Source organism: Peromyscus leucopus, chromosome 8b, assembly GCF_004664715.2.
Source record: "Peromyscus leucopus breed LL Stock chromosome 8b, UCI_PerLeu_2.1, whole genome shotgun sequence".
Classification (NCBI taxonomy): Eukaryota; Metazoa; Chordata; class Mammalia; order Rodentia; family Cricetidae; genus Peromyscus; species Peromyscus leucopus.
The window spans coordinates 45,901,557-45,973,645 of record NC_051086.1 but is presented as its reverse complement, the minus strand read 5'-3'; the positions used below and the strand labels follow the sequence as shown (position 1 = coordinate 45,973,645).

Sequence of the window (72,089 nt, the reverse complement as noted above, 5' to 3'; positions counted from 1 at the left end):
ACGGCCTTTACAAAAGCCTGGTCCAAACATCCCACAGACCTGTTGTAAGGGTTGTTTCCCATATTCCTGTATCTATATGCTGGGGCCACATAACAGTGTCCCACGGACTGGGTAGGGTGGTTCAAATAACATGACTCTTCTCATAATTCTGGAATCTACATTCCAAATCCAAGGTGTCACCAGCTTGCCATTTTCTTAGTCATGTCGCCTGGGCTATTTCTCGGACTTTTCTCTGTGTTTGAGTCAGTCATTTCAGTAAGACAAAAGCCCCCCTTGGCCTTCTTCCAGACTCGTCATCTAATCTGTCAAGGCTCTATCTCCAGACTCAATCACATTGGGTGGGACTGGCAGCCAGGCCTTCATCGTATGAATTCCGAGGGGACACAGCTTAGTCTGTATGTGTCACAGCTCTGAGGGGAAAGGCTTCCGTAGTGGAAGTGTGGGCGCTAAGGAATACCACAAAGTCATAGCACACAACATGGCTCCCATAAGATCTACTGGGAAAGACACAAGACAGTGGCTGCCTCTACTTGGGTGAGAAGCAGCTAAGAACTGAGCAGGAGGCAGGTTTTATTTATTTATTTATTTATTTATTTATTTACTTATTTTTGGTTTTTTGAGACAGGGTTTCTCTGTGTAGCTTTGCGCCTTTCCTGGAACTCACTTGGTAGCCCAGGCTGGCCTCGAACTCACAGAGATCCACTTGCCTCTGCCTCTCAAGTGCTGGGATTAAAGGCGTGCGCCACCACCGCCTGGCCAGGAGGCAGGTTTATATAGGGTTTCTTGGGGGTGGAGTTATCCAGGGTGGGGATTGGTAAGATTTCAAATCTTAAGCTTGGGACAAGGCCAGAGATTGGTGGGATTTCAAGCTCAGGGATTGGTGGGTTTTCAAAACCCGGAAATGAGCTGACTTTTTACCCTACATATCCTATATACCCCCTTCACAGAAAAGGGTAGTACAGCCTTGGCAATTAATGAGGGACCCCGAATGGAAGGAAAATGGAAGTTTCAAGTGTGCCCCACCTCCCCTTCTCCAGAAGTGACTCACCCTCCTTCCAAAGAAGCTGGAGCCTGTGGTTCCCAAAGGGAGCTTTATTTCACTGGCTTACAGGATTGGAGGCTGGGTGGTCAACAGACTGCCCACATGCTGGAGACACAGAATTGGTAGCTGCTCAGGCCAAGAGCTCTGCCTCCGCATGAGGGGACCAATGGTACAGTCACACTGTGAGGCTGGCCACCTGGAAGCTCCCTAGAAATTCACTGGTGGGAGTCTGATGAAGAAGCTGGAGTCTGATGTTCACATGTGGTGGCAGCAGCAATAGGCACACTTACCAGAAGAATGGAGCCCACATGGCCTGCCTGGTGTCTTCCGCTTCCAATCTTGTTCTACTTTCTGGTTTTCTCTTTGCTCATAAGGATTCTATTTCCTTGTAGCCTATGCTGTAGTCAAATGCACTTTCTGCCGACGCTCACCCACTTGCTCTAACTCTGCTGCCCCATCACTGCCCAGCCCTTCCTCCCATAGACCCATCACCAGCACAGCATCTTCCCAGAGCACAGTTAGCTCCACCAATGTCTCCTCATGGACTAATGCATACAGTTGAGACGACTCCACCATATGGTTCCCACATTCCTGCTACTCATGTCCTCCACCCCTCCCTTCTCCAAACTCTCATTCCAGGCATCTAGAAAAACCACCAGAAACTCCAAAGCTGTTTCACTAGAGGATGTCCTTCTCTGGAGAGGAGAAATCAGATTCTCCCAAATTTTCTTCCCTTGGTGGTCCTTCACGGATTGCCAAGGCTCTACCCTCCTCCTCTGAGTAGGGATGGGCTCTGGGATGAACTGTGTTGCCCAAAGATTTTAAGTTGGAGTCTCAACTCTTAGTCTCTCATACTATTCCCACAATCCTTTCTCACTGTACTAATTTCTCTGTATCCTTTGAATGCTAGTTCCCAACTAAAGTTTTGTCTGACTCAAAAAGCAAGAGTGCACACCCCTCAGCATGACTTGTACTTGGTTTTAGTGATCTGTTCTCCCTCCCAGCACCATGTGTTTCTCTTTTCTCGAAGGACACACTTCCTTTCTGCTCTTCTATGCGGTTGCTCCCATGACCCCATGAGCACAGTGAAGTTCTGTTTCCTCTTCATTCCTGCCAAGCGCCTAGGATAGTGTCTAGACGTCAAGGATAAATACAAGTTGCTAGAAGCTTGAGTAGATATAAGTTAAACTCAGTAGGAGTGTTGTCCCTTCCAATTTATGGTGGTGGCTGTTTTGTGGCTTATCTTTCTCTTTGTTTAATTCCTTTTTATTATTTAACAGTTTCTTGTATGCATACGATGAATTTTAATCATTTTCACCTCTCTCACCCTCTCTCATTCCCTCTTCCTTTTTCTCAACAAATCCTCTCCTACTTCCACGTTGCGGAGCACACACCCCACAGGGTTTCAACAGAGTGACTTGCATGGGCATAAGTGGGAAATTAACACTGTAGACGGGCAACTTAACAGTGTCTGCACCACTGGAGAAAGTGACGTCTCCTCCCCCCAAGGCCATTTACTGGCAACAGCAAGGGTTAGGACTTGAGGGTCTTCCCTGATCCATGATGAAATGCTGAGGAGCCCAATCTTGTGCAGATAATCACAGCTGCGGGGATATGTTTGGATCAGTCAGTTTGTGAGTGTCATAGCCAGATGATGTCTTTTGCGATGTATCATTACCCTCCAGCTCTTACAATTTTCCTCCCCTTTTTCTGTGATGCCCCTGGACCTTGGGGGAGTTGCTATAGATGTCCCACTGAAGGCTGATTACTCTACTATCATTTATTCTCAGCACTTTGCCCAGTTAGGAGTCCCTGCATTACCTTCCACCCATGGCAATAAGAAGCTTCTCTAGAGAAGATTGAGAGCAGCACTAATCTATGGGTATAAACATGAGTATTTGTAAGGCACTTTGACAATGTGTCCATTTAGCAAAATGATATTAGAAGGTTTTCCCTTAGGGACTTGTTGGAGGCCAGCTCCGACCTGTCGAAGAGTTCTTGGGCTGGGGGAGTGAGGAATGAAGAATTGTTAGATAGAAATATAGAAAGACACACAGGATAGCTTCAGGAGGGCCCTGGGTCAATACCCAGCTGGCCAGAGTTTAATCATGATGGACTTTTTATACATCAGCAAGGGGAGTAAAAGACCTCCCCCTCTTAAGGTCGAAGTATAAAGTACTAAGTGTAGACCCTTCAAAGCACCTGGTAACCATGCCCTTGGCCAAATCATCCTATTATGCAGCCTTGCTGGGTAAAGCAAGCTCAGACTTTCTGGCCTTGAGTAAGGCCTTACTAGGAAACCTCTGTGGGCCCCCACAGGAACTATGATCTCCCAGCCATGGTCTGTTGTCCAGGTTTATAGGACTAAGCATGAATACACTCCTGTAGACAGGCCTCAAATCCAACCAGAAAGTACTTGGTTACCCCATAGTAGTCGGGCCACTGTTGCTCCAGTGGACATAGGCTGTCTGGCAGGTTATAATGGGCATTCAAGGTCTTCCACTGGGGAAGATTGTTGATGAAGTTTTCCTTCTATAATGGTTGGTTTTAATTGTCAACTGAACATAACTTAGAATCATCTGGGAAAAGAGTCTCAACGAGGGACTGTGGAGAGATCCGGTTAGCCAGTGAGCATGCTTTAATTGGTGTAGGAAGAGCCAGCCTGGAAGTGGCTGGCACAATTCCCTGTTTGGGGGCCCTGGACTATATAAGAATAGAGAAAGCTGGCTGACTACTAAGCATGGGTGCATTCATTCTCTCAGCTCTTGACAGATGTGATGTGACTAGCAGCTTTAAGTCCCTGCTTCCTGGACTTCCCCTGCAATAATAGACTGCAGCCAGAAACTGTGATCTGAAACAAACCCTTCTTCCCCTACGCTGCTTTTTGAATATTTGATCACAACAGGTAAACTAAAACAAGGGCCCTCCCCCCCAAACCTGCCCTTCATCTTACTTCATTCATTACTACTTCATTCATGCTAGTTGTGCTCAAGTATACACAACAGAAAAGTGTCCACATTAGCCATCTTTAAAGATATAGTGCAGTGGTGATGTTAAGCACATCAACATTATGCTGCAACCATCACCATCATCCATCCTCAGACAACTCTCACCATAAAAAATTGTACCTATCTCCCTCCCCCAAGTCCCTGGAAATCACCATTCTACTGTCTATTAAACTGATTGCTCTAGGCCCATCATATAAATCAAATAGCACAGTAAATGTCCCTTTGTAAGTGATTTACATCACCAAGACTTTTCAACGCTGTAGCAGGTGTTATAAACTCCCTTTTAAAGACTAGTGTTACCTTGAAGGGGTATACTGTATTTTGCTTATTCATTCATTGATTGATACTTGAGTTGCCTTCTACATTTGGGCTATCATGAAAATATTAAGCATCATTGTATAAATATCACTTTAAGACACTCTTTTCAATTCTTTTAGGCATATACCAGAGGAGAAATGCCAAATAATATGATAAACCTATTTTTAATTTTTAAAGAAACTATGGCAGTGCTTTCTATAACATCACTTTACTTTCCTACCAACAAGGTATATGCAGCCAATTTTTCTCCATATCCTCACCAACATTTATTTTTGTTTTATCCTTGATAGTAGCCAAACTAATAGGTATGGTGCAGACTGCATTGTAATGTTGTTTTGCATTTCTCCAGTAATGAAGAGATGCTAAGCTTCTTTTCATTCATTTATTGGTTGTTCACATGTTTTTGAGGAAGTATCAGCTCAAGTCCCTTGACCATCTTTATTTCATTCCATTGTTGTGGAGTTTTGCTGTAGCCATTGAGTTGTAGGAGAACTGTAGATTATTGATATTGGACCCTTACCAGATACATGACCTGCAGATATTTTCCCACATCCTGTAGGATGAGCCTTTATACTCCATTGATTGCATCCTTTGATTTCCAAACATTTCTAACTGTGACATGGTCCGATTGGTCCGTGTGTGTGTGTGTGTGTGTGTGTGTGTGTGTGTGTGTGTGTGTGTAATTGCTGTCTCCCTTCCATGAGCCATACCATCACTCTCAATCATTCAGTGCTAGCACTGTCCTTTAGGCCAGCTGACACTAGTATTTACTAGAATGAAGGTCTTTCTCTGCTTTTTCATAATGTGACCCATCAGAGGGTATATTTTAGTTCCTACTTGAGCAGAGTGTTGAGGACACACCTGGCCTTCCTTGCTCTACCTGATCCCAATCTCCTTCCTCGGGGAGAAGCAGGGACCATCTGACTCCCTGAATGTTGAAGCATGCGGTCCAGCAGTAGGCAGGGTTGCTGTGCTGAAGGCAGGAGACATGTGTTCCTTACTCTTTCCCACCTTCTCAGTGGATTCTAAAGCAGCTAGGTCATCACTGTTCTGAGGGGCAGCCTGTTTTCCGACTCTGAAGTCTTCTCCATGCCCACGCTGTCACCTTCTTGCTATTGATACTTCACAATGTGGGCTCAAATACGATGTCAGGACCAGGAAGGAAGGTATCAACTCTTGTTCTAACTCTAAGAACTCTTCTCAAATCCAGGTAGCACCTGAGCTTTGTATGGATGTGTCAGGGATTTTAATTGTTGTACCAACCATCTGCTGAACAAGAAGGACTCTCTCTTCTTAGAGAAGCAGCATGTGTACTGCAGCAGGAGTCAGAGATAAGCCCCCCCCCACGTGTGCTTTAGAAGGAGGGTAGACTAGAAGAACTGGTCAATTAAATAAATGAGGCTCTCCTCACTGGGGAGAAAATCCTGGGTGCGAACACTGAGAGAGAAACTCTTAGAGCATGCAGGGGTAAAGTCACGTTCTCTTGAGATTACCAATTTTCACCTTTTCCCACACTTGAAGAGACGGAGATGTGTACGCTCTCTGCCCCCAGGGACACCAAGTTCTACTCTCACTGTTTTCACAAGCCCCTAACACAGATGTCCAGGACATGTAGCTGGAGGGCTTCTCTCCAGGTTCCCCAAGCCCCGCAGTCCCACAATCCACTTATAAAATAATCACTCAGATGCTTATATCACTTATAAACTGTATGGCCGTGGCAGGCTTCTTGCTAACTGTTCTTTTATCTTATATTAACCCATTTTTATAAATCTATACCTTGCCACGTGGCTGGTGGCTTACCGGCGTCTCTACATGCTCTTCTCCTCGCGGTGGCTGCAGTCTCTCTCCTCCTTCTTCCTGTTTCCCCAATTCTCCTCTCTCTTTGTCCCGCCTATACTTCCTGCCTGGTCATTGGCCATCAGTGTTTTATTTACATAGAGTGATATCCACAGCAAGGACACTTGAGCTACCTCTCATTAAATACTTTATTCAGAGGTATTCTATATTTAGATTGCTGGTAAATCACCTTTTAAAGCAATGCATTCCTTAATTTTGAGTCACTGTGACCAAAATACCTGAGAGAGCAACTTCAGGAAGGGAGGTTTGATTCGTGGTTTGCCTCCATTGACTGGGGCAGAGCATCATGGTAGCTGGGATGTGGAGTGTGTGTGGGGGGGTGGGATCTTGGTCTCACTGCACAAGGGAAGCAGGGAGTAGAAGGACCCATTGAAGGATACAGTGCCAAGTACACATCCTCAGTGTATGCTTCCTTAATGAGGCTCCACCTCCTTTTCATCACCTGCCATGGATAACACTGTATTATGAATTGAGCAAAGGTCAGATTGCTCAAGATCCGATCACTTCTCAAAAAGCTTGTCAGCTACACTAAAGTGTAGCTAGAGTTTTCCTGCCTTGCCCACAGTCAGGACAAATATTTGTCACCCGCCAGTCCCACAGCCGCTCAGACCCAACCAAGTAAACACAGAGATTTACATTGCTTACAAACTGTATGGCCATGGCAGGCTTCTTGCTAACTGTTCTTATAGCTTAAATTAATCCATTTCAATAAATCTATACCTTGCCACGTGGCTCGTGGCCTACCAGCATCTTCACATGCTGCTGGTCCTGGCAGTGGCTGGCAGTGACTCCCTCTGCCTTCCTGTTCTTTCTTTTCTCCTCTCTGTTAGTCCCACCTATACTTCCTGCCTAGCCACTGGCCAATCAGTGTTTTATTTATTGACCAATCAGAGCAACACATTTGCCATACAGAACATCCCACAGCACTAAAGCCCCCAGGACATACAGCTATGGGGGATATTTCATGGTCAAATCATAGCATCCACCTCCCCAGTGGGAAAAACTTTTCATGGAAGACTAGACACAATGGTCCAACTTTTATCACACACATCCATCTGCACAATGGAGTCTACCTTCATTCACTGACCATAAAATTTTATTTTCTTTATAAACTATTCGATGTGTTTCTGAATTCTCTCTCTCTCTCTCTCTCTCTCTCTCTCTCTCCTCTCTCTCTGATTGTTTTTACCATTCTCTTGTTAAATTTTTCAGTTCACAAAAAAAGACTCAATGACTGAAAATTGATTTTCTTTTTCTTTTCTTTCTTTCTTATTTTTTTGTTGTTGTTTTTGTTTTTTGAGACAAGGTTTCTCTGTGTAGCCTTGCGCCTTTCCTGGAACTCACTTGGTAGCCCAGGCTGGCCTCAAACTGACAGAGATCCGCCTGCCTCTGCCTCCCCAGTGCTGGGATTAAAGGAATGTGCCACCACTGCCTGGCAAAAATTGATTTTCAAAGAATGAACATAATGAGTAATGAGTAGTGAAAAAATATTAACATAAACATTGCAGCTGAAGATATCATAGAGATAAACAGAAAAGATCTCCAGAAAAGTCTGCTCTAATACAGCCTGTGGAGCTGTGTGTACGAGAATGAGTGACCGTCAAGTGTGTTTCCTACAGACAGTCCTCACTGGACAGTGAATGGGGATTCAACAGGGAGCTTTGTAAAGTGGATTTCCAGGCCAAGGCATTTGTTTCTTCTCTCCAATGATTTGTCTGTTTAGAAACTTGCTGAACAATCATGTGACGACTTTGCATCACTTCTCAACAGTGGCCTTTCAATAAATCATTGAGGTCTTTTAAAATTGAAGATAGATTTTTTAATACAATATATTCTGATTATGGTTTCCCTCCCCATATTCCTCCCAGCCAATCCCCCACCTTCGCCCCCATCCGGATCCACACCCTTTGTGTCTCTCATTAGACAACAGTTATCTAAGGAATAATATTAAAATAAAATAAAGCAAAAACAAACAGTCGGAATAGGACAAAGCAACCAAAAAAGAAAAAGATCCAAAGAAAAAAAACAAGAAATGCATACTGACATGAGACATGTTCACATATACAGGAATCCTATAACCATGTTGGTCTTTTAATTCTAGCAAAAGCACTATTGCTTTCACAGATGTGTTTTTTTGTTTTGTTTTGTTTTGGTTTTGGTTTTTTTTGTTTTGTTTTTAATGAATCTAATAAAACAAATACCCAACACCCATAGCTTCCTCCAACATACAAGCAGGTTTAGGTCAATCTAGTCTCCTGAAGCACCCAGATTTTCATCTCCATGCTTCTTGTGTAAGATTCCTGGGGAGACATGACACACACACACACACACACCTATTCATCCCAGACAGGGCATCAGTGGCAGAAAAGCAATGTCTACACCCAAGTCCAGCTTGACAAACTGATGAATTTATTGGGGTGACTTACAGGGGGATGGATGAGGGGTTACCTTATAAGAGCAGAGATGACTCAAAGGCAGCTGCTTCATCAGCAAAAAGCCCACCCTGTAATGGGTGATGACTCACAAAAGCTGGATCCCTAGAGCTCTCTGAAAGAACTTGCTGGCAGCCTAACAGGGTAGAGAATTTCTTCTGGGCAGCTTGGCAGGTCCAGTGAGTCTCCTCCAGGCAGTTCTGCCTCCTCTCTGTCTGTCTCTTTCTCCCTTCCTCTCTCTCTTCCTCTTCTCCCCTCCCTTTCACCTCCCTCCCCTCCACCCTCTCTTCCAAGGCAGTTGTTTACTGCTTCTACAACCTTTGGGAGAGCCCTGTGTATCTTGTCAGTTTCAGGGACTTCTTGAGTCTTGGGAGTTGTTTACTCCTTTGCTCTCAGGAGCCTCCCGTTAACTTAGAACTTTGGGGGCCAGTCAGTAGCTTCCTTCCAGGAGGGAATGTTGCAACTCTAGACAATTACTGTAAATCAATGTTCAAACAGAAGTAGAACAAGAGCCTGTGCAGGTCAATTGTGCTGTTCACTGCTTTGGCCTTTCATGTACATTGTAGGATTGGGTTGATTTGATGTCTATGATGTTACATTTGGCCATATGGTATGTTTTGTTCAAGACTGGACACACCACATATGATCACTGTGTTGCCCTCCTCTGCTTCTAGGACAGTGTGTCCTCCTCTGCTTCTACAGAGGGATGCCCCATCATCCTTGGTTCCAGATTGAAAGGATATACAGGTGATCTGCTTTGTGCATGAAATTTGCTGAATAAGATATGGAAAGCTGATTGTGATCACATACATCCAGAGTTCAAGCAGGTAGGAGTCAGGAAGATTGTAAGTTCAAGGCTAGCCTTGGATATAAATATTTGGGGATTGTTTTCACAGTATAATTTAGCATATGCTGAGTGATACTAATATATCCATTGGGCATAAGTTGGAAACTACAGAGTATTAATAACATATGATGTATGTGCCCCTGAATAGTACATAATGAGTTATGTCACATGAAGTAGAGCTGTTTGGTTTGGGTTCACGGTTGGCTAAATTACTACCTCACTCCATTTGTGTTGCTATAACAGAATATCATAGACCTGGCAATTTATAATGAACAAAAAATGTTGTGGCTTATGATTCTTCAGAATAAAGTCCAAAAGTGTGGTGCCTGGCATCAGGTGAAGACAGAGCACAAGAGAAAGGGTGGGACTTATAACAAACCCACTCCTACAATAGTGACATTAATTCATCCATGACTAATAATCTAATACTGCCTTTCAAAGCTGCTACCTCTCAACACTGACATATTGGGAACTCAGTTCCAAACACAAACCTTGATGGACATGTAAGTCACCTATTGGTAAAGAAATGTTTGAAATGACTCTGATAGAAGAGTGATACGTAGTCAAGGAAGCTGGTGACATTTTTTCTGCTAGGACCATGCTGTAGGAGATGTATTCATTCTAGTGAATGATCATTGTGTGTCACAGCCAGAATTGAACAACGTGTCTTGCATCAGGATGATGGAAAGTGGTCATGATCGCTAAGTGGACATGATGAAGGGTAGTGACAGGAAAAGAAAGGAACTTGCTCTCCCACACCTCTTCTCAATACTTGGTGTTCAACATTATGCTTACTAACTGTGATGCAGTAACAAAGGGTGCACACTCCAACTGAAAACTAGAACCAGTTCTACCCATCATTGTCTACTCACTTGTTTTCCTGTTTGTTTTGTTTTTGAAGCATCACTGGATGCCATTAATAAGGCCAATTATAATTGTAATAATAATGCTATAAATAATGAGTGGTTTGCCCATTTGCTGAATATTTAGCAGTTTTTAGATAAAAATGTATTTATTAATCTCTCTCTCTCTCTCTCGTGTGTGTGTGTGTGTGTGTGTGTGTGTGTGTGTGTGTGTGTGTGTGTGTAGACCAGAGGTGTAGTTCCTCAGGTGCTACACACATTGATTTTTGAACAGTGTGTTTTGTTGGCTTTGGGCTTATCCATTAGGCTAGGCTAGCTGGCCAGAGAACCCAGAGATCTGCCTGTCTCCACTTGCCCCAGCACTGAGATTACAAGCTTACAGGGATCCACCAAGCTCAGCTTCTTTTTTTTTTTTTTTTTTTTTTTTTTTTTTTTTATTGTTTTTTCTTACTGGGATTTCCACCAAGCTCAGCTTCTTTACATGAATTTTGGGATCAAATTCAGGTCTTCGTGCTTACAGAGTGAGCACTTTATGGACTGAGTGATCCCCCCATCCCATTTAGCAGATTCGCAAAACTTCTTAAAGAGAGGGACACTAAGGGCAAATGCTGAGAATTTTACTTCCTCTCTGTATTTGGTTATTTTCTCTAAATAGTAGAGAAAGAGGTAGCTGATTTGGCAGGCAGGGTGGGGCTATGTAGCATTGTATAGCAGCACCTGAATTATGTCACAGAACTTGAAAACATCCTGAAGTGTGTTTCAGGGACCATTCACTGCCTCTGAGCTCAACATGCTCTTACTCTCCCTCTGGGTGTTTAAATGGACACAGAACATGCAGAAGGCTCATTAGCAGGTGCTGGCCAACATGATCTGTAGGATTTGCTTCTGCTCTGTGTTCTGAGACCATAGGTTCAAATGTTAAGTTTTTGATATGCTCAGACTATTATCGCATTTTAACTTTTCTTTTGATTTTTTTCATGGTTTGAAAGAATCTGTTATCATCTGGAATTGATGTTCAAATACGACATTAAATGCAATCAGGTTTCTATGTTTTCCTAATAACCAATCCTGGACTAATCCATCTTTCCCTTGCTGTTTGGAAAGCATTTATTGGCTCTACACACATATGTGAGACTGTTTGCCGAGGTAGGGGGTGCGGTGTCCCATTTCACTGATCAACCCACCCATTCCAGTTTTAATTGCCATAGTTAAAGCATATTGCCTCTGGAATAAGCAAATAAGCATGGCCAGAAGATCTCTTGGAAAGAGAGCGAAAGATTTCTTATCTTAAAAACTTTAACATTATTTCCAAGTGTTTCATCTGTAACCAGCACAATGATGCCTGCAATATATTTAATTTCTAAGTCCGTGTTAATAAGGACAGGACTTCTCCTTATTGAAGAAACTTGCATTTCTTCTCTCTGTGGTTTCTAGCTGTTTCTTTTCTTTCACAGCCCATCAGTCCATAACCCATGTAACAGTCTCCTCCCTCCCTGGAGTTCTGTTATCTGGGTGCTCTGTACTACCCAAAGAAAAAAATATAGGCATTATCAGGGACCCTCTTCATGGCTTTCTGTCTGTTTCTGATTTTCAGCTTCCTGAGACCCCTGCAGAATGTGTACCTGCCCCAGCACTGCCTCGACCCCACCTGGCCCCTCCTTCCACTATTATCTTGGACCTTCGATGTTTTATCTGGTGGCAGATTCTGCTTTTGCTCTTTGCTTTTCATGAACATGTACCTACCGTACTCTTCTCCCTCGGGAGGTGACTGGGGACCCCTGCACGTGAGACCTAGCCTTCCTCTCTCCAAATCTTTGACGCATGAAAGAGAGGTCCTTTATCTCACAGCCCACGTCATCAATAATCTTCAGAACATTTTCACAGCTGTGCCAGCTGCAAATCAACATCCTCCCAGTCTGAAATCAATCACCTACCTTCCTGGTGACTGTGCATTGCAAGGTCAACATTGTTCGCAGGAACCCTGACTCATTGCCTGTGTGAGACCCTTCCTTGTTTCCACCATTAACTCCACTAGAAGATTCTTCCTTCCTACTTACTGTATTTATATCAAACACTTCTCCAGCTTTCTGCTGCATGTTAGGTAAGTCCAAACAGGAAGTAGTGTTCTTATTCGAACAGCTAAGAGCACTGGAGTCAGTACACAGCATACATCCTACCCTCTGTGACCCTAGCTAATACTCAAGTTAAAAGGGACTGGATTTTAATCCAGGAGGTCATGACTTCTTAGTAGCTGGATGGATTCAGACTCATCTCTCCCACTAAACCCCAAGACCTAGAGGCGTCGTGAGTGGGATTTCCCATGTGTCAAGCACGATGACCCCGCAGTGATCCGAGGCTTGCTTGCCAAGCACAGAGGCAGAGCAGGACCTACACTGCACATTGTACAGAGGCAGTGGTGGCACCTGTGTGTTGGTTAGGGTTTTGTCAACTTGACACAAGCTAGAGTTACCTGGGAAGAGGCGACCTCAGCTGAGAAAATACACACCGTCAGATGCAAGCTTGTGGGGCATTTTCTTGGTTGATGATTGATGTGGAAAGGCCCAGCCCATTGTGGGTGGTGTTAACCTTGGGCAGATGGTCTTGGGGGTATATAAAAAAAAGCAAGCTGAGCTAAGGAGGATCAAGCCAGTAAGCTGTGTTCTCCCATGGTCTCTGCTTCGGTTCCTGATCCCAGGTTCCTGCCTCAACTTCCCTCAGTGATGGACTGTAAGCTGTAAGATAAGATAAACCCTTTGCTCCCCAAGTGGCTTTGGTCACGGTATTTTGTCACAGCAACAGAAAGCAGATTATGCCACCTAGAATGTGAACAGAACTCTTCTCTTGAATGTCTGCTTTCTTGAAGGGCAACACAAGGGTTCTCTTTTCTTCTTGGCTCACAGATATCATCAAAGTATTTCTTTTCTAATAAGCATTCATTGGTGACCTAAGGGAATTATTTCATTTCTTGTGACCATCTAAATGTATACTATATTTACTTGATATTATATAAAACATCCGCAAATAAAGCATTGTATGAGTTTTATTCATTGTACAGGGAAAAGATCACTAGGAAGCAGTGGGTAGTAGGGTCATGTAGGAGGCTCTCCTATTTGGGCTTCAAGACCTTGAACAACTGCTCAACTTGGCTGAGCTTTGGTACCTTAAACTTCCACATGGAACTCTAGCATGTTCGATAGCTACTCATGGCTGGTGGCTACTGTTCTAGACAGAGAAGACACAGAACATCACCATCAATGCAGAAAACCTGATGGAGAGCGCCAAGAGAACAAAACACCACAAGAAGGGCCGTGCAGCTGCCAGTGACATCATTGAGCAGCGTTTATGGGAAATGCCCAGAACAGAAGCCTCACAGACAATAGAGATATGACTGAAGTAAGTGGAGGAGACAGCTGAGCTCCTCTGGGATATGCTCCAGTGTGCCTGTGAAATCAGATTAGCGGGATGAAGACAAATAATTGAAGCATCTCACTACAGTCAGCTGGGTCCAGGGATGGTAAGAAGGAAGAGAGGAAATTTACCATGAAAAAAAAAATAGCCCTTTTTGATGCAGGAGCCTTTAATGTTAAAAGATAGGAAACAATTCCAAAAGCTATCTTGAGGCTTAAGATTGAATGGGTGACTTTCAGCTCTCTATGCTGAAAAGGTAAACTGGAGGGAGTGGTATTTAGCTCAGAGGACAAGAGGAAGCATGTAGGGCAGCTTATCCCAATCATGATACTTTATTAGATGATTATTCATCCCTCCCCCAGTTTCCCAGTGTCCTCTTCTAAATATTTCCATTGTGTTATTTTTTATAAGACCTTTCACTGGATTAGACATTGATAGCCATACTCCAGGTTCTGTGAGGACAATAAAGATGTCTTCCAGTTTTCCTACCAAGACCACAGTGGTAAAGATGGGGAGATGGCTCAGCATTTAAGGGCACTGGCTGCTTGTGGTGGTTTGAATAGGTATGGCCCCCATAGACTCATCTATTTGAATTACTCTGCCCATACTACATGGGGTGGCCTTGTCGGAGTAGGTGTGGTCTTATTGGAGGAAGTGTGTCACTGTGGGGTGGGCTTTGAGGTCGTCTATGCTCAAACTGTGCCCAGTGTGGCATGGTCTCCTGCTGGCTGCAGACCAAGATGTAGAACTCACAGCTTCTTCTCCGGCACCATGTCTGCCTGCACAGCACATGTCTCCCACTATGACAATAGTGGACTAAAGCTCTGAACTGTAAGTCAGCCCCAATTAAAGGTTTTTCCTTTATAAGAGTTGCCATGGTCATGTTCCCATTTCAAAAGGAATAAAATTTTGGAGAGTCTAATGCTGGCAATTGAGTAGATGATCTTAAAATTGACTCACATTCTTTATCTCCAGTCACATGGATCTACTTACCCACAAGGAACAGGAAGATGGAGTGTTGGGAATAACTTGATCTGGAGCACTAATGGCTACCACAATTGGTCCCACTTGACAAAGTTTAATACATCCTCAATTCTTTTCCTAGTGAGTATGGATATGTGGTCACCTTATTTCTGCATTGTGAAAATAGGCCTTCTTTAGCTAAAAGTTGTTTTATATTTTTCAAATATGACCCACATCCTGTGCTTGTGAGTTCTTCATCTGTAGAATGAACCAATCGTGGATTTAAAAGTATTTTTAAATTACAGGTAGTAATCATACTTTCTTGTCCGTATTCCCTAGACAATGCAGCACAGCAGCTGTTCACAAACCTTTACGTTGTACTGGGCACTGGACCTATCTAGAGATGATAGTATATGGAAGGATGTACATGGGTTATGTGTGAATGTGATGTCATTTCAGAAAATTGACCTGAGCATCCTTAAACTCATATCTATAGAAAGCCCTGGAACCAGTCTCTACAAATACTGACGTCTCTGTCTTGCCTGATGGTACCCAATTCTTTCCTATGAAAAACCAGTCATTGGTCTTTTGTTAAAACATCCCAGCCGGGCGTGGTGGTGGTGGTGCAAGCCTTTAATCCCAGCACTCAGGAGGCTGAGCCAGACAGATCTCTGTGAGTTCAAGGCCAGCCTGATGTACAGAGTGAGATCCATGACAGGCACCAAAATGACACAGAGAAACACTGTCTCGAAAAACAAAAACAAAAACAAAAACAAAACAACAAAAAACAAACAAACAAACAAACAAAAAAAAAAAAAAGAAAGAAAGAAAAGAAAGAAAGAAGAAAAAAAGAAAAAAAAAAAAAAAAAAAAAAAAGAAAGAAAAGAAAAGAGAAACATCCCACCTAAGTAGACCAGAAAACTATCAAATCACCGTCTTTGGTGTAGCTCAGTGACACATGCCCAGTGCATGACTTTTTCTGTTTTCTCTTCTGAGAACCAGGAACAGCATTTCTTCTACCAGTAATTTATTTATTTTTGGTAGTGGTGGTCGGGGGTGGTGCTTTTCTCTGTGTAGTTTAGGTACCTGTCCTGGATCTTGCTCTGTAGATCAGGCTGGCCTCGAACTCACAGAGATCTGCCTGGCTCTGCTGGGATTAAAGGCCAGTAATTTCTTTATAGAGTAGAAACACACATTGGTGGGGCATGAAAGGAAATGCAGTGTGCTATTTCTGCTTGACTAGCATGTCTCCCTCAATGGCTTCCTTTCTGAACAATAAGACCAGTAATATCTGCATCAACTCATTAGAAGTTTCTGTATTCTCTTTTTTAAAAAAAAAAAGTCCAAATCCATCACCATGGTTGGTTGGATAAATCCACGCTTGTGGTAGATATCACCTTTCACAATTCCAGGAGGATGGCATAGCTTGATCACCTCAATCACTTCTTAAACTTTGTGAAAAGTTGATGTACTATATTAAAGAGTCTCAGAGGCTTAAAATATTTCATATGATGTGAGTTAGATTCCATTTATTAGGTTGCACTTGGGAGAGGCTTGAAGTTGGGGCTGAGTTAATTAGGAAGAGGGTAATAGTGTGAGGCTTAATATCGCCTCTATGTATGACAAGGTCACAGTTGATTCTTTACCATTGCATGGCATCAGGTGAGGTATTGAAAGATGACAAAGATCCCATATGATCTTACTCAAGCCGAGAACTCACCTGGGGCTGCTGGCCACAGATGGGAGTGTCCTCCATGTGAGCTTTTCTATGTGACTGCAGAAAGGAAGATTGTCACATCACAATGCTCTCAGATTTCTCAAGTGTTAATAAGTTTCCAAAGGTACAAATTCAGAAATTTCCAGGCTTTCTCAAGGCTCAGGTCCAGACCTGGCAAAGTCTTACGGCTATTGCATCATGGGTCAGTGATCGGAGTCAATTCATCATCAAGGTAGAGGGCTTCACAAGGACATGGATATGGCTGTTTTCCCTCAAGAGCTCGTCCAACATCTTCAACCCTCACCTTAGGGAACAGGGAAGCTTACCTGCCCCACCCAGCAGTGTTAGGTAACACTGATGCTTTAATCTCTCACAGTATCGTGTATGAGATGCTTTAATCTGTAGCATGAATCTTAAATGGTCTTATTAATAAAATCAAACCTGAGGCCAGTTATTGGGGTGAACGCTGGAAGATCAGAGAAGCAGAACAAGCCACAGCTTCCTCACCTCGCCAATTCCTCAGCTGATCCTGTTTCCTCAGATTGGAAGCTTCTGTGTCCTCATCCCAGTGGCTCTCAGCTGAACTGCTGCTCGAAAGCCTGAAGCTTAACTAGCTAAAGGCTTCTAGTTTCTGGTCCTCACACCTTATATATCTTTCTGCCATCACTCCCTGAGATTAAAGGCTCATTTCTTGGGATTAAAGGCATGTGTCACCATGCCTGGCTGTTTCCAATGTGGCCTTGAACTCACAGAGATCCAGAGGGATTTCTGCCTCTGGAATGCTAGGATTAAAGGTATGAGTGCCACCATTTTATAGCCTCTGTATCTAGTGGCTGTTCTGTTCTTTGACCCTAGATAAGTTTATTAGGGTGCACAATATTTTGGGGAACACAATACCACCACATTAATCTCTCACAGTGTCATGTATGAAATATTTCTCACAGCATCATGTAGGAGATGCTCTTGGGTCTTGGGAGATACATCTCTCTCCTCCTCTTTCTCTTAAGTTTGAGACTCTGTCTTGGTATCACACATGGCATGTGTTGGGGTCAAGAAATGAGGGCAACTACTAGTGACGGCCACCTGGATATTCTTCAAAACCAGAGACTTTTAACATTATAAAGATGTAGGTTTCTCTAGAGAGCAGGTTCTCAGGCAAGCAGGGCCTCATTTTGTGAAAGTAAAAAAGATGCCCTATGTCCAAGTGACCACAAGGCTAAGATGTCATGAGAACTTTCAAACCTAGTACAAAGATATGCCACTGCAAGACTGGCCTTCACGTTATAGGGAGGGGAAGTGGTTGAAAATGGGTTTCCTTGGGGTTCTTAGTCTATTCACACACACACAGGGGTCGGGGATGATTTCCTGAGACTAGTGGTGAAGTGTTATTGGTCCCCGCCAGGCTCCTTTCCACTAAACCATGATGCCAGATGAATTGATTCTTGATTTATGATGATGTAGTTGAAGGACTTTTTTTTTTCTAAAAGGAAAATGTGGGCAGTAGAAAGTCTCCTGTTCACTCCTAGCAAAATCAAACAGCAAGGTCCCAGGGGACTGGATCATCCATCACACAGCAGAATCCTCTGCTATTGATAAACAAGGACCCGAACTGTGGAAGAATTCTGAGCCATTTGGAGGAGGTGGTAACTGTGTGGACATCCCAACCACTGGGACGCCTTGCAGATGGCACTCTCATTTGGACCTCTAGATTCATAAGAGTCTGAGTTCTCACATGGCCTCAAGACCTTTCTCAGTCCAACACCCCACATAATCATTGCTGATGGGCCAGGGCTGATCTCAAAGTGGAGCCAATCTGCAGTCTCTGGTGATGAGCTTAAGCATTCTCTCTCTTCCCCATGAATAATATCAGGTTAGGTTTCTGAATTCACCATCAGCACCAGGCAAGAGTGGCTAGTCTTGGTAGTGAGAGGCGGTGCGACATGCACCTCTGCTAGGAACCATTAAGGGCTAAAGTTAGGAGAGGGGAGGTGAGAAGACTTGGATCACAAGACAAACAGCAGTTCTACTATCTAGATCAGCCTGTCACACAGGGAAGGATTCCATCCCTGCACACACACACACACACACACACACACACACACACACACACACACAATCTAACTTAAAATCAGCCTCCACTGCTCACCTATTTATAGCATGAACTGGGGAGGCAGAAATGCCAGGTAAGAGGTGTCTATAACAACATTCTCCAGAGACATAAGTGGAAATTACTAAAATTATAGGCAGCTTGGCTATTTAGGGGCAATTACACACATTTCTAAATTTGAAGGATGCCTGGGCAAGTGGGTGACTTTGGCAGCCCAGCAACCCTCCCAAAGTCACATTGTATTAAAGACAGTTTAAACAGATAAAGCCAGGCCCTGTGATATTTACACTCCAACCCTGAGATTCTTAAACTTGAGAGTACACTGTGAGTCTGGGCTGCTTGTAGACTTCAACACTGCAGTAACTATGATCATGAAGCAGCTACCATGCTTCAGACTAAAAACCAAATGTTTATTTACAGAATTTAGACTTGCCCACAGTTTACCAAAATAAGAAAACTAGGCCTTTTCTGTCTGGACTACATTTCTTCTTCTCATCATAGTCTCGTAATGCCAGGAATATAGACCTAAGTAAGAGAACTGTGTAAGTCTGTATTCTTTAAAACAAAAACAACAACAACAAAAAACCAAACCAAATTCATGGAAAAAGAAAGATTTCCCACTAACATGTAACCACTAAGAGACATACAAGTTTAATTGTAAAGCTCATAAAATTATGGCATTTTGTTTAACTCTGTGAGATGATTTAGTGGCATTGAGATATCTGGTTCCATCAGAAGCAAACCCATAATTTGATTCTAAAATGATAATTTGAGGCCACGAAATTAGCCTATGTACAAGCTTATCGTGCGCACATCAACCCTTCTGGCACTTGGAAATGTTTTGTGAAATCGGCTAACTGATATTCTAAGGAGAGAGGGCATGAACTGAGCCAGAGAGACCAGGAGGGAGGAGGGGTGGAAGATGAATTCCGGAGTCAATGAACAATGGTTAAGCAGGCCAAGCATGCTGGGCTGCAGGGGGAGAACCCAAGCCAAAGAGGAGAAAGTGAGAAAAGAGAAAAGGCCTCTCGGTGCCGGTGCCATAGGCTCCCATTTCAGAGTGTGTGGCAATGCTGAGGAAGGGCCAAGAATTCACGGCCAAGAAGGAAAAGATACAGGGTGAGAGTGGCATCCCACAATCATTTTCAAAATCGCACCCCCCCACCCCCCACACCTCCCACACCCCACACACCCCTACACACCCCCTGCCGAGGTCTAAGGCTCTCCATTGCACTCCACAGCTCCACACCCTAAATGTCCTAGCACCTCCCAACTGCATCATCTTGAGGACAAAGACAAGTACATAGATCTTTAGGGAACATTATGACTCAAGATCTGGTCACTTCAAGGATAAAACAGTCTTCATTTTCAGCTCATTCATGTTACATATAGAACGGTGAGAACCATTCAAACCCTCCTATTTGCCTTTTCTAGTAGATTGACTACATTTCCTTATTTCCTTTCCGTGACCCAGAAACCCAGTACACAGAAAATCAAGGGTTAGAAACAAATGAAAGGCCATCCAAGACAAGGGTGTGGTATGTTTCTGTCAACACAATCGTTTAATAGTGACTACATTAACACTCATTTAGATGCTGAGGTAGTGCTTTGCTTCTACCATTTTTTTAGGAGTTTGAAAACCGCTCTTCCTGGGGTCCCTAACTGAAGCCAACCAGCCGGAGGGTGTTGGGGTAGCTTTTGCGCATGCTCATGCATTTTTCCTGGTCGATGTACAGGGTGTTGGCTTTCACAGCCAAGTCATGCTCCAGGGTGGCTTTGGTATGGACCAAGGACTGCAGGGTGTCCTCCGAATCCCTCAGGCGCTGCTGCAGAGTCTGGATGGTGTCGTCCACCTCATTGACCTCGTTAACAAGGCTGCAGGAGGGAAAGCATGGTCAGCAAGGTGGGCATCCTCCTGCAGCCTGCCCTCAGCTGCATTAAAGGTATCTGGGGCAGTGACCCTGTCAGAAGCACTTTAGGTAGCAAGGGAATTGACATCTATGTATGATTCCGGTATCATGCCAGGGTCGCTCCCACTGCCCACACCCTGTATCCCATGACTCAAATAACATGCTAAACATATTCCTGAATTAAAACACACACACACACACACACACACACACACACACACACTCCCCTTTATACTCTGATATATATATATATATATATATATATATATATATATATATATTCATATGCACACACTGATACTTCATAAAAAGTAAAATGGGAGGGGGAAACCTCAAAACTTAGCTGAGACTTTTTACCTTTGACTTTAGTCTTGAAAAATAGTTTTAGAGCTGAGGAGAGAGCCTCTACTATTTAGAATTCTGCCCAACCCGTTACTATATCTCAGCAGGGGGCACTCCCCAAATCACAATGTCCCAACAAGGCCCTAGGTTAAAAAACCCCCAGGGCTCTAAAGTCAGCATATTGCAATTTTCCAAACCTTAATGCAACATGAAGAGGATATGTGACTGTGTAACTGTAAACTGTGACCCTGAAACTGTCCCAAATGCTCTTTCTGGGTACTGATGAAGAGTAGTCACGAGGACAGGAAGAAAAAAACACAGCATCATCACAAAGTGGAGCAACTCCTTCTCAACGATGCAGTTGGTACGTCATGGTCTTCGTGGTTCTGTATTGTTCATGGACCTTTCCTAAATGCCCATGCATCATTTTGCATTTGGTCTCCAAGCTGCCTGTCTTTTGGCTCATCAGCCTGCTGGAGTACTAGACAGATCACCGTCGTTTGCATAAACAAACACAACTATTAGGCATGCTTCTGTAAATAGCAGCTGTGTGGGGTTTTTGTTGTTGTTTGCTTGTGGAAAATATTGTCCCTAAGTAACTGTTTGCCTTCTCATTTTGTTTATGGTATGTTTGTTATGTTTTGCTGTACCTAAGAGTTCAGTGTTTAGTGAGCCAGTTTCTCTCTTATCCACTTTGGGATTTCTTCTACCATGTTTATATTTAGAAATTTTTTTTCTTCCCAAGAACAATTACCCACCAGTTCGTCCAATCAGGGATGTGCCTCTGTGTCACTCAAGGGTAAAGTTGGCAGTCATCATTATTGCAACTTGTTAGTGACTGCTCTCCAGGTAAGTGCTGTTCTGAATGCTATACCAGGTCGACCGGCTTGCTCTTCCTAAGGACACTATCACCCAGACGCGAGAAGGGTCTCCACACTCACACGAGCAAATGGAGACATTGGGAGGCACCTACCAGCCACTTTTACTAATTCTCCTCTGGTTCCAGCCAGTTGCAAACATAACTCAGAGTGCAGTCATCCTACTGTGTCTGCGGGTTTGTGTGTGCATCCGCTAAGTCACAGATTTAAAACATTCAGGAAAAAATGCACCCGTGCTAAACGCATATTTTTTTGGTTTTTTTCCAGGTTTTATATATATATAATTTTACAATACCATTCAGTTCTACATATCAGCCATGGGTTCCCCTATTCTCCCCCCTCCCACCCCCTCCCCTTACCCCCAGCCTACCCCCCATTCCCACCTCCTCCAGGACAAGTCCTCCCCCGAGGACTGCGATCAACCTGGTAGACTCAGTCCAGACTGAGCCAAGTGTCCCTGCATAAGCTCCAGGTTTCAAACAGCCAACTCATGCAATGAACACAGGACTTGGTCCCACTGCCTAGTTGCCTCCCAAACTGATCAAGCCAATGAACTGTCTCACCTATTCAGAGGGCCTGATCCAGCTGGGGCCCCTCAACCTTTGGTTCATAGTTCATGTGTTTCCATTCATTTGGCTGGTTTTTTCAATAATTGAGTAAAACTGAAATTTATTATAAGCCACAGTCGTCCTAGGGACCTCCATGCTATATATATAGCCTCTATGGTTCTATGGGCTGTGGTCTGATTGTTCTTTATTTTATATCTAGAATCCACCTATGAGTGAGTACATACCATGACTGTCTTTCTGGTTTGGTTACCTCACTCAGGATGATTTTTTCTAGTTCCATCCATTTGCCTGCAAATTTCATGCTTTCATTGTTTTTCTCTGCTGAGTAGTACTCCATTGTTAAACGCATGTTTTATCTTCTTGTTCCCTCAACACTGTACTGCCACAACCATTTACAATGCACAGGCATTAGAAGTAATTTATCCATGAACGATAAGTACACAGGGGGATAGGCATAGGCTATATGCAAATGTTGCTTTCATTTTCTAGAAGGGGTTTCACATGTGTGGAGTTTTTGATAGCCAAGGGAAATCTTAGAACCACCCATTAGGGATCCTGATGGATGTCCATCAAATCCTGATGGGTGTGCAAAGATGAAACTGTGTTTTTTTCAAAGTTTTGCTTACTAGCAGATGAAAGGGATGTGGATTTAGTTAAAATATAGATCAGAAACTGTTCTGAATAGAACAGTGCCTATGACCAAATAAGGAGCTAGGCATCCCTAGAAGGGAAAAAGATTTCACCATGACAGAAACATATCCAAACCACATTAGCACCAGGACACGGGGCCACTGAATAGCTTCACAGGACTTTGCAACTGGAAAAGGAGCATCCAGGGTCGTCAAGCCCAGGTCCCTTGTTTTACAGATGAGGAAGTTGAGCCCAGAGGATTGATGAGCTGTCCTGTCCCAGTGACACAGGCCACATGTGTTTATAAGCAATAGGCAGGCCATCCTGGAATCTAGGAAGGAAATACAGAGCCTGGGTGGCTCTACTAAGGAACAGGGTCCCATTTCCTGTCCCCACCCTCTTTATTCCTCGAAATAAAAGGGCAGAAGCCGAGACCCAGGACAGTGGCCTCAGGACATAGGGGTCCTTTGAGATGACCCATCTCACTGTCTCTTTTATTTGTAATCCTCACAAGACAATACACAGGATGCCTGCCCAGTTGGACTTCAATGTCAAATAAACAAGTAATTTTTAGTGCCAAGTATTTTTTTAAGGCCTGGAACAATACACATACTGTAAAGTTGACCATCTTAAGTGTATTCATATGTGTAGCTCAGGGGCATTTAGTGCATTTACATTGTGTAGCTGTCTCCACCATCCACCCAGAGGGAGATCTTTACAGAGATCCACAACTGGTCAAAATGCAGAGAATAAGGGACCAGCTAATACATCTGTAATGACACCTCTACATCTCTGGCACAGGTGAAAACACAGAAGACATAGAAAGATCGCAAGAGCCAGGAGCCCAGGATTCGAGCCTGTGGCCACACAGTGTCCCCCAGGCATGGTAGGGAAAATGCACCCATGAGATCTCAACAATATGGCTTCTTGAACAAGACCAGCATGATGCCAACACCAGGTGACCTGACAATATAGCCTGGGAAAATTCTATGGGGTTTCACCCCCGATGAGGAGCTATAGGTGATCAGTGGCTGCTGAAACAGTGTGATTGATAGCTCTGAGAGAAAATTAGTTTCCTCCAGGGAAAAGCTCCCATACAGGATATCCAACGCCAGTTGTTCAGCCCTGAACACACACGCACACATGAGCAAAGCAAAATGGACTCAGTAGGGTGTGTGTGTGTGTGTGTGTGTGTGTGTGTGTGTGTGTGTGTGTGTGCATATGTACACATGTGTGTCTATGTGAAACATAGTAATTAAGAAGATGCCACAGTCTGGGGGCACCCAGGAGGAGTTCAAGGTAGCAGTTATGCAGATAAGGTGCTCATGGACGAAGTTCTCAACTTTTAAAGAGTATTTTCTGGAGAAAGAACCCCACAGTGTGCTGCTGCTTCGAGGAAGTCTCTCCATCTAGACCTCTCCTGCAGTGTCGTTGATGGGGCGGACACAGCAGGGGCCCTCCTGTGAGTTTCTCCTGGATAGGATGGTGATGGAATCTGCGTGTTTACTGTTTACAGTTTACTTTCTCTACTACTCCGGAGTTGTACTTCAGGCCAACAATCAAAAAATAAACAAACAAAACATACAACTTTTCCCTCCCTAAAATAGAGAAACAGTCCATGCTCACAATGAGTGGTTTTTTTTTTTTTTTTTTTTTTTTTTTTTTTTTTTTTTTTGAGACAGGGTTTCTCTGTGTAGCCCTGGTTGTCCTAGAACTCACTTTGTAGACCAGGCTGGCCTCAAATTCAGAGATCTACCCACCTCTGCCTCACAAGTGCTGGGATTAAAGGTGTGCTCCAGCCACCACTGCCCGGCTATTGGTGGGTTCTTTATTGATAGACTCAACTAACCTCAGACAGAAAGTATTGTATTGCCTTTTTAAAAATTTGCATCTTACTGAACATACACACTTACTTTCTTGACCTTAGTCCCTAAACATCACAGGACAGCAGCTGCTTATTTTAGTAGGTATTTACATTGGATTTTGCTAATCTACAGATGATTTCATACGTGTAGAAGGAAGTACTCATGGCAAATACTATACCATTTAATATACAAGACGCTAGCACCCATGAATTTTAACATCTCTGAGTGGGTCCTAGACCTAACATCCCAAAATATCAAGGGGCTGCCATTAGGAGAGCTTTTTTTTTTTCCTACTGACTTTTTAGAGGGGTAACCTGAAGGGGCCTGGATGACAGATACCATACTGATACAAACATCTCCATGTCAAATGGGACTCACAGCTTTTCAAGGTCAATCCCACCACAGCCAGCTTCTGAGTTCCCCCTCTGAGATGCACACACTGGGCTGGCCACGGGCTCTGAGTCTGGCAGAGGAAGGGTGCGAAAGAGTCACAGTGGCAACACCCTGGGTCATCTGTGTGTCCCGTCTCAGGTAAAGCTAACCTCTGGGGTGCTAGGTCATCTGTGTGTGTGCTCTCGTGTCTCATCTCAGGTAAAGCTAACCTCTGGGGTGCTAGGTCGTGTACTCAAAAGTCTTCTGCGTACTGACTCTTTACCCCTTCCTCATGACCTCACAGCCAGCCCTCAGTCATAAGACCTAGCCATCTTGTCTTCCATACAACCCCTCCTACCCCTCCCCGCCACCCCCACCCCACCCCTGCTCCCGTACCCTTTCCTCACCCCTCTGCAGACCTGCCCTCCAGTGCACTCCTGCAGTTTCTGACCTCAGGGCGTTCCTTTGCTATCTCTTCAGCCTTTGTAGCTTGTATCTGCCTCTTGAGCTCTCCAATGAATGCCAACTCCCAATACTAGAGGAAGAGACACTTCCAGTCCTTGGGACGAGTCCGTTGTCCTATGTTATGCTATGCGTGCCAAGAGGCCCACCCTTGGGCCCTTAGGAATGTCTTCGCTATGGACATCGGGAAGCAATGTCATCCACCCGAAAGTCTTGTTTGCAGCTGTACCCTGCAGTTTCCCCCACAGTATAGACTCTGTCCAGTGAGGACCAATGACTACACTGTAGGTCAGTGATTCTCAACCTGTGGGTGGAGACCCCTTTACAACCAACCAATCCTTTCACAGGGTCGCATATCAGATATCCTGCATACATATGAGATATTTACATTACAATTCATAACAGTACCAAAATTATAGTTACAGAAATTACAAAATTACAATTTTATGGTGGAGGGGTGGTCACCAACCATAAATGAGAAACTGTATTAAAGGGTTGCAGCATTAGGAAGGTTGAGAACCAGTGCTCTCAGGGAGCTACAAGAAGTTCTAAATCCAAAAGATGCACCAAGAGCAAGACCCAGACCCAAGACAAAAAGGACTCATGGCAGGAAGCAAATGGAGGAACCTATTTTCAACCGACCTGTATCCAGTCTGAGACAAGGAAGACACCAGTGAAGGTCGCTCCCCAGCAGGCATGTGGGTACACACCTGTAATTCCAGCCCTATGGAGGCAGAGGCTGAAGGCTCCTGAGTTTAAGGCCAGTCTGAGATACACGGCGTACTAAAAAACTAAGCACTAAGGGTGGGACTCAGTGGTGGAGCATGCTGGAGTTGCATGTGCAGCTCTCTGAGTTCCGTCTCTACCGCTTCAGAAAGAAGGCCCACAGCAGCTCAGGGAAACATGGTAACATGCCACCTCCCCTTCACCCAGAGACCACACTGTTCTCCCTACCAATGGCACCCAAGATCCAGGGGTCAGGGGATGATAAGCAAGAAGTCTGAGAATTCACCTGAAACGATATATTTTGTTGTTTAGAGCAGATTGAGTTAAAAAAAAATAAAGTTTTGGTTTGTTTATGTAAGATCCTAGGGTATAAACCATCACCAGCTCCTTGGCCGCTGCTGGAGAGGGCTGGAGGCGGGACTTGAGGACAGGTGCTGTTTATTGTCACCAGAACTGCCTCTCCCTCCCAGTCCTCCTTGACTTCAAAAGGAATCCTGACCCAAAGGTGCCTTTCCTCCCTGCAGCCAAATGCCTGTGTCCTGGAAGCTTACCCCTGGAACTGTGAACAGAATACCTTAACGTATCAGTGTCAGAACAAGACTTGTAAGAACTGGAGAAGGCAGCCACAGAGAGTCCACTTTCTGGAAGCTTTGCGTACACGGAAGGGGACAAGCCTCCCCAAAGTGCAGTCATCAGAAATCCAAATCACTCTCAAGGACGCACATCACTTCCACCTTCCACGGTCTTAGCTGATTTTGGAAAACAATTTTGCTGAAGGCATTCATTCCACGTCGTTGTTGTTTACATTACAGACTTGAAAATCATTTTGCTTCGAATACAAATATGTCTGCCATAGCGTTTATTTGTTTTGTCTTAGAATCAAGATTGAAGTCAAGCAGAGCCTCCTCTGGATTTCTACCAAAGATGCCAAAAAGGCTCAGACCTACTTTTGAAGGTGCCCACTTAGAGTATTTGAAATAAAAATAAAGTCTTGAAATGAAAACAGCATTTTTTTCCATCCCTAACCCCTACCCTGAGTTTGATCTTTCTCAATCTAGACAGCCCCAGGGTTGCTTTCAGGGTGATCAATTTTGAGAAAAAAAAAAAGTTTTTCCCAAATAATAATAATAGCCCTAAATACCTTTGGCAAGACATTCCTAACAAGAAACAAAAGCAGGTTCTGTCCTAAAGTCAAGACTGGAGCCAAGGAAACGGACACACTAGAGGGCCGACAGGAAGCAAGAGAAACAGTCGTGTACATTAGCTGGGGAAGGGAAGAATTCTAAAGAGTGAGAGTCGGTCAGCTCTCAGAGGGAGTGTGGGCACCTCCAGAGCCACACTAGGTCGCCACCACTCAAAACCCATTTTTTTTTTTTTTTTTTTTTTGAGACAGGGTTTCTCTCTGTAGCTCTGGCTGTCCTGGAACTTGCTTTGTAGACCAGATTGCCCGTGACCTCACAGAGATCCACCTCTGCCTCTGCCTTCTGAGTGCTGGGATTAAAGGCGTGTGCCACCATTGCCCGGCTCAAACCGCTTTGATGGACTGGGGAGAAGGCTCAGTGGTTGAAGTGTTTGCCCTGTATGCATGAGAAACAAAGTTTAGACAGCCAGAACTCACATAAATGCCAGGTAGGAGGTATGGAAGCTTGCCTGGAATTTCAACCCAGGAAGGCAGAAATGGGAGATCCTCGGAAATACGGTCAGCCATATCGGCAAGCTCTGGGTTTGATTGAGAGACCTTGCCTCAATAAGTAAGGTAGAAGAATGATTGAGGATGATTCCAGACATCACACTTACATGCATACACACCTACAAACATGCAATACACACAGGTGATGCAGACAGACAGACAGACAGACAGACAGACAGACACACACACACACACACACACACACACACACACACACACTTGGAAAAAGAACCTTTTATGGTTGAGGTGTGCCTCCATGACAGAACATACAACATTCCCAAAGGCCCCAGGTTCCAATCCCAGCACCCAAAACAAACAAAAATAAAACCCCATATTTATCTAGTAGCAGTCTGAAGAATTTTTTCCATCTCTGTTTTTGATGACTCTGCAGTAATCGTTCTGGACCATGAAACTCAGCTCAGCTTCTTGCAATAATATTTGCATAAAGAGAGCTGGGGAGGAGGCTCCACTCAGCTAGTAAAGTGCTTGGTGCATAAGCATGAAAACTTGAGTACTGATCCCCAGAAGCAATGCAAAAAGCTCCTGTAACCCCAGTGCTGGGAGCTGGAGACAGGTGGATCTCTGGGGGTCACTGTCTGGACAACCAGCCCCAAATGGTCAGCTCCAGCTTCGGTGAGAAGCCTCATCTCAAAAAGAAAAGAAAAGAAGAGAAAAGGAAAGAAAAAAGTGGTAAGAGATATACTGCCAGCATCTGGCCCCCACAAACGCACAAATGCACCCCTGCCTCTATGTGTGAGCAGACACTCTCACCTCTAATACATGACATATTTCAAAAAAGCGACAATTCACCATCTAATTGTAACTGGCTAGTGCCCATTCTCTGACTCCAGGTTCTTTGAAGCAAGAGACACACTTCAGCTGGCTACCCAGGGACCCGTCTTGCCTCTGGAGTGGAGGGCAACTTATTCCAAATAGTGAACTGTGTGGGAAGAGCCCATTCTGAGGAGTACGCAGCCTGGGTGAACAACGGTGTATTGGGAGCCTAGAAAAATACTACACTACTTGATACACAGCTAATCTGAGAAGGTCATTTGTGTATGGATGCTGCCTGACCTTAGGATGGGTCATGTCCTAATGAACCCCTGGTCCGCTGGAAATGTAAAACGTGTTTAGGACATCTAACCCATTGATCATCACAGCTCAGCCTCACCAGCCTTAAACAGGCACAGGACATTTACAGTAACCTTCAGCTGGGCAAACTCATCCAGCTTCCAGTACAAAGCCTATTTTAAAATAACATGTTGAACATCTCAAGTCACCTACTGAGTGCTGAAAGCCAAGAGCAATGTGGGAATGGACACTTTATGCCACCACAAAGTAAGAAAAAAAAACTTAAATCAGAGACTGTGTATTCTAGTGTATGTTTCAAACACAGTCAAAGTCCATACTATACATGGAGAGTGATTACAGTAATGATCTCCAGGGCTCGGGGCTCCATCCTCTGTGTGAGGAAGAGATAAGGATACACCTGCTTCATCAACTCATCTCAGACTGACATGAAGAAGGTCCAGTGAGATCAGGTATCTGGCAGGGGAATGAAAAAGAGCCACGCAGTCTAAAAGATGGAGGAAGCAGAAGCAGAGTTTGGTTGAATCGAGCTGATCCTCTGGCGTGTTCCTTCCCTGCTCCTGCATACCTCACCTGCAGTGACACAGGCAAGCCCCAGCTGTCTCTCACTGCCAGCTGTGATCTCAGTGAAGCCGTGTGTGCCAGCTAGTTTCTATGTCAACTTGACCCAAGCTAGAGTCACCTAAGAGCAGGGACTCTCAATTGAGAAACCGACTCCATAACATTCTGCCGCGGGCAGGTAAACCTGCAGGGCATTTTCTTAATTAGTAATTGATGAGGGAGGGTCAGCCAATTGTGGGTGGGAACACCTCACTGGTGGTCCTGGGTCCTATCAGAAGCAGCCCGAGTAAGCCAAGAGGAGCACCCCAGTAAGCAGCAGCCCTTGTAGCCTCTGCATCAGCCCCTGTCTCCAGGATCCTGCCCTGTTTGAGTCTAACTAAGACACTATACAACTTGTTTCTGCCTCCGCTTCCTCATTTACAAAATGAAGGTAATGTATGGAATACTGTGAGCACATAGGACAGGGCCACACATGGGGCAGGATCAAGGGATGGCGACAACTATTTTCATCATCATCATCGTCATTACCATTGCTGTTGTCGTTATCATCATCGATGACAACCGACCTTACAAGGATTCTCCCTCTACTTTCCCCCTGAGAAATGATCACTTTGGACCACCATCGTTGTCCTTGGCAGTGCCCAAGTTTGGTAGGTCCATCTTTAGAATACATCCTTCACGACAAAGAGACTCTATCATGGAGTCAAATCAGGAGAAGACTCATGGCATCTCCCCACCATTCCTCTCTCTGCTACCAATTTTATTCACTTTCACAAGGAGTGCCTCGTGGTCTGGACTAGCAACCCAAGGAAGTGCTCAGAAACCCAATCACCGCCCTGAATGCTCTGAATAAACTAAATGTTCATGTCACGTGACGTGTCGGTGTCATTTTAACTTTCAACAAACGTGTGGTGCAATACACGCAACACGCTTTAGCCACTGTGTAGTGTTCAGTTCAGTGACATTAAACACAATCACACCACCAGGCAACCCTCACCACCACCCATCTCAAGACTTCTCTCCATCTTCCCAAAGTGAACTCCTTACCCATTTAATAGGTCCATCAGTAACGCTTTTAACGAAGGCATCTCCGTGATGCTTGTCTTGAGAGAACATCCTTAACCAGAGCCCAGCTGCATCCAGGAAGGGGCCCCTCGGCCCTCCCTCTCTACGCCACCCCATACCCTTACCGTAATTGCGCTATGTCCCTGCACAGCTCTATGTTCGGTCTCCTTGTTCGCTCATCCAGCCGGGTCTGAGCCACCTTCAGGAAGGCGGACTTTTCCTTGATGGCCTTCTTGATGGATTCTATGGTCATTTCCGTCTGGAAGATCTCCTGCAGGGTCTGTGGCAATGAGGAGCAACTGCTGACATCCTGTTGCTGGTTCCTGAGCCACCTGTGACACTCCCACCTCTGGCCCATAGGCCTCCTCACTGAGAACCTCGCTCCTTCCACATTCTCCTCTTCTTGTGCTCAGAGGACCCGCCTTCTATGACCCGGTTCTCTGCTGCTCCCCAGTTCCAATTCTCCCCGCTTTGCTTCTTTCCTGTGGCCTGGACACAGCTCAGCTAATAACCAGCACATTCTCCAAACCTGCTGTCTTTTCTGCCACCATCCCATCGAATCCCAGTGGGGCCCTCGCCAAACCCTCCCATGTTCCTCGCCAAGTATGTTTACCCATGGCCTGTGCCCATTCCCTCTGCCTCCCACCTGCCCCATATTCCAGAGGTTCCTGAATTCTGTCTCTAGCACTCACTGCTTTCATGAAAATGCTTCTCAAGGTCAACATCAGAGCTTCTTGGATTCCTTCCCTCTCCTTGAAACCCTGCCTCAACTTGTTCTCTTAGCAAGCTGCTAGCCAAATTCCTGACTTTCTAACTGTTCCTCATCCCACTGCCAAAGCTTTATCTTGGGAAAATTAGCTATTACATCCTCCATCTCCTACAGAGACCTTGCAAAACCACACTTATTTAAAGCCCATGTAATCCAAGTACTCTTAAATCTGTCATTCAGGCTTTGACCTCTCAAGCTTTTACCAAGGTGTCAAAAATAGCCATGTCTGATTCTCACCAGAAGACACAATGCTTCTTTCTGCTAAACATTTATCTCTCTCGTTCCAAGTGGTTATTTCTGTGCCTTCCCAACAGACTACCCATTTCTATGGTGTGTGTGTGTGTGTGTGTGTGTGTGTGTGTGTGTGTATGTGTGTACACCTGCATGTCTATGTATATATGTATTGCCTCACTAAGACATGAGCAGGATCAGTGTGACATTCATGTATCTACATCCCAACATGCCTAAGTAGAAATTAGAATGTACCTATTATGGGTTGAATTGTGCATCCTTCCTCTAAAAGCTCATACCTTGAAGTCTCAACCCTCAGGACCCCAGAATGTGACTCACTCTACTGGGAGACTGAGTTCCTGCAGAGGTCAAGTTAAAATGAAGTCAAGAGAGTGGGTCCAAGCCTTATAAATGGAGGAATCCTGGACACTGCGATGGCTGCTCCAGGTTGTCACCTTGACTACATCTGAAACTGACTAAAACCCAAATGGTTGGGCATTACCTGTGAGGGAGTTTTTTCTTAAGTACATTATTTAAGTGAAAGATCCACTCTTAATCCAGATCTTTTGAGGTGGGAAGATCCACCTTTAATCTGGCTCACACTTTTAGGACACGGAAGAAGGAAGCTGGCTCTCTCTCTTCAGGCCTGCTCGCCCTCACTCTCATGAGCAAGTCTAATCCTTCACTGACCGTAGAGCCTACTTCTCTGGGATTCCGGCATATACCGAGGACCAGCTGAGACATCCAGCCTTGTGAACTGAACAACTACTGGATTCTTGGACCTTCCGTTGGTAGACAGCCACTGTTGGACTAGCTGGTCCACAGCCTGTAAGCCTGTAAGCCATTCTAATAAATCCCCATGAGTGTGTGTGTGTGTGTGCGTGTGCGTGTGCGTGTGCGTGTGCGTGTGCGTGTGCGTGTGTGTGTGTGTGTGTGTGTGTGTGTGTGTGTAGAGAGAGGGGGGGGATTCATCCTCTAAGTTCTATCCTTCTAGAGAACCCTGACTCATACAGACACAGATACACACAGAGGAACGTGACGCAGATGCATGCAGAGAAGAGGCTGACAGAGAGTACAAGACGGGGGGCCCGGAAGTAAGCCACCCTGTGGCGTCTGGAACTCGGACTTCTGGCCACTCAGACAGGGAGCACCTTATGTGCAATCGCCCTGGCAAACTAGCACAGTGGTTAAAAACAAAAATACCCCACCACCAATCCACCAATGAACAAAGGAACTCCGTCACAACACCTTTCTAAGGACTTTGAGGATGAAGCGCTACTACCCTGACCCCCATCTCCCACCCCCTTACCCCCATCCCAGCAACTTCCGCAGTGTGGTTCCAATCCTCTTCCCAAGCTTCTCTCCTAGGACACACCATCCGCGGCAGTCTCATTGGCCTCTTCATGGACTTGAACTCCGACCTCTTAGTCACTGCCTCTTGGGCTCTGTTCATTGGGCTGCCCCATTGGAACACTCTTTTCTCCTTCCAATCCCTGAACATGCATTTGCCATGGCCAATCACAGCGCATGATCTCCTACTGTTCTTACTATCTGCTCAGGAACAAAAACTACATTTTATACCTTTCCCCGCCCTTCACAGTGTAGCCCACCACCTAGCTCAACTGCTGTTGACTGCACAGGTCAGACATCATGAGAAGACAAGGTAGATTGTTGCTGCCTGGAGGAACATGGCACCCTCCATTGTGAAATACTACCTTAGAGCAACAGTGTAAGATCCTTAAACGGGAAGACAGGCTGGAGAGACGGCTCAGCAGCTAAGAGCACTGGCTGCTCTTCCAGAGGACCCAGGTTCAATTCCCAGCATCCCCGTACCAGCTCACAACCCTATAACTCCAGTCCTAGGGGGGAATCTGACACCTTCTTCTGGCCTCCATGAGCATTGCACGCACACGGTACACAGACACACATGCAGACCAAACACTCATACATAAAATACATATAAAATAAAAGTAAATATTTTTTAAGGAAAAAAGTGACAATTGATGAGGAACGTGTCCCACAGTACTTAGGAGTAAAGATAGCATTGATCTTGTTTATCTTGAAGTGTGACTTCTGCATCAACCTTGCATTAAAATCTCACTGTACACTCCTATACTCGCAGCACAGAGCACTTCACAAACTCAGGAATACTAAGCACTGTCTTTTTGCTTCCTGTATTTGGTCCTGTCATCCAGAAAGAGGATCTGAAATGATTGACCCGAACTCCCTCCCTCCCCACCATACGTCCTACTAAATTCACTTCCTAGTTATACACAGTGATTCATTAAGCTTTATCCTAATATTTTTGTTTCCATTAAATACTAATTCCCTGCATAGTGCATTCTTTGTGTTCCAAATACCAGTGAATTCCCATTTCATTTTGACACCTGGCTGCAGACCGAAATAAATGGCGTGCTTTGTGCCGCTTTTAATTTTCCTGTCTGGATGGCCAGGAAGCCGCACGACTTATGGTGCTTTTCTGGAGGTGGTGAGAGATTTGTAGTCTCAGAGTGCCCTGCCTCGTCCAAGGCAATGATGGGGGACAAATGATGGGTTTAATTTTTCATGTTCCAATCCTGGGGCGGGTGGAGCCAGGGGCCTTGCCTCTGCCAAGTGAACTCTCTACCTCTGATCTCTGCCCCCAGCCCTGGGTAGAATGCCCAGACCAAGCTAGCTCCTCACCTTCGATAAGTGAATGTGGATCTTATTCTTAGCATCTGCGGTCTCCGCAATGCGATTGGTGAAAGCCAAGTTCACCTTGTTGAACTGATTCCACATCTCGTTGGCCGTCACAATCAGAAGGTTCTCGATGTCGTCTCTCAGCTTGGAGGAGGCTGCCCTCTCACTTTGGGAACGGAGAATATTGTCATCTGTAAACTTGGCCCATGACTCGGGCACCGACACCCTGGAAATGGGAAGAGAGAAGATGGTGGCAATGATATGTCAGCCCCAATGGTCTGCAGGGAGTGCTCATCCTGCAAGAGAAAGGCCCCGGTGCCACCCATCCTGGACACATTGCATGAAATGGAAACAACAGGAGGAAGCTAATTTGAATTTTTTTCTCAATTGCTCCTATTATACTATTAACCAGTAGTGTATTAATAGGCATAAAGCAATTCTTCTGCCAGACTGGGGATGCATTACTGAAGGGCAAGAGCATGGACAGTCTTTACAAATGTGTCACAATCAACCCAATAAACAGAAGCAAAAATGTCAAGCTCAGGGGTAACCAAAGACGTGCCAAGTGAAAAAAAGCAGGGCACTGAGAAACCATTTCAGAAGAGTAAAGAGAGAAACACGAACTTGCAGCTGGGGATGTGTTTAGGAATGTGTGCTGTCTTGAGAATGTCGAACTGGTTTAGTCTTGCTGGATGATAGGAATGCAGCACAGACTAAGAGTTCACTGCTTAAATGTTTGCAACTCAGAAATTCCCCTGTCCCAAGAAAATAGTATTCCCAAAAATGGATATGGGAGGACATTCATTTCAGTAATATTTATATAAAGCTTAGAAAGCTTAGAAATAGCCTAAATGAATGAAAGTGCAGGTTAGATTAATATGCATGGAAAATCTACGTAGCATGCAAATTCACCAATATTTACTTCCTAAGTCTATATTAAGCTAGGAAGACTAAGCTCACAAACAACATTATTGATACAGCTGCGGTGAAAATTGGATAGACCGTAGGAATGGTATGTGGGCAACACCATTCTTTAAAGTTATAAACTAGCATCTGTCAATCTAGGGACACTTGGAAGGACTAAGTTGTCAACATTGGGTGTCTCTGGATGGTAGATTTAATAGGTGGTATCTGTTTGCTTGTTCTTATAATATAGTGTTTAATAGGATTCAATGTTGACTAGACCCAAAATAATGTCATGGATGCTCCATATATTTTGTAAGGGGTTGCTAAAATGAGGGCCTTTCAAAGGGCTAAGTCCCGGGCAGAAAAAAACAAACAAAACTCCCTGCTCACCTTGAATCAAGTAAAGCATCATGTAGGGACTACATAGAACACAGGGTCTGGATCTGATTCACACCTGAACAGTCAAAGTCCAAGTGGTAACTGATGTTGTACCTCTCAAGAGACAGGACCAGGCACCCACAGGACAGAATCAATTTTGGAGTCACTTTAGGGGAAGTGTGTAGAAACAGGTGTGGGGGAAACCGTGGGGATCTTTACAGGGTTATGAAAATCCCCCATCTTACGTGTGGCTGTGGTTACACAGATATTCAATGACGACAGACCCACCGCCACACACATGCAGCTCAGCCATTTTAATTCTAGGTAAACATCACTCCATTGGACTTGTTTTTTTTTTTTTTTTAAAGGAAGTGGTGGGCTCAAACTATAAGCCCTGCCCCAGAATGGCATCCAGGGGTCCAGCAAAGAACTAGCAATTAGGCAAATGTAACAAGCAGTGGTGAGAAAAGCATGCACTGTTTCCTGCCTGTGCACACAGGGCCTAGGACATCAGAGAACTGGTGATGTCTGGTTGCCTTTTTGTCTGGGTTTTCTTAGGTTTTCTGAACAAGAGGTGTCAGTTTCATGTTAGAAAAAGAAATACAGGATGGTTCGATTCTCAAGGCCTGACCCTACTAAAATGAAACCTTACTGAAAACGAGTCAAGGCCAAGTGTGTCCCTCATCTTGGGGCCCCTGGCATGCTTTACATCCACCCTCCATTTTAATTCACTTTAACATCAGTGCATTGTTGGAAGTACAGCCTCAAAGTCAGCAGTTCTCAACCCGTGGGTCACGACCTCCTTTGGCAAACCTCTATCTCCAAAAAAAGCATTTACATTACGATTCATAACAGTAGCAAAATTAGTTAAGAAGTAGCAATGGAAATAATCTTATAGTTGAGGGTCACCACAACATGAGGAACTGTATTAAAGGGTCTCAGCATTTGGAAGGTTGAGAACCAGTGCTATAAGTAATGAGTGTGTCATTAAAAGCATCAATGCCTTTAAAAATATTCTTTATCTTGAGGTGCTAGGGACAAATCCAGGCAGGCATACCCCTTACTAAGTCACATGCCTTGCCTGCATTCGTGACTTTCTGGAGAAAATGAGTTCATTCTCATTGGAGTTGGCCAGTTTTCCAGAGTGGGTTATTAGGAACATGACTTTCATTCTTGCAAATACTCATTTGCCCTTCTGGTTCTTCAACATAAAACCTCTCACAAGACCTGGGTGGTGGTGGTGCACGCCTTTAATCCCAGCACTCTGGAGGCAGAGGCAGGCGGACCTCTGTGAGTTCGAGGCCAACCTGGTCTACAGAGCAAGATCCAGGACAGGCACCAAAACTACACAGAGAAACCCTGTCTCAGAAAAAAAAAAAAAAAAAAAAAAAAAAACCTCTCTCAAGAAGTTGCTCCCATAGACGTCCAAGACTCTAAAAGTATGAACCTAAGAAACTTCTGTTCCTTATAGAACACCAAGTCTTGGGAACTTGTGATAGTATTTTTTAAAAAGAAATGGAGTAGGATGACTTGTATGCTGCATCATTATGGAAGCAGAGAGAACAACATTACAATTACAGAAGCGCATGGGCCAGCTTACGTTGCATCAACTTTCTCCACGCCCCGGAAGTAGCTCACGCCCTCTGAAGTGTTTCGCAGGTGCTGGCATTTATCGTCAATCCGGTAGGCTGTCTGTTTATCACTCAAGTCCTTCTCCAGCTCGTGCTGTGCAGCTCTGTCTGAGCTACAATATCCAGGGGAGAGAAGAGAGACAAGTTTGCAGTTAGGCAACTACTTCTCAAACAACCAGGCATTGCCCTTTTACGGTGGAACCTTCCACAACTCTCCTCCATCAAAACAATCAACTCCCACTCCAAAGGAGCATCTGTGGAGAAGGTCATGCATGTGAGTCATAAGAAGCCCACCCTGCCCTGCCCCATCTCGTCCCACCCTCTGTGTTTCCTGTCCATGGGTGTAGGGAAGTGGGGAGAGAGGGTGGAGGGAGAATGATGTATCCCAACCCTAACGCTCACCACCAGTTCCAAGCAGGACACTGGTTTGCAGTCATATGTCCATTTCTGTGCCTTCTTCTCTTCCTTCCTATTCAGCTTCTATATTCTCACCCCTCTCTCTGTGCTTTGAATATAATTTCCCCAAGAACTCATGAGACACACACAGCAAAGCCTCCCTCGATCCATTGGCAACCTAAATTTGAGGCCATGTTGTGGCTCAGATGTTTCCCAGGAGCCATAAATTAAGAGTCAGAATCAGCTTCCAAGAGTGCTTGAGAAGATGTCAGGGAACTGGTGATTCACCCCAGCACTCTACCCTAGTGGCCCAGCTACTGGGAGAGCATCTCAGTAATACAGTCTTGCCTGAATTCCAGGGAAAGAGAGGACCCACAAGTCAAGCCCAGAGACTAGCCCTGGATGAGAGGTGGGTATGGGCAACAGGTGAAACATATCTTCACTCATATTCACTGTTTATTTAACAAATAATTGTTGTGTGAGCCTGAGAAATAGTGAACACAGCAGAACCTCTTCTCTGAGGAGTTTGTCCTTCCATGAACACATAGACAATACACACATTACATGGGCAGCTGGTGTGGCTAGAAGAACAAGATAAAAAAAAAAAAAAAAAAAACAAACAGGAACCAGGAGCCCCAGAGCAGGGGTGGTGATTTTACACAGGGTGGTCAGGAGGCATTTCATCAGATGACGCTGAGCCCTGGCGTAAGGACAACCCATGTTGGACACTGGATATTGCAAAGGCCCAGGTTTTCTCCTAAGTGAAGCTGGAGACTGCTGACTTGCCATTTAACTAGATCATTCTGTTGCTGTGCTGAAGGACCGACTGCCAGAGACCTGGGAAGTCCCACCGGGAAGCCACAGCAGTGACTCGGAAGAGTAAGATGGCAGAGACTAAGTGGACAGCAGAGGAGATAAGAAGCATTCAAATTCCGGGTGTGGTTAAGAACCAAGCCAATCTCCCAGGAGGTTGGACCTCAGTGATAATCAAGAGCTCAGCTGAGTCACTGGATTGATGGAAATCCATCACTGGAGTTGGGGGACATATGGGTGGGAGGAGGATCTGGGGCGGGTTTGGGGGACACACTAAGCCTGAGTGCTCTTTCCACACCCACATGTAGACCCCAGTAGGCTGTTGAAATTTGGGAAAATCTATACTAGAAACAGAGAGTTGATAGCTGTTAGCATGTGGCCTGTGAGAAGCAGGATAATTGAATGATTGATCACCTCTATGCTTCTAGAACCCTAAGCAAGGCCTGGCACAGGAATCAGCTGGTAAAGATTGCTTCCAGTGGAGTGAACTGGAGCCTGCAGCTTCCACTCACTGTGGCCTGTGCCTACAGACAAATCACTTAGCATAACGCTTTAGCTTTTTTTTGTAAAGTAGGAATAAGGGCAACCCCGGGCAAACTATCTGTATTTTATGAATTCTAGAGGAACATACATGCAAAAGATGCCTCCCCTTGATGCCGCTGAGCCTCCTGCTTTGGGTTATTATGCTGGGACCCTAGACTAGAAGATCTGTCTTGTGATCTAGGACCAGCATGCTCCATGGGTTTCCTCTCTTGGGATGGCATCTTTGATGAGAGGGGAGCCTGCCAGTCAACCTGGGAAGGTATGTGGGGGTGGTACTTCATCAACTTGCCATATTAACAAAGATGTCAAGAGCTTCAGATGCCATGTTCCTCAGATGCTGATGTGCCTTCTGAGAGTGTGATAGTCACATTCAAAACAAGAGGAGAGAGTACAATGGAAAAGCCGTGCAGGGAGGTGAGGTCGGCTCTGCGCACTATATATTTAAGCAAAAGAAAGCTCCTTAAAGGGTCATCAACAAAAATCCAAGCAAGAGAATTCACATGGTCAGGACCTTGTGCAAGGGCCTGTGATACATGCGAGGGAGGCACTCAGTAACGCAGACTCACAGAGAGATGTAGTTCTCTCAGCATGGAACAATCGTGGCCACAAAAAGCCAAGGACACAAGGCATAACAGCAGATTTGGGGATTATGAAAGAAAATGGAGATCAGTACAGACTCTTGGAAACATGCTAAACGTAGATTCTGAAATTCTTAAAGGAGTCGTGAGTTCAGATCATAACTACCCCCCAAACCATGCCAGGCAGCCTCCATAATGGTTTGTGCATCTCACCAATTTCTGAGTAATAGAGCCTTCTAATGCCTCCTCCAGAGGACCTCGGCATGCAAACCTCACCAGCCTTCCCAGTGTTGACTCCAAGGCTTGGTTGGGCAAACTAAGCAGGTAGTAATTTGATGCCTCTGTGAGACTTGTTACCTGAGGTGTACCACGTCATCTTTGATAACAGCAGTATATATGTGGCCATCGTTTCTTTGGGTGGGGGTGGCATTTTCAACACTGCTTCTTTGTGTGACCATAGCCAACATGGACTTTTGGAGGACTGCAAGTCACCAGGCTCAGCCAGTACCTTTTCTATTCTGACAGGCATTACCATAATTTAAGAACATCTTCCTCCTCCTCCTTCTCCTCCTCCTCCTTTCCCATTCTCCTCCCACCCTTGGCATAAAGAGTAAGTGCCTGAGAACCCACCCTTGAGGGAGTTGTATCCCGGCACAGGAATAGTGCCTAACGATAGTGATAGTGCCATGGCACAGTGAATGCTGTGATGATGTAATCAGGAGAGGTGGGTCTTTAAGGAAATACGAAAATAAAAGGCAGACACAACCTACCCCCTTTCCAAATGCCAGGACAGAACACAGGCCTCAGAGTAAAAGATTCTTGAGTTAAGGAAACATTGGTCACCCTTCCCACAACATCCCCGAATTATTTTTTAAATAAAAATCAAAGACAAAATTCTAAGCACTTGCCGGGCAGTGGTGGCGCATTTCTTTAATCCCAGCACTTGGGAGGCAGAGCCAGGCGGATCTCTGTGAGTTCAAGGCCAGCCTGCTCTACAGAGTGAGATCCAGGACAGGCACCAAAACTACACAGAGAAACCCTGTCTCGAAAAAAGAAAAATTCTAAGCACTTATCCTAACTTCTGAATAAAAAAGTGTATGTGTGTGTGCCCGTGTATGTGTGTGCCCATGTGTATACCTGTGTCTGTGTGTATGTGTGCCTGTGTGCCAATGTCCCTGTGTGCTCTGTGTGTGTGTGTGTGCTCTTATGAGGTGCTAAGAGAAATGTGCACAGGAGGCAGAAGCATGGTTCAATGCTGGGCTTTAAACTGGATACAGAGGAAATGCTTACGCGAGCTGGGCAATCGCCTTATCCAGATGCCGCCTCATTCTCTCTTGACAACACAGAATGCCATCAGTTTCCTACTCAATTGAAAAACAAAACCACACATTAATGTTTTCATTGCGGATGTCATCCAAAATCATCGATGTTCAAACACATCAATAAATGAATTTTTTTGTTGTTGTTGAAAATCTATGACGTTAAGCATTAAAAATTTTTTACATCTACTTATTTACCTGCATGACCCATGATAATACAAACCAGTCTTTTCTTATAGGCCTAGAGAGATACTGTGATATGGACCAAGCTGGAGCAGGGTTAAATTTTTAGTGTTTCATTTCCATTCTATCTTTGTCTTTAATTAAAACAAAACAAAACAAAAACAACAAAACCCCTAGAATTCTGGTGATGTGCAATTGAACTTAACTGATACCTTTATCCATAACGGCTTTCCTTCAAAAGCAAAGAAAAACAGTGAAGATCAAGCCTGGGAGCATCTCTGTGGCTGTACACACAACACTACCTGGTCCAGCTCTGTGCATCAGACATGGAAATTGACTTCTACGCTGGAGGTCAACCACCTGATGCCATGCTGTGCCCTGTGGCTCAGTCCCTACACTTGAACCAACACCTGTGTTAGCCATGCTACTCACTTGACCAAATGTATGGCATTTTGAGGCTACAATGATATATACGCTATTTCATAGCATATAAATATTAATTTCCTCCTGAAATGAATATTAACATTAGAAAATTTGCAAACTCAAATAACATCTTCCAGACATTTTTTTATAAGTATACATAATCATTTTTATCATTTTCTTCAAGTACAAAGGAGTCATCTTTAATATTTGGTTTGTGGCATTTTGAATTTGGATGCTTTCCCATGACATTAAACAAGGCTGTGTAAACAATCAGTGTAAACATGTAGACACTGCCAAGGGCCGTGCCTGTTTTCAAGGTCTGGCAATTAAAATTAAAATTCCCTTCCGGAAAGTTGCATTTGTCTATAATGGTGAATGGGTCTGCTTTCCTTCGGCATACCAGGTAGCCAACTATTGTCCAACCCTTGCCAATGTGACAGAACATGCCCCAAGACAAACAGCCAACCTGCCTGTGTTTGGAGGCTAATAGAAGGATATATTTAGTGTTCTTAACATATTTGAAATGTAATCCTTAGCCACATGGTAGTAGACACCTGTAGTCTTAGGCACAAGGAAGGCTGAGATGCTCAGGAGTTGAAGTCTAAGGCTAGCCTGGATTACAGAGGAGGAGGCCCCCATCTCAAAACAAAACAAAAAAAATCAGGTCTTTCCCATGAGATGTGTTATAAATTTATGCATGATGTCTTTACATTGACATAATTTCTAGGATGCTAAAATCTATCAAACAATTTTTTGGTTTCTGTCTTTGTTATTTTGAATATGATATTTTCTTCACTCTGATATTGTGACTCATCGGTTAGTTATCTTCTTCCTTTATTGTTTAAAGTATTGAGTAGGGGCTGCAGGGAGTTGGGAGCGCAGGCATTAAAGCAATTCTTTTGCAAGCATCAGGACCTGAGTTTGATTCCCAGAACCCATACAATGATACCAGACATGATGGTCTGGGGAGGCTGCGACCAGGAGGCAACTTCATTGATGAGCTCTGGACCAATGAAAAGCCCTGCCTCAAAAGAATAAGTAACATTCCAGAGAATGACAGCTGATATTTGATGTGGAATAATGCTTTTGTTCATTGTGAATATGTATTACTCTAATTGGTTAATGAAGAGCTTACTGGCTAGGCAGGATTTTGGGGGCAGAGAGAATTCTGGGAAGAAGAAGAAGGGCAGAGTCTGAAAGTCTTGAGGAGACATGGAGAGAAGCAAGATAAACATGCCATGCTGAAAGAAGGTACTGCCACATGACAGAGGGTAGACAAGAAATATGAGTTAATTTAAGTTGTAAGGGATAGTTAGTAACAAGCCTAAGCTATCAATGAGCATTTATAATTAGTAATAAGTCTCAGAGTGGTTATTTGGGAATTGGCTGCTGGGACACAGATAAACTCTATCTACAGATGTTGTCCTCTGGCCTTACATGCACGCACATATGCAAACATGTGTACTCCTACACACATATGAACATGCCACATACATGTTTAGACAGTACTGAATATGCCTAAAATGTTAAACCTGCTGTCTGATTCTTAAATGCTCAGGACCAGTGGAGTCAACTAAGAGTTTGCTCTGCTTCCCTGTTGTAGCAAAGCTCTGGCTGTTCTCACAAATAGTCATGAGATACTAAGAGTCTTAGATTTTTGTATTGTTTAATTTTCATCTATCTTGATGACATAGAAAGGAGGGCATAGGAGAAGGGAGAGGGAGGGAGGAAGAGAGAAAGAGAGAGAGGGGTATAAAAGGATGCACAGAGTCTTACCTAGAAAGCATCATGAGAGCACTCTACAGTATGTGCAGTGTGTTTCCACATACAATGCACTTAGTGGAAATTATTAGAATTTCCAGTGGGGAAATGCATTTAATAAGACTTTAATATTTTTCATCTTTCAACCAATACTTTTATTGTGAATTCAAATAAATTCAGATGAAGAACAGTAAATGGTTAAAGAAAGAGGAATTTACATGAGCAAGGAAAGACTAGAAATGGGTCCTGTGGAGCTGTCCAGCATTAGCTGACCTGTCAGTCTGCATCCATACCTGCAGTGGAGCTATCCAGTGTTAGCTGACCTGTTATTCTGCACATCTACTGCAGAGGAACTATGTGTGGTGCAGCCATCCCTCTCCTGCCTTGAGATGAATGCTTACAGGAGGTAGTGGGCATGTGCAGAAGGCAGAAGCTGTGAAGGTGGCCTGGGTCCATGAGTCCATGACCACAGTCTCTGGCATATCACAGCCACACCTGTAGGAGTTGGAAAGTGGGCCTGGGATTCTAGACTCTGCCATGGGGAGGAGTAACAGTGCGTGCCTAGACTTGGAGAGGAGTCAGAGACACCACACTGTGGCCTGACTTTCCAGAGAGTCTCAAATTATCAGTGTAGTGCCTGACAGCTACGTGGTCTCACCAGCAGGACTTTGGCAAAAGCTGAACAGGAGCTTTGTCTTGGTGCCCGGGGAGGCTTGGGTTAAGCCTCCTAGTGGAGCAGGTGAACCCTTCACAGCTCATCCCCTGCTGTCACCCACCTCGTACGAACTGTATTCTTAGGGCAGTGTTGTGCAGAGTGGGGGTGTCGGGGTAGAGACTGCAGCCCTTGCCTTCCCATCCCCCCGAGTGAAAATGTGTTGCCTCGTACGCCAACTGGTGCAACTACAGCTACGCACCTGCTTCGACATCAGCCAGCACTGCTTCAGATGCCAGCTCTGCCACTGGTCAACTGCGTCCAAGGGTGAGTCATAAAGGAAATTTAAGGACCAGGACACTTTCCCGGACTTCTGCACAGAGAGCTAAGTGCTTAAATTCCAGAACTCCTTAAACCTTTTCCACTTATAATCTCCTTTGCTTGCGAAATTTTTAGATGATATTGAGTCTACTTAAAATAGGCATACAAATCAAACACTTTGTGTTCATAAATCAAAAAGAAATTCATTTAAAACAGTTCTTTGAGCCAGGCGGTAGTGGCACATGCCTTTAATCCCAGCATTCAGGGAGGCAGAGTCAGGCAGAGCTCTGTGAGTTCGAGGCCAGCCTGGTCTATGCGTGAGTTCCAGGACAGCCAGGGCTACACAGAGAAACCTTATCATTCAACCATCATGTTTCCACATGAGCAGAAAATTATGTGTAGAAAAACACTGCAATTCATGTTGCATAATTCATATTTCAACTCTGAGATGAGGTGTTTTAGGCAGCACCCCTGTGGTGTTGCATGCAGGTATGGCATGCCCATCGCAAAGTGTGCATGCTGTGTGTTCAGAACCAAGACCACAGTGAAGTCCCTGGGCACAACATGGAGGAGCACTTTCAAAGACCTCGGGATCATTGCAAGTTTGGTTTGGAATTAATTTTTGATTTTGAATGTATAGAACTCTTCCACTGCTGTGAAATGTTTATGACCCCCATATATTCTGTAACACAACCCCAGAGGGGATTGCAGCCCACAAGGAAAGAAGCCCACACTTAGCAGACAGTCAGTGTTCAGGAGGTGGTAGGTCTTCTAGCAGGTGTTTTCTCCAAACTTAAACACGCCTTCCTGGATTGAGGAGGGAGGTGCCTAAAGCCCAAGATGTAAATAAAACTCGCAAGGTTCCAGGCTCCTGAAAGTCAAGAGACTCACTGAGCCTCTGCAGAAGGTAATTCAGGCAGTAAGATTGCTGAGGAAGAACAGCCAAGCTGCCTTCAAGTTGTGCAGGGAGATCCAAGGATGTAGCTTTTGTGTGTCAGTCATCCCCATTGGGCTGGGCTTTTCCAGAATACAGCTGCCTCTGAGCTACCCAAGCTCACTTTAGCCACACTACCTGATCTTACCTTACTCATCATACTCCAGTAAGAAAAACCAATAATCTCAATGGTTCTCTAAAGTACAATTAGGTAGAATCTTTTCTTGGCTTTTCATCCCTTCCCTATCTAGGATGTGCTGTGACACTCGTTCACATCTCCCCAGGAAAACTCACACAAGAGGTCATTTCTCTCATCTTAGAACTTAATACTCATGTGAAATGCGGGCTCTGTCTCAGCAGAGTAACATGGCCAGCGTCCCAAGAACACTGATGTCCAACTACAGATGTGGACAAGTGCTGGCCTTAGGCTACAGCCTGCATTGTGGATTTAAAATCATTTCATGGGTGTCCTTATTAATCCAGACCCTGCACCCAGGAGGTTGAAACTGTTTGTGTGGTTCTGTGTGTTCACTTAACTGTGTTTTTGGGGTTCAGAGAGTGTAAAACACCACAGTTGAATAGTCTGCTGTGATCCAGCTCCTAAAATCAAACTGCAGTTCCAGTGGAACCTAGATCATGGAAAAATCTCATCTACAAGAGCAGGCCCTTTGATCCCCCACACAATGCTTATTACCAGTTTGCATTTCAGTATTTGCTGCTGTGCCCATCAAAGACGGCTAGCAAATGGCTGGCGTTTCTGACATGCCTGGTTGTGGGAAACCTTTGGAACCAGAGCATGTTTGGACACAGAATCCTAGGTAAGGAGGACATAAGATAGTACAGATGGCCGGGTGGTGGTGGCACACGTTAATCCTAGAATTCGGGAGACACAGCCAAGTGGATCTCTGTGAGTTATAGGCCAGCCTGGGCTACAGAGTGAGTTCCAGGAAAGGCTCCAAAGCGACACAAAGAAACTCTGTCTTGAAAAACAAACAAACAAAAAAGATAGTACAGATGGGTGGACTTTACCCATATCTTCTTTGTTGAGATCAGGGTTCTATTCAATCCCCTCTCGGAGCAGTGCCCTCATGGGCTGTGTTGTGCTGAAACAGGCCTATCTCCTGGACTCATTGCTGTGTATTCCTAATAAACCCTGAAGTCTGAAGCATTTCTGCTTCTGCAACATGGGAGAGGAGTGAAACTGGCCACTGGGAGCAGGGTCAGAGCCTCAGCTCAGTTCTGGATTAGCAGGCCAGGCTTGAGTCCAGGGCAGGCACAGCCCGGACTGGCTGGGTGTGCGATGGCTGTACAGGCACACTTGGCTTCGGAGTTTAAAGAAACACTGCGCTATCAGAGACATGGGCAGATGGCCTCATGACGATTCCCCAGGAGAAGCCGTTCTGTAAGAGACGGCTGAATACAGTGAGCGTCCCTCATCTGGAATACTTCGGGTCAGGAACATTTCAGATTTCAGAATGTGGAATATTTGCATAGTTATGGTGAGACATCTTAGAAAATGGGACACAAGTCTAAACACAGAATTCACTTATGTCACAGATACACCTTACACACAAGGTGATTTAACAAACCTGTATAGTAAGTGCCTGTGTTTTATCACGAGGTCAGGTGTGCAATTCTCTACTTGTGCTCAAATTCTCTATTCATGCTCAAAATGTTTTGATTTTGGAACATTTCAGATTTTGGATTTGGGGGTAGGGATGCTCAGCTTATAATTACTGCTTGTATATATTAGTCAAAAGAATCACTGTGTGTGTGTGTGTGTGTGTGTGTGTGTGTGTGTGTGTGTGATCACTACATTGAATAGCAACATATTTGAATTAATGAGCTATTATTCTAGTTGCAGGTTTAACATTGAGATAAGATGACCTCTGCTACTGAGCTGGAAAACATCAACCTCTGATTCAGTGTTCCCTGGTTCTCATGGATAGGTCTGCGGGGCACAGATAGCACCACTCACCTACTCAAAGTACAACAGCTCAGTTAGTACATCCATCATCAAAACCAATGTCAGGGCACTTTCATCATCTGGACCCAAAAAGCAAGCACCTCTTAGCTGTCACCACCAAGCTTTAGCCTCCCTGGGACCTCCTTCTAGACACCCACTCATCTACGTGGAGTCGCTAAAGGATTCTCTACTGTGGGAATTTCCATTAGGATGTTTTCACTTTGGGCCCTGCTGTTCTGCATACTGTCCCTGTACATATTCCCATGCAAGCTTTTCCCTCGTGGCATGCGCTTTCTTTTCCCCTTGGATAGATACCTGGGAGTAGAGTCACTGGATTCTGTAGTGACTCTAATCATTTCTAAAGCAGATACATTGTTCTACATTCCCCACCAGCAATGTGCACTGATTCTAATCCCTCCACAGCCTCAGCTTTTATTTTCTGTCGAGCCACCACCATCCTAGTGGGCATGAATGAGTCTCATTATGAAAGGTAATTGATATTTTCTTGAAGACTAATGATGCTTCGTAGTTTCATGCCTTCTCCTCCTTGGAGAACTGACTAGAAAACTCGACTATTCTTTAAAAAATGGATTATTTGTTTATCTCTAAAACTCTTAATCATTATTTTTATAGGCTAGATCCAAGACCATAGCAGATATATGACAGGTGAAGGTTTTTGTTAATGATAATCTTCTTGGATGGACCAGTTTTTCAGTTTTGGTGATGTAGCTTATCTTTTGTTAAAAAAAAATTACTTTTAGTGTTGCATCTAAAACACTGTCATCTACTCTAGTGTCAAAATTATTTGTACACTTTTCCTGAGCATCTGATCACTTTAACTCTTAAGTCTTCCACCCATTTTTATGTGATGTTTTTGTATATCATAGTGAAGAGATGTGAGCTCTTTATTCTTGCACGTGGATATCCAATTGTCCAAGGATGATTGTTTTGGAGACCATTCTTTTCTCATTGAATTTCCTTGGCAGGCTTGTCAGAGATCAACTGACAGTAGCTGTGAGTGTCTCTGTCTCAGTACGCAAGCTCCGTTCCACTGATCTGCCTCCATATGGGTTACACTATCTTACACAATACAATGTAGCAATACATTTTATTGGGCAGTTTGAGTCCTCCAATTATCTTCTTTTTTCAGTATTATTACAACCCCTGTGAATCCCTGGACTTGTGTATGAATTTTAGGATCAAGGCTGAGACTTTGATAGAAATTATGCTGGATCTGTGAAGTCACCAAGGAAGTATTGCCATCTCAACACAGTCTAATTGTCCCATCTATGAACATGTCATGTCCATTTACTTAGATCACATTAAGTTTCTTTCACATTTTTTGTGTGTGTATGTGTGTGGTACATGAGTATGTGGTGCATGCATGCATTTAAACATACATACACACACACACACACACACACACACACACACACAGAGAGAGAGAGAGAGAGAGAGAGAGAGAGAGACACGTATGAGTACCTGTGCCCATGCACTCACATGCAGAGACCCAAGAAGGATGTTGAGTATCTTGTTCCTTTACTCGCCACCTTTTCCTTTTGACGCAGGGTTTCTCACTGAACCTGGAACCACGCTAGTGGGCAATGTGTCCCTGTGATCCTCCTGTTTCGACCCATCCCTCTCTCTCACTGGGGTTATTCCTAGCCTGTTTGTTGATGCTGGGGATCCAAACTCAGTCCTCACACTATGCAAGGGCTTTTACCCACTGAGTGTTCTCCAGCTCTCTTCAACACTTTGAGATGCTTGTTCTTAGCTGCGCCTGTTCATTAAAATTGCCTGGGAAATATTTTTAAAAACCAGTCTCCATTCCAAATCTGAACCAGACACTCTGTGAATTCAGCCCAGGTGGTTGAAAATACCAGGTGGTTCTAACATATGCACAGGTTTGTGGGCTCCTCCTACAATAGCAGAAATATTAAAAGATGCCAGGTTTCAAAAAATTTCTTCGAAGTACCAAACTGTGTTTAATGGGCACCCTGAGGTTAAGCCATTAAAATAGGCTTCATATTTACTTCCCACAGGACACCTCAGATTGGTGAAAACAATGGGCCAATGGACAGACCCTAAGTCCCTTCCCACTTATGGTGGCCAAACAATGACAGATCACTTCATGAATTGTGAGATTCATCGGAGACCAGGAAAGAAGAAAGTGCAGAGTAAGGACCTATCATGGCAAAGCCATTTCATTCATGATGCACAAATCCTAATTACTCCTAGGCAATGAGAGCGATGACTTTTATCATTCTTAATGGAATGGACATTTCAAAAGTTCAAGATGATGTTGAAGAGAGACACTGATGGAGTGTTAGGATAAATTCACTCGGATGACCTGACTAGCTCAAAATAATTTCTCACCAGGGATTTAAAAAAAAAAAAGGCAGTGGGACCCTAAAAATCTGGTTTAGGGACAGAGAAGATGGGTTCATCACAGCAGAAATCCTGTTATTCTGAGGGGGAAATGGGCTGAGAAATTAAAGGGAGGCACAGTAGAAGGTCCCAGTGAACTTACATCTTCTGGGCCATTATCAAGTTGGGAATATTTCTCAGAAGATGAAAAGAATTGGTGACAGTGTACATCAAAGAAAAACATGGAGTGGGAGCATGTCTGGGAAATTGCATAGGACTCGGCTTTCAGAGAGAGCTAAGGCTGACCAGAAGGTTCAAGGAGGCCTCAATGGCTACAGCCAAGAGCACTCTACCATGAGTAGAAAGAGGTAGACGACAGGGTAGGACAGGCTGGGAGGTAAGCGGGAAGGAAGGACAAGCAGAACCTGGATTTGACCAGTACATACTTGATCCTTATTATTATTATTACCATGGTGCATTAATCAAAAATTTAAAAGTTGTTTGGCAGAACAGTTGATGTGAAGAACTAGTGTTTAATTTAGTTTCTTAGCCAGGAGCACAGGACTGAAACTTTAACAGACTGTAGAGATGTTCCCGTAGGTAGTGCAGAGAGGTGAGAAAATTGAGAAGCAGATCAGATTGAGCAGGTGGAAAGTGCCAGAAAGCTTGGGAGAATCCATAGAGCAGCATGGGGACACATCGGTTCTAGGGTGGCAGCTCGGCAATGGACCAAAACTTCCCCAGATGTTTATGCCCTTTGACGCCGTGGTGGCATCAAGCTACAGAGACCAGAGCCCTTCCCCTTCTTGGGGACTAAGCCCACATTGTCAAGCAGTGTGTGGGGTCAGTAAACTACCAAACTGTCCAATATGTCCGGTATATGTGTGGGAGGACTGAGCTGTGTTAGTGGTGGCAGCTTCACGCCATGAATGCTGGGAAGTGGATAACCAAAGTTGTGTCCTACGGGGATATGCAGTGATAAGGAAAAGGACCTCAGCACCATTTTAAATGAATGAAGGAGTTTTCCCATTCACAAATACTGTATGAGGGCAATCTTGGAGATGCATGCACATCAGTGCCGTGTGATCCGGTGGTGTCTATCTAAACATGTTTGACAGAACGACTGAAATACTCCAAAATCAACACTGATTTGCATCCAATGGGACTGCAAACACCTAATCTTTCTTTATTCTTTCCTGTATTTTTAGAGTTCTCAGTCAACACACAGTACTTATAAAACCAAGAGAATGGACCTTTGCTAGGCATTATAAATTCACTTATAAATGGTTGTAGACAGCACCGAGGCTCTGTGTCTTCACTTAAGCACACACCTGCAACAAGAAACTTCTCATTAGTGAAGCACTCCCCACCCCCCATGCTTACCGTCAGTAGTTCTTTTTCAACTTCGTCATGAACTAGGTCGATTCCCATTCTCTTCTCTCGGTGAAAGAGACACTCTCGGGCAACCTACAGATCCACAGAGCACAGAACACGTCACTGCAAACTGATGGCACCCGGGGACAAGGAAATCTAGTAACTTGTTTCAAGTAAGTCAACAGGGACTCCCTAGCTGGACTTCTCAAGCCAATTTGGGAGAGCCCAGCCTAAGAAAGACCATGACAGGTGAAGAGATCTTTGCTGCTGCGGAAAGGTGGTGTCTGCTGGAGAAACAAATTGGAAAAAAAAAAAAATCCCAATTTGGGAAACTGACAAAATGAATGCCCATCAGCTAGCAACTAAAGTAAGTACCTGGCATCAGTTTATTGAAGAGAAACAGTTTGGTTACATGAAACCAAGAGTTTGCAATATCATTTCTAAATATTTTCTACTGAAAAAAAGTAGAAATGAATTGATTCATTTTCAAAATATTAAAATATTTGTATAGCCAAATATCTGAGTCATTATCTTTAAAATTATTTATTTTCCTAATTATAAAAATAATATAATGCTTTTACCTATTTAAAATTAAAATATAGAAAACATGATCCAGCCATACTTGTCACTGTTTCATTGTGTGGTTGATTTTAATCAATGGAGGCAACAATGTCCTTACAATTTTATACTATTTTTCTAGGATCAAATTAAACATTAAACTGAAGTTTTAAAATGCCCTTTGAGGCAGAGAATATTAATGATGACAATGGAAAATAGCATCATAAATTGCTAACCATGAATTATGTTGGAGAGGTCATTATGTAGCTGAAATGCTTTCGCAAAACCTTTTCCATGACACAAAACTACTGTATGATATTAAGCTTTTATAAACATCAAATGTGAGCCATATTGGAATATATTATTGAACCCTAACTGAGCACATTTCTACTTTTGAGTAGTACAATTTACATTTACTGGATGAGGAGCTAGTGGATTGTGGGAAGTAGGAGTATTTAAGTGGATATCACCATACTGCTTTTCAGGACTCTTCCTCCCACAGCCCCACCAGTGACACACCAAGTGCACACGCTCAGCCCTAGATGTTATAAGGGTCCATTGCTGTGAATGTCATAAGCTAGAAATGGCCGCAGTACTGATTCAACCACTGCTGTGTTATTACACTTTAACAACCTTCCTCCCATTAAGTGGTTCTTTGTATTTTCTCTTTTGAAGTTCATTTCCATGTAACCCTGATGGTAGTCGGGACCTTCTGATTCCATTTTGACAGTCCATGTTGTGGCCTACAAGAACACGCAGGCAGAGGCTGCAGGAGAGAGCTGACATTAGAACCAAGTCAAGGGTTCAGTTATCATGAAAGGGGAGTGAGGAAAGCAACCAAGGGTCTTGGAGAAATTAAGTAGCAGAGTATGTGGTTGTGGTTTTCAGGACATTTCCAATCCCTGAGCTAGGTCCTGGAGAAGGCACTGGAGTCCTTCTGGGTCTTAACAACCCAGGGTGAATTACTCTAAAAAGATCCTATGTGAGCGCCCCCAACCTCCCTGAGGACTCTGGAGCTTGTGTGTGTTTGTGTATTTCTGGTTAGTGGAGAGAGAACGGGACAGAAGAGACACTGGGCATCGATGCCCAACAGACTCCTCAGATCACTAGCCTTGCAGCCCCCTGGGCCTCTCACTTACACTACAAATACCACATGACCTCCTGTGATCGCTCCATATGGAGACAACTGGTGTTGGCTGCATTTGTTGAGATACATACTAATTTCTATGCCTTCCCCAGCGTTAGGCATGGAATGCCTTCTTTCTGTGGTGGTGGGCACGAAGGACTTGGAGAGCCCATGGTGTGGTACAAGAGTCATAGGTGACTGGAGCCCACTCAAAGCCTAATCAGACACCAGCAACTAATCGAGCGCTGCTTGTATGGCCATGGCAACCAGCCTACATCAGCCTCATTTACTGTTTAATAAAAGAATCCTAAACAGATTTCTAACAGAGTCTCATTTGATCATTTGTGCCCTGAACGGCAATCACGTCAACAAAGGGCTTACTTCATGACACAGACTGAAAGGTTTTAATTTTCTTTTTAAAAAACTTTATTTGTAAGTGTGTGTGTGTGTGTGTGTGTGTGTGTGTGTGTGTGTGTGTAGGTACACACATGAGTGCATGTGTGCACATTTGCATGTGCCTGTATCTGTTTATGTGTATGCATGTACACACATGTGTATATGTGCATATATTTGTGTGTGGGTATATGTGTGCATATGTGTGTGTTTGTGTGTGTATGTAGGTTTCTCTGTATATATGTGTGTGTGCAGGTTTCCATATGTGTGTGTGCATGCATGTGTGTGTATGTGTATGTAAATGTCAAGTCTTGAGGGTTGTGCTTCCTCAGATACCATCAACCTCAAACTCTGAAACAGAGTTTCTCATTGGCCTGGAACTCACTGATTAGGTTAGGTTGGCTGGCCAGTGACCCCTGTGATGCCCCTGCCTCCACCTCCCCAGTGCTGGGACTGCCAGCACGTACCACCATGTCCTGATGTTTCATATGGGTCCTGGGGATCGACCTCAAGTCTTCCTACTTGCAAGGCAAGAGTCTCACCAGCTGAGCCATCTGCCCAGCTCCCATTAAACTTAAAAATTTCTCAAACAAATATTTTCTTCAATTTTCATCTTACTCTAGAACCTGCAAAGATCAGGCCAGTCTTTTTAAGAGCTAATAAGATGACACATTGAACTGAAAACACTGTATATAGCCTAATGCGTTTCTTTCATCTGCTCTGCTTTCAGAATTCGCTCAGAAACCCCCTATGTGTGATAGGAGTAAAATGGCAAAGGTTTGGCCATTACCAATTCCACTACAAATTTAGGGATGAGTGTGTCTCTACAATAACTGAGCTGCAGCACCTTTTATCCCAACTCTCATCCTTACCTGCAGAGGGGCTTCAGTCTCTATCAAAGCCCTCTCCAGCCTTTTCTTAATATCGGTAAGTGCATTTGTCTCTCCAATCATTTCATCCAACTCATGCGTGATTTCAGATTTCCAAAAGGCTATGTCATTGACACGCTCTCCCAAGTTTTGGGTAGTGGTAGTCTGGGTCTTCCGGATTTGCTGATATTTGTCTTGAATGAGGCGAGATGTGTCCACCCTGAGTCTCTCTGAATTATGCCGTGAGCTATTAGACTCTTGGTAGTTGACTAAATTGGACCGATACCAATCATCAGGAGTATACCTTGTGAAGAGGGTGGTTCTGTTGGACATGAAGGGGAGCATAGTGCTCTCACACACTCTCTGAGCTCTCGTGCAGTATGGGGCCAAAGTTGGATAGTTGGAGGCCGTTTTGTAGTATGTGTTCGGTTTCCATGGCAGGCTCAAGCTATGTGCCAGATTACGATGGGGAAAGCGGTCCCGATAGCTCGACGTCATGGTACCAATGGCTGGCAGAAAACTGGTTGGTGCTGGTTGCGGGCGGGCATAAGTAGCCGTTAACGTAGAACCTAAAAGCTCCATGGTGCCCAAGCACAATTTGAAAATCTCTCCTGCAAAGGAAGGATGGAAGGAAGGAGAGAGGGAACAAGGAAAGGAAAGAATCATATCACTTAATCTTATATAGCATACCCATAATAGATTACATTAAACATAGTACCAGCTGTGGTGCTCCTGGGCTCATTAGATACCTGTTCTCACGTGTCATCAGTACTTCTTGGTGATAATTTCAAAAAACTTTCCATCCCTGTATCTCTAAAATGTATGAAGGGAGTATGTTTCTACATCAGCCATTTGAATTTTTGAAATTCAAATGTTTTAAAATAAAAGACTAATAATATCGAGTGCAAACTCCAATCAAGAGTGTGGCGTTGTGTTTAAACAGATAGTTAACTCTACACTTAACTGAGTTGAATCCCGCCCCGGCTGTATGACAAGGGGGCAAAGTACTTCACCTTCTGCAGCTTCGTCTGCAAGTCCAAGGGATCGATACCAGCACTCACTTCTTTGGATTGTCGGAGCAGCCTTGCAGGAAGCTCCTTGTCAGGACTCCCCCTCTCCCACCATGCCCTACTAATAAACATGTCAGTGGGTGGCTGTGGGGTGGCTGGGGTACAGAAATTTCAGTGAAAGTAGGAGACACCCCCGTCTAAGAGCCTCCAATATAGAAATTGTTGACCAACCATGTGTCTAAAAGGGTACTTAGGTATTGGGATAGCTGGGACGAGGTTGGGCCAATAAATGTTAACTGTTAAATTACCAGTTGAAACGAGTAAATGATATCAAAGTAAGTTTCCCTTCTCCCCTAAAAGTCCACTAACTACTCAGAAGGAGTCACTGTGGATGGCTCGTTATTGGTTGTAGTTTTTCAAATTATTCCATTTGCATGTAGATATATGTGTTATTTACATACTATAGACATCTACTGATGTGCCACTTACATGTGCAGAGCTTTTTAAATACAAGACACTGAATTACTGGGTTATCCTAATCACAGTATGTATCATTCTAGAATATACTTTTTTTTTTTTTAAAGTTAAATACATATCTAGGGCCCCTAGGAAGACCAGGACACCATGCACTGTGACACACTTTTTGGAATGGAAGTATAATTCTGCTGGGGAGGTAATGTCTAGACCTGTTGTTAAAAAGAGAAGAATCAGCCATGGTGTGCACTTTATTCAGCATCGACAGAGCAGGCGATCTCTGAGTTCGAGCACCTGCTACAAATGAGCCAGAAAGCGAAAGCTACCAAAAACCTCTCGAAAAAAAAAAAAAAAAAAAAAAAAAAAAGAGAAGAATCAAGTCATATACAATTATGCACTATAAAAAAGAAATAAGTCCCTCAAAGATTAAATAGCTATATACCAATGCCTTTCAACCAAAACCACAGAATAACTGATTTGAAGAACTGTGTCAAGTTAAAATCCACCCAGATCACATCATAGAATAGCTGCTCATGCCGGAGTGGCCCAGGTAACATTTTTCCTTCCCTGTTTGCTGAATCCTTCTTTTCTTTTGCTCCTAATCACTTTGTAATGGTAACTCTTTACTTCAGTTTGAAACTTTAAATATTGCTTTTCTTAAAAACAAGTTCAAAGCAACTTGAGATGTTGGGGACCTTAAGGCTGCCTTCCTTCTAACATGTTTCCCTTGTTATATCCAGAAATAACATAGTTTTCTTCTAGCTAAAAACGAACAAACAAATAAATAAAAACCTTTCTATTTGGCTTTTGTTAAAGCTTGACAATAAAGGATCCCAAATCCAGAGGGTCACTTGGTACTCTGACAGTGGGATTTGAATGGCAGCATGCACATGGATTTTTCTAACACCTGCAATGTTGGCATCTTGAGATATCACAATCCAGAATTATCACAAATGAAACCACACAGCCATGGAAATGCAGGTTCATAAGCAATATGAAACACATGGACTGAGAAAAAGCCACACAGAGAGAACTTTGTTTTAGGGAAGGGACGGCTGAGGATCTGGACTGATGGACAGGATGTAGAATTTACGTGTGGTGATGAGTTCCAAAAGACCAACTATGTTATAACCACAACTGGAGCTCCAGCCATCCTTTAAAGACACTCAGGAAGTTGGAATGAAAACCATCCCTTGGTGATGTTTTACCAAAGTTCTCCACCATCACGTAATTTGAGCTGTTATTGGTAAAGAAATCTGAAAGTATCATGGCCTAAGAAAAGTCTAAAACTCAAACAGGATTCCTACTTACAGGCCATGGTAGACTAGTCAAAACTGTACCGCTAAAAACCTGGATCCAATATGTGGGACATGCGTCTCTCACACACTGGTCTACATGCGACAAATAATGAGTGAACCCTCTGATGGTTGCACCATTGTGCTCGGAGGCAATTTCCAGATCACCATGGGAAAAACACATGAAATGGACCAGAGCTTGGCAGGCTCTATGTATTGAGAAAGTGGCCAGACTCTGGAGAAGCCTCAACAGCTAGAAGTTGTAAAGCAGAACTCGAGAAAACATAAGCTGTGCAAAGACCGCTTAGAACCCACATAGGGATGCATGTGAGCCTCTGATTAGGCTCTGCACATGCATCCAAGGACCCTCCTCAAACTTTGCCAAACCCTGGGAGCGGAGTTGTTAGCTCAACTATTTCTAGAGCATAAAGGTCGGGATACGCTCTGAACTTAGGCGAGCAAGATTAGAATCTATCGTGTTCCCAGAGGCAGCCAGTGACGATGTCAGAGAGGTCACACATTTGAAGTCCCTGGGGTGAAAACACTTATTATGGATTGAACATGAGATGTCAGGCATGGGGTCAGGTTTGCTGCCTGGTCCCCAGTGGGTGGTGCTGCTTTGGGAGGTTGCAGAAACATTTAGGATGCAAACTCTAGCTGGAGGATGTAAACCGCTGGGGCAAGTCCTTGAGGGTGTGTCACCCTTGGCTGCTTGGCACACTCTGCTTGCTGGTTGGCCATGGACAACAGCCCTCCCAAGCCATACTCTCCTGCTACCTTCCTGCACATGGGGCCAAGCAAGCACCCTCTGAAACCCTGAGCCCAAATTCATCTTCTCTCTCTAACTAGTTCTTGTCTGATAGTTTTCCATCATGATGCAAAGGCAAGAACAGTGTATGAGGACTCACTTGGGCAAAACCTGAGGACAGGTCTCTGGGTGATCAGATTGGCCACAAGTAACTTGGTTACCTGAACATTAAGACACTCAACTGTGCCGCATCACAGTGTCCAGCATCTGGTCAGAAGTTACCTATATACTAACAAGCAGAAAATATGGACCACAATTAAGGAGAATCATCAGTAGGAGCAAGTCTGGAAATGACAAGAAGGTTGGAGCAAGAACGATGGTGGGAAGAGTCAGTCGGGACTCCAGCAGTCAAACAGGCAGGATGAATGCAAACAATATGTCCTCAGCCTAGCAGCTGAGGTTGGACACAGCACACTTAAGCCTCGTTAACACAAGACAGGGTTTCTTTAACTGAAAGAAAAAACCGAAAACCAAAGGGGCAGCATACGGGCATGGGAACTGGGCCTTTGTGACATTATAAGGAGAGGGACCAGATGCTGGAGAAAATAACTGAATACCTTTCACATGTGATGGAAACTATCGTAATTTCTAGATGGCTATAAAAGTACAGAAATTCCACAAACTGAAAAAAGATAAACACAGGTACACACGCAGGCATACATATACCCTAGTGCCACCCCAAGGCTCGTGCAAATTGAATGGCTGGAAGCCGGGCCTAAGGAAAAAGCTTAGACTCAGAGAACAAGTGGAGACAATAAGTGTAAGAAGGAACGTAGGATTGTCAGAAACTACTCGGGCCAGACAACAGTTTCCCCCTAACATTTCTTTTGTGGTGCCTGGCATCAAACCCCTAGTCTTTCTCATGCTGGCAAGCATTCCAACAACTGAGCTGCATGCTAGCCATGAACAGAGTCTTTAAAAGGCTGGAAGAAAGCATAAGGCAGCAATTCTCTAGCAAGTGAAATCTCCCCCGTTCTAGCTTGCTTTCCGTGGCTGTAGTAAGACCATAACCAAAGGCAACTTGGGGAGGAAAGGGCTTATATATCCTGATTATCGTCTGTCAATTGAGCAAAGTTGAGGCAGGAACTCAAGCAGATGCAGAGGCAGGAACCACAGAAGAACGCTGCTTACTGGCTTGCTCTCCGTGGCTTACTCAGCTTACTTTTCCACACAACTCTGGACCATCTGCTCAAGGCTGAAAATGCCCACAGTGGACTGGACCACCTCACATCCATCAGTACTCAAGAAAAATGCCCGACAGCCTTGCCTCCAGGCTATTCTGATGGAGGTGTTTTGTCAAGGTTTCCTCTTCCCAGATGACCTACACTGTGTCAAACTGACACAGACAAACACATAAACCCAACCAATGCATCCCTCAAAAGAGTTAGGCAATAGACAAGATTTTCAAAGAAAAGCCAAAAGGATTCATCAGCAACAGGCTTGCAAAGGAACTTACTCAGGCAAAGGGAATTATCCCAGATGGAGCCTTGGATCCAACACAAAGAATGAAGAATGCCAGAAATGGCGAGGATGTGTGCTAGCATTGTTAAAACTTTTCTAACTTCCAGGTTTCTTTAAAGGATAGTTGCTTAAGGCAAAAATAATAAAGATATTGTATAACATATCAAATAGAAGTAAACTATATGATAATAAGAGCACAGCTGGAGAGTCTGGGGGAAAGTATACTATTTTAAGGTTGTATGGTTGAAATGAATGATAGAACTTAAACATGGCCTGTAATATATTAAAATACGCACTGCACACTTCAGAACTGCCATTCTCAAAAGGTAACGAAGGGCCAACAGGCGTGCTGAAAAGCTTTCCAGCAGTGAAAACATCGACATTATTTTTGTAGTTAACCCTCAGAGACAGTCACCATCTTTAACCCTATAATCTCATAAGTTTACCATGGAGTTTCCAGGGGTGATGTCACATGTGGCGTTACAACAGAGCAAATGAAACACCAAACTAGGAATTAAAGGAAGACACCACAATTGTGAGACAGCAACACTCTTGTCAATACATTTTATTTTGCTTCGCACAATAATGCTTTAATGCGAATGGTGTGAGCATCTGCGTGTCTGGGGTCATCAATGGCTCTACTTTGTAAAAGAGTTCTGGCCCAAAGACCAAAACATTTTAAAATTGATTTCCTGAAGTAATCGCTACAAAATAATAATTTTAAAAAAAAGAGTTCCAACTGATGAATCAAAATGAAGAAGGAGGAGGAGGAGAAGGGATAGCAAAGACATGATTTTAAAGAGGATAAAAAAGAGAATGAAGGAAGCAAAACTATCAAAATGACAGACAGGACTCTAACTATACTATAAATTGTATTTATATTAAATAGCCTCCACATCAATTGAAGAATAATTTTTAAATAGTAATATTAATTGTATATTGTCTAGAAAAAAAACATTTGAAATGTAAAGTATATAATTTAAAAATAAAAGTATAGGAAAACATACAACAAGTAAATAGTCATAAAATATTGAGTTTACTATAGTACTATCAAGCCAAGTAAATCTCAAGACCAAAGATAAAAATGAATAAAAGGGTCATTCAAAGAGAGATGCCAGGGCAGGCAAGATGGCTCAGTGAGTAGTGGTGCTTTGCTATCCAAGCCTGGTGACCTGAGGTCCATTCCTGGGATCCATATGAAGACGAAAGGAAAGAACTGACTCCCGGGGCTTGTCTTCTGACCTCCACACCTGCCCACCAGCACTCACACACATATCATACACATAATAAGAAGAGATGAAAATAACATTTTAACCGATACAGCCATCTTAAATGTTTATGTAATCATTGACATAAATACATAACACCAAGACTGAAATAAGGCACAGGCAAATCGACAGTTACAGTTGGATAGCCAATACTCTTCTGTCAGTAACTCATAGAAAAGATATACTGGCTAATACTCATTCCAATAGCCTGCACTACCTGGACCTAAGGTATCTACAAAGCGCTCCAGTCCAAATGCAGTCTTGCATACTATTTCCAGCTGCACAGAGAATGTCCACCAATGCAGCAGGCCTCTCACCAGCCCCAAATCTCAGTAATCCTAAACTACCAAAACTGTGCAAGTTAAATATGTTTTCTGAATGTATCAAAATTAAGTTATAAGTCGACAAAGGACACTTAGAAATTTCCCCAAATAATAGGAAATTAAACAGCACAATTATAAAGAAAATCATGAACCAATGAGGAAATAGCATGGGAAATTGGAAAATATCTTTAACTGAATGAAACACAACCTATGAAAATTAATGAAAGAGCAAAAATTGCTACTAGAGCAAAGGGTATAGTTTCATTCATTTTAGAAAATAATGAGCTCAAATCAGTGATCTGTTTTAATCTAAGAAATGAAAAGCAAAATAAACCCAAAGTAGAAGGAAAAACTAGCAAAGAGAAAAATCCATGAAACAAAGGATAAGCCAGGCGTTGGCGGCGCACGCCTTTAATCCCAGCACTCGGGAGGCAGAGCCAGGCGGATCTCTGTGAGTTCGAGGCCAGCCTGGGCTACCAAGTGAGCTCCAGGAAAGGTGCAAAGATACAAAGACAGGCGCAAAGCCTGTCTCGAAAAACCAAAAAAAACAAAAAAAACAAAAAACAAAAAACAAAACAGAGGATAAATAGAAAAAAAAAAGGAAACTCTGTCAATAAAATTAATAAAGTGCCTAGATTTACCAAGATAAAAAAAGACAACTTAGGAATGGAAGAGGAATGTTACCACCAAACCTGAAAAAGCTAATAAGAAAGCTAATAAGGCAACACATTCCCAACTTTACACTAATAGTGGAACGCACAGGCGCACGAGCTGGCTCAGACGATAAAGGTGCTTACAGCCAAACCTGAGGAGCTCAATTCAACTCAAGTGTGTGTGACCACATGTGTGTGCATGCACGTAGAGACCAGAAGTTGATGCTGACATGGGATGCCCTCTTCATTTACTCTCCATGAATTGAGAAGGGGTCCCTTGCTGAACCCTGGGCTCTCCAATACCAGCTAATCCAGATTACCAGCTAGCCAGGATCCTCTGTCTCCACACCCTGGCCCAGTACTATAGGAACCACTACACCTACTCAGCCTTGAGGTAGGTTCTAGGGATCGGAACTCTGAGCCTCATCCTGCACAGCGAGTACTTACACCACTAAGCCACCTCTCCAGCCCAAGTAAAGGTTTTGAAAGATACAAATGACCAAAACTGACTGAAGAAGAGACTGACAACCCACAGAGCCCTGTGGTAATCAGATGGGATATATAATTTATAACCTTTTCTCAGTCCCAGATGGCGTCACTAGTAAAGTCTGTTGTAGTTGGATTGAAATGTCCCCCATAGGCTTCCGTTTTGACCTTTGGTTCACAGTTGGCAGCACTGTTATGGAAGATGGTGGAACTTTTAAGGGGGTGGAGCATCTCTTGAGGAAGGGAGTCACTGGAGAGTTGATGGTAGGTTATATGCCCCACTCTGTTTCCTGTGGGTATCTGCTTCCTGAATGCATACAAAGTGCAATGTGACCAGCTGCCTCATTTCTTCCTGCCATGATGGGCAACAACCCCTCAAACTGTAGCCCAGATCAAGGCTTCCTCCCTTAAGTTGCTTCTGGCCTGGTATTTGGTCATAGACACAAGAAGAGTCTTGACATCTACCAAACTTTAATTAGGGTTTGTTTTTTTTTTTTTTTTTTTTAAACACAAAGTATGGTCTGTAACTCATGATTCTCCTGCCTCATACTCTTGAATGTAGACATGCCCAACCTCTATCAAACTATTAAGGAAGAGCTAGTGCCCTCAGTTTTAAAAATATCTTGATGAATTTGCTGATTGTGTCTTTTACAGAGTTAGCTCTCCAAATTCTCAGCTGATTGTATCTTTTACAGAGTTAGCTCTCCAAATTCTCAGTCACTCTCTATGCATGTATGTGCAACACTTAGTGAGATTGTTAACACTGTATTTATCTCATATCTGCAAGGATATTCAATGAGTTCTTTGGGAAAATGGCTGAAAGTAGCCATGGAAATCATCCTGTAGACCATTCAATTGGTTTGATGTTGTTGTTTGTTTTTTAAATTAAACTTTGGTCCAGATGTGCTGTGCATGCCTTTAACCCCAGCACTCAGGAAGCAGAGGCAGGTGGATCTCTATGAATTTGAGACCAGCCTGGTTCCAGCAAGTTCCAGGACAGCCAGAACTCAAATAAATAAATAGATTAAAAATATATATTTTGTAAACACCAAAGAGCATTTGAAGAAATGAGAGGTGCTACAATGTTAAACCGTGTTGGACTTCATTCATTTAATGTGTGGTCAACAGGTACTAACATACTGAAAATACTATAGTGATCATCTATAAATATTAATTTGCTAAAGATAGAACCAAACCCAAAGAGAATACAAGTACTGGAAAGATCCATTTACAATTCAGAAGACGGGCTTGACTTGAATGGATGTATTTTATCAGCACATTTTAGTCAAGACTTTAGGATCATAAATATTTAAAACATAAGCCTATATGTTTTAACATCTTCTCCAGAAGACCCACATGCAGAGACTGTCTCGCTTTGCTCCACATATGGCTTCAGATCAACAGCAGGCATGGGCTTGATAGCTTCCCACACAGACCCTCAGGTCCACAGTGGCTAACACAGTGTCTGTCCCATAGGACCAGAAACACACAATAAATACCACAGTTAAGAGGCTGTCTCTACAGATCCTATAAAGCTTTCACCTTTTAAACAAACACCAAAATTAGAAGCAATGACTTGTATTTCAGTATGAAACATTGCAACCTCAAGGTTAAATAAAAACATAGGAAAGGCTTAATTATCTGTAAACAAACAAAAATGCAAAATAATTCTTGTCAGTGACAGGATCTAGGACACTGGAAAGGACACTCCCAGTTACTTTTATTGCCACGACTACCCAGAGATACCCAAATGCAGAAACAATTAAGAATGTCCAAGAATCTGTCTCTAGTTTTTTTGTTTTGTTTTGTTTGTTTGTTTTGTTTTGTTTGTTTGTTTTGGTTTTTTGAGAAAGGGTTTCTCTGTGTAGCTTTGTGCCTTTCCTAGAACTCACTCTGTAGTCCAGGCTGGCCTCAAACTCACAGAGATCTGCCTGCCTCTGCCTCCTGAGTGCTGGGATTAAAGATGTGTGCCACCAACTGCCCATCCATCTCCAGTATTTTTAAGGAAGCAAACTAAAAGCCTATGAGCTGGAAGATGTACAGGTGATGTGAGTCAAATTCATAGCACACTTGATACAGAGTGTCTGTTACAGATCATTACATAAACTTAAAGCAACACCATGTGTTGGCATCTGGATAGATATATCATGATAAAAGTATAAAATACGCAGAGTATAAGGAAACACTAAATTCTGGTAGGCGAGTGCCCTGGGGAAGGAGAGGGCTGTGCTTGTGACAGTTTAAGGGGTGAATGGGGTGACTTGGCATTCAGATGTTGCTCACTGGATTATTGTGTGAAATACTTCATTTATAAATGGAATAGAGTATTTTACCAGATTCCTCAAATACTTTACCTGACAATAAAACAATTTCCTGTCAGCAATAACCAAGCAAAGAATGTTCCTCAGTTCTCAAGTGTTTGCTTATTACTCCATAAGCACCAGGAATGGTATTGAGGCGCTTGGTTTTAAGCACCAAAATGCAAGGAAGATTTAACCCGAAAGTGGCCCCGGGACAAGGAGTGCCAGAGGATACCAGCCTTGGTTTGAATTTCAGATATGTGTCTTCCTCTAGGTCTCTTCGAAGCCAGGACTGAGAAAGCGCCGGGAGGAGGGAAAGGCTACACCCTGGAGAAGCAGGTGAGAAAGAGAATGAATGCCCCTTCCCTGGACCGCGGGGCGGAGCAACGGGCCAGGGCTGCCTGAGGACCGAGGGTGAGACAACCAGGACTCCTAGGCAGGTGCCACAACCTTGCCACCCAGGGCACCCTTCCTAGACCACTCACCTATGCGTGCGGTCGACCTTCAGCCTCCCTAGAGGCCGGATCGCCCCGCCCCCTTGTGACCTCAAACCGTGGACCACTCAACGGCAGCCAGGGTCCCCCTCAGGTAGCGGATTGGGCACCAGCAAGGTAGCCCCGCCCTAGGCGGTTGCTATGGACGCTCACGCGCATAGTAACCGTGTTGGGATAGCGGTGCAGGGAGACTGAGGGGTCCCGCAGACACTGGAACTTAGGGTCCAGCCCGAGGCGCACTAGCTGCCTTTGGGATCTTCCTTCTGTTAAGTTTTCAGGAAACACAATATTTCTGCAGGCACCGGTCACGTGTTTTAGTTAAATGTCCATCGCTGCCACCTCCTTCCAAACACTGATAGAGGTCCTTTTAACAAGTGGGGAGACCGAGACTGTAGATGTTCATCGGTCTAACAGTCACATCCAGTGGCAGAACTGGCCCTAAAACGCAGACTTGGCAGGTTTAATACTCTCCAGCTGTGCCAGCCCCAATAACTCACACTTGCATCTGGTAACATGAAAGAAAACAAAGCCTCCGGTTTATTACTCTTGATGTTTCTTGTGCACACTCCCAAGATGAGGAAGCTCACCCAAGGGACCTTATGACCCGACACTCGGCATTCAGGGGGAAGGGGAAGTGGGTCCTCGACTTTGCCCATTCAGAAACTTGGTTGTATCAGAGGCTGAGGCCAACTGGACTCATAAGAACCTGAAGAGGGATAGCTAGAATGATGCCAGCAAGGTGCACGTTGCCTGACTCCAGCTTTCTGGCGATGGAAACAAGCCCAGAATGTTTTCCTCAAGTGTGTGGGGCAGGGGTGCTGGGGCTACAAAGAACAGCTGAAGGTCCAGTGCTTACACGTGGAGGCCCCTGTCCCTGTATCCCACCCAGGACTGAAACGCTAGCCTTCTCTTTCTCCCTACAGGTAACTCCAGATCCTAGTTCAAGGTGCCTCTCTTGAATCTGCCGTTTTCGTTCTTTTCCTCTCAAGATGCCATCAGCATCCCTGAATCTCAGGACTCAGAATGGGCTTCAGTGATGCTGCCACAAGCTGCCACCAACATAGTGTGTTGGTTCTTGGTGCCAGAAAACCAGAAATTTCTGAACCAAATGTAACTGCGATCTATTGAAGATGGGACAGTCTTTTTTTGTTTGTTTGTTTGTTTGTTTTTTGTTTTTTTTTTTCAAGACAGGATTTCTCTGTGTAGTTTTGGTTCCTGTCCTGGAACTCACTCTGTAGACCAGGCTGGCCTGGAACTCACAGAGATCTGCCTGCCTCTGCCTCCCGAGTGCTGGGATTAAAGGCATGCACCATCACCACCCGGCTGATGGGAGAGTCTTAATGGTTTGTAACGGCACCTTCTTCAATAGACCACAGTATGGTGCTGACCGAGTATTAGTCACCCTGTGTCTGATTTTAAAAGAAACAGATGAAATCATAGCACGAAACTTCCTGGGTTAACTTAGTCAACCCTATTCACAGCGGGTGGGGGGAATGATTTTTTAAAAAACATACGCCAGATACCCTTTGTCCGATTGTCAAGTGTTTGCCAGAATCAAAAGGTAATTATCTCCCTTGCACCTTATCATGCTTGCCACAAAGAGGTCCTCGGCCAGTATTTGTGACTCGGAAGCCCAAGTGCCATGTGTAGCAGAGAAGACTTACTGGAGGTTTTGACGCAGAGAGGGAGCTGATCGAGGCAACTTCTCAACTTTGCTTGAGGAGCACACTGCTCGAGGCCAGCTATACAACTTCCTTCCTCCGTCCGCTGTCACCAGACTTCCTCTCTAGTCACTTCCTCACTCAGTCATCAGCCACCAGCAGTCCTTATCCAGAAGCCATCAGTCCCGTCGTCCCAGCTGCACTTCCTCATCAGGAACCAGGGGCAGCTTTGTCTCCTGAGATCCTGGGGCTCTGCCCACCCTTGCCATCCCAGTGGCTGCTCACACCTCCTCCCAGCTATCCATAGGTATGGGCTGCTCTCTGACTTGGCTACTCTTTGGAAATCTCTGCTTAGCTCTGTGTGCCTTGCTAGGCACCCTCCTAAAACTCCTGTTACACACCAGGCCCTCTGTGAGAACAAAATTTAGCTTCCAATGAACAAAATCACCTCCAAATCTTAGCACGCCCCATTTCCCTTGTCTGTGATCTTTCCACGGAAAAAGATCTTCTCACTGACATTTATTTGGAAGCACAGTGCATCTCACCACCTGGATGCCAGGAGTAACCCCTCCATGGCCCCGCCACTACCTCTTCGCTCTCCCTAGGGACCTTCCTTCCACTGTTAGCTTATGCCTACCATCATTAAACCTGCTTCTTCATCTGATTTTCCAAGGTATTGGCCTTCCCTCCCTTCCCCTCCCCTCCCCTCCCCTTCCTTTCTCTTCCCTTCCCTCCCCTCCCCTCCTCTTCTCTCCCTTTCCCTTCCCTCCCCTCCCCTTTCCCTTCCCTTCCCTCCCCTCCCCTTCCCCTTCCCTCCCTTTCTCTTCCTTTGCTTTCCCTCCCCTCCCCTTCCCTTCCTTCTCTTCTCTCCCTCCTCCCTCCCCCTTCTCTCCCTTCCCCTCCCCTTCCCTGTCACATCTAACTAAATGACATCTGCTGCTGATCTCACCATGTATTCCTGCCTAATATCATATAGGCATATGTTGTTTGCTCCTGTGCCCAAGTCCCCGACCTAGTGTCTCATCTAGCACAAATTCTCTGTGAAGAACAGTCAACTGCCACTGTCACACTGCAGAATGACTTCCTTAGCCCTATAAACCACATCCACTCACCATCTCCTTCTGTGTAGCAAGGACCCAGTTTTCAGAACAAAACAGTGACGATCCTCTGTCCGCAGCTAAGACACAGCCCAGGCACTGCAGGCTCACCAGTACAGCCACCATTGGTTGAAGGTTCACTGCTGTGTTTTAGGACCTGGAGAAGACAGCAAATGTGCATAAACTCAGCATGGTAGGATCTACGATCCGGGGCAGGTCTCAGGCGAGCCCAGCGGTTTCTGCTCCTGGGGAGAGCGCTGTGCAGGGTACACTGAGAACAGCGTCAATCGACTCCTTTTGTAACAGGAGGAAATGAACACTGAGTGGGAAAGGGTGTTCCAATAGTGGCCGAGGCCGAGGCCCCCAGAGTGGGAAGGTATCCATGGGTGAGATTTGGGATTCTGTGTGGTCATTTCTACCTTTAGTTTCTGAGCAGCCACCATGCAGTTTCCCATGGTGGTTACACTAAATTACATTTCTGCCAACCCCACACCAAGGCTCATCCTTCCCCCACATTCTCCCCAAGTTATCTTTGTCTTTCTCTAATAACCATCATGACAGGTCTGGCTTTCCTGGTTTCTTATGTGAAGAAGACTTGCCTTTCCAACTCTATAGCTATTTCCTTGTTAGCAGCCCATGTGTCCCAGATGCTTTCCTACAAAGAGCGGCACTAGCCTGCCCTTGCTTCAAGCTGCCTTTCAGGGAAATGGAGCACACTGCTCAAAGAGAACCATGGGAGTTCATTAACTCCCTTTCCTCCCTCATGCACGAGTCCTTCCATCTCTGACTCCTGCCAGTGCCCCCTCCAAAAAGGTAAACGCACACATCTCTGTCAGTCTCCTGTGCCATCATCAGAGTTGAAGCCACCACATCTGCCTGGATTGTGGCAAAGGCATAGATCTGTTTGAGACAGGGTCTCCCCACGGCGTCTGGTCTTGCACCATCACACCCACTCTTTGTAGTGCTCTTAATAGCCCATCCTGTCCATTTTCCAGATGATGCAATGGAGGCTTGGAGGGTAGATGACTTGAACATTATGATCTAGACAGCAAGAGCCAGGCTTTACTACCTGACTCTAACATCTGCATTCTTTACCTCTACTCTACAAGTGAATAAATACACTTGAAACAATGATCAATCGAACCCAGAACCAACAAGCAGATTTTGCCATGCCTAGCACTGCCCTTCACACCAGCGCATACTCTCTGACTCCAGTCTCATCCTTTAGGGGAAGGATGGCATGTGCCCACAGTCAGAAAGTGCTGACAGCCTGCTGAATTAGCTTATCTGAGACTGATGAGAGCAGTTCAGGCTGATTCTGGGGCAAAGTTCCCAGGGAGAAGGTTTTCAGGACATGTTTAGTCAGGATAATCGCCTTCAATAGGGCAGTCTTGGTAACAATGCCCTCAAAACGGGAAGGGGCGGAACCCATAGAGCAGGTACTATATCTTGGATCTAAAGTGTCTTCTAAAGGGGCATGTGTCAAAAGGTGGGCCCAGCATATCATACTCCTGGGATGTGATGGACTACCTAACCTGCTAGGCCTTGCAAGGGGAAGTTAGATCATTGAGGGCTACCACTGAAGGGGATGCTGGGACTCTGGCCCCTTCCTCTTCTGCCTTTGTTTCTCATCAGCCATGAAATGAGCTGGGTGGTGGTGGTGGTGGTGGCGGCGGCGGCGGCGGCGGCGGCGGCGGCGGCGGCGGCGTTGGCGCACGCCTTTAATCCCAGCACTTGGGAGGCAGAGGCAGGCAGATCTTTGTGAGTTCGAGGCCAGCCTGGTCTACAGAGTGAGATCCAGGAAAGGCGCAAAGCTACACAGAGAAACCCTGTCTTGAAAAACCAAAAAAAAAAAAAAAAAAAAAAAAGAAAGAAAGAAAGAAAGAAAAAGAAAAAGAAAAGAAATGAGCAGACTCTTCTCCTCACTCTTACCATGCTGTATTGCCACCCTGGGTCAAAAACAAGAGGCAACCATGAAACTATGAGCCAAAATAAAACATTCCCCTCTTTGATTGGCTCGGGTAATTGGTTTCAGCAATGGGAAGCTTACACAGAGGCCCAGTGGATGGTCCAACAGAGTTTGAACAAACCTCCCCTGGGATATAGGATTGGAGTTCTTCAGAGTCATGTCTGCTGTTAGCACAAAGTTAGAAATGAAAGGGGATGGGCTTAGATAACTGAAGGTGATCCACTGCTACACTGTGAGATTTAAAGATATGCAAGAGTATAGTCAGGTAGTGGATGAACTTCTGTCCCTCCTGGGTGATAGAGAAGGAACAGAACACATGTGTTGCTCCAGCTTCATGTATACCGTCTCACCTCTACTTCCCATGAAAACCCATAACATGGATTTACAGGGCAAGTTACATTTAACTTGACCAAAATCACATTAGATGACTGAGCTAGAATATAAGCTAGGACCATGTAACTCCAAACTTGTGATACTTCCTCTGAATCTGATGCTGTACACTCCACTCAAACATCCTTCTTGCTATCTTCAGCATCCTCATGCTCGGTTCATGACGGACTTCTAATATATGTTTACTCAATGAATGGACACAATACTTGGAGGAGAGGAACTATCATCTCCTTTGGCACTTACTGGCACTATATTATGGGATAAACCCAGGTCATCCCCCAGGTGAGCTAGAACACAGGGCTAATGGCATGTTATCCACCCCAAAGGGAAGAGAATTGATCAGATGCTCTGTTGATAGTCTTGCCTCAAAAACAGCCAGAAGTTCAGATGCCCAAGTAGAGCAACTCCAGGCACAGACTTCTGGAGGGGCTTGCTTCTCTTCTCCCATGGAAAAATAGAACTCTGGGGAAAAGGAAGGAGAACAAGGCAACACAAGAAGTATTTGTTAAGCATGAGTGTGTATGAAGATGTGAGCATGGAGCCTGTGGTAGCTTTTTTTCTAGTATGAAGGGAAGCCCTAAGAGGCTGGAATAGTCAGAATCCCTTCCTTTATTTCTTTAACAGAAGGAAATAAAGGGATTCATGTTGATGAGACATGTTTCTCCTGGTACCATGAAATCAGTCAATATCAACCAACCAACCAACCAATCAACCAGCCAACCAACCAACCAACCAACCAGTAATCAATAAGAGTTTGCTACTTTAACAGATCTGTGTGTTTCTAGCAGAGAGAGAAAGTCAGTCAAGTTTCTTTAATGCTGGTGCTCTTAGAATCTTTAATAGGTCAGTGTATCTTCCCATGGCACTCTAACTCTGAAGATTTAAGTGTTTAGAATGCTTGTTAACATCTCCAGAGACATCAGTATTTCATGGAACACACTGTGGGAAACCTGCTTCAGCCCACGGCAATAGTTCTATGGTTCAGAACTGCAATTCTGAACACAGTTTAGAACTAGGAATGTGTTTCGGTCAAAAAGAGAAAAAAATTACATTCAACCCATCATCGGGCTTTTCCCACAGCAATGTAGAAATGACTGTCATTCTGATGTGAGATTGAGGATGGCTACACCATTAAGTATATGGTCTAAGTGTTGGGGGTGGGGTGGGGGTAGTTCATGGAAAAATGAAAAAGGTATAAAGGTGATGAGGTGTTTTGGAGAGAAGAGGGAATATTAAAGCAGAGAAAACAGAAACCACTATTTATACAGCTGCCTAGCTCTGGCTTCTTGTGCCCTCCAAAGCCCCTTAGCTCCATATTTTGTTGCTCTGTATAGAGGGGAGTTGGAATGTTCACATTGCAGAAGAGACAAATGAAATATTTGTTATATGCATTTTAGAATATTATGAGTTCTCAAAAATGCACTCATTGTCCCTGTTCTCAGAAATAAATTGCTTAGAAACAAATTTGAAGAATTTTATTCAAATTTATACCATCAATGTCTAGGGCTTTACTTCCTATGAGTTCTGAATTAGAAAGCTATACTTTTTGTAAATGGTAAATTCAATCTATAAATCGCATAGGAGATCAGAATGGATTTAAAATGCAGAATGGAATACCACAGTCATCACAGAGAAGGACTTCGGGGAGGGTTAGTCAGGAAACTTGGCTGGGTGTGTGATACATCCATTAGGAATTTTTATCATTTACAGAAGAGCTAAAACAGCATCAGCAGTCACTGCTGTGTTTGCTTATGTTACTAGGCTATTTGTAAGGGTGTGTACTGCAGTCAGCTTTTTCAATTGGGTGGACTTTCTCAGCATGATATTATAGGGCACACCCTATTGGGGTAGTTCTAAAGAGTGGAAGTCTGCAAATGCAGTCAAGATTATGTATCGTCGAAGCCCATTTTAGCAGATGGAAGTACTTGGGATGGCATGCTCTCATAGCTTTGCTTCCAATCAGGTGGAAGGTAGTGAGCTCTCCTGGGGTCTGTCATTATCTGCTGGTCATTTGTGTTCACATCTTGCCTTTCCCATTAGACTGAGTCCTGTGGTGATGGAGACTGTTCTTCCAGCCTTAGTCACAAGAACCATTTGGAGGTCACATGTGTTGCTCCTCCTCCACACACACCATCTCACCTGCACTTCTCACAGTAACCTATAACATGGATTTACAGGGCAAGTAACTTGACCAAAATCACATGAGATGACTGAGCTGGAATATAACCTAGAACCATGTAATTCTAAACCCATGCGTGGTATTTCCTCTGTATCTGATGCTGTACATTCCACTCAAACGTCCTTCTTGTTATCCTCAAGATCCCCACGCTTGTTCCTATTATCTGCAGCATCCCCATGCTTGCCTCATGGTAGACATCTAACATATGTTTACTCAATAAGTGGGCACAATACTTGGAGGAGAGAGACCAGCATCTCCTTTGGCACTTACTGGTACTATATTATGGGATAAATCCCCAGGGTGAGCTAGAACACAGGGCTAATGGCATGT

General features: G+C 44.2%; 1 protein-coding gene across 1 annotated transcript; it reads right to left on the bottom strand.

Moving 5' to 3' along the window:
* Window positions 1-20,098: 20,098 nt before the first annotated feature.
* Window positions 20,099-64,591, bottom strand: Tekt3 (tektin 3). The gene is made up of 8 exons (XM_028869539.2): window positions 64,455-64,591; window positions 53,895-54,502; window positions 50,955-51,038; window positions 40,936-41,006; window positions 37,285-37,428; window positions 34,404-34,626; window positions 30,847-31,001; window positions 20,099-20,437 (listed from the first exon to the last, which is right to left on the bottom strand). Exons 2-8 carry the CDS (start codon window positions 54,471-54,473, stop codon window positions 20,221-20,223), a joined length of 1,473 nt encoding a protein of 490 aa, XP_028725372.1. The 5' UTR covers window positions 54,474-54,502; window positions 64,455-64,591; the 3' UTR covers window positions 20,099-20,220.
* Window positions 64,592-72,089: the final 7,498 nt, after the last annotated feature.

What these genes read in the sequence shown, in the direction of transcription:
- Tekt3 (XM_028869539.2), bottom strand. Translation starts at nt 54,473, where the DNA reads ATGGAGCTTTTAGGTTCTACGTTAACGGCTACTTATGCCCGCCCGCAA. An exon ending in GTGGAGAAAGTTGATGCAAC is followed by an intron (nt 34,627 to 37,284) that starts GTAAGCTGGCCC and finishes TCCCATTTCCAG; the next exon opens with GGTGTCGGTGCCCGAGTCAT. An exon ending in TCCACATTCACTTATCGAAG is followed by an intron (nt 31,002 to 34,403) that starts GTGAGGAGCTAG and finishes TCATTGCCACAG; the next exon opens with ACCCTGCAGGAGATCTTCCA.